This window comes from Aegilops tauschii, chromosome 2 (genome assembly GCF_002575655.3).
Source record: "Aegilops tauschii subsp. strangulata cultivar AL8/78 chromosome 2, Aet v6.0, whole genome shotgun sequence".
In the NCBI taxonomy this organism is placed as follows: domain Eukaryota; kingdom Viridiplantae; phylum Streptophyta; class Magnoliopsida; order Poales; family Poaceae; genus Aegilops; species Aegilops tauschii.
Genome location: NC_053036.3, coordinates 587725303 through 587795910, shown reverse-complemented (window position 1 = coordinate 587795910; position 70608 = coordinate 587725303). Strand labels below are relative to the sequence as shown.

The following is a 70608-nucleotide window of genomic DNA, read 5'->3' as shown; positions in this document are numbered from 1 at the left end:
GGAGCTGTGACACATGGAACACATCGTGAACCTGAGAAAGGTTCGGCGGTAGCTCCAGTTGGTATGCCACTTTTCCACGCCTTTCGAGAATAGTGAATGGGCCAATATAGCGAGGAGCTAGTTTGCCCTTGATCCCGAAGCGGTGAGCACCCTTCATAGGTGTGACTCGAAGATAAGCCTTTTCGCCAGGTTGATAGACCATGTCTTTATGATGACGGTCATACTGACTCTTCTGACGTGACTGAGCAGTCTTGAGATTCTCGCGAATAATGCGGACTTGTTCTTCGGCATCTTGGATAATATCCGGACCGAAGAGTGGACGTTCCCCAGTTTCTGACCAGTTTAGAGGGGTTCGGCACTTTCGTCCATATAACACTTCGAAGGGGGCCATCTTCAGACTAGCTTGATAGCTATTATTATAAGAGAACTCAGCATACGGGAGAGATTCCTCCCATTTCTTGCCGAAGGAAATAACGCAAGCTCGAAGCATGTCTTCGAGAACTTGGTTCGATGACGAGGCCGATAAATTGATATTACGCGATCGTTACTGTCCATCTTTTTCAGCTCTGCTCCCGAAAAGAGAATTTGACGCGTTCAACTTGTCCTTGCGATTGAGGATGAAACGCAGTACTGAATGACAGATGAGTTCCCATAGCTTCTTGGAAACTTGCCCAGAATCTTGAAGTGAATAAGCTGCCACGGTCTGAGCTGATAACCAATGGAATACCATGGAGTGAAACAATCCTGGACATATAGAGCGTTGCCAACTGGCTAGCAGTGATCGTTTCTTTGACTGCCAGGAAATGTGCAACTTTGGAAAGCCGGTCAATGACGACAAGAATAGCATCATTACCTTTCTGTGATTTGGGAAATCCAGTGACGAAGTCCATCTCAACATGGTCCCATTTCCATTCAGGAATAGAGATAGGTTGCAGAGTTCCAGCAGGCCTTTGATGTTCTGCTTTGATACGACGGCAAACGTCACACTCAGCAACATAACGAGCAATGGCTTGCTTCATATTAGACCACCAGAATCTCTGACGGATGTCTTGGTACATCTTTGTACTACCAGGATGGATACACAGAGGTGTATCATGAGCTTCTTTCATAACTTCCTGTGTCATATCCAGGTTTTTCTCTGCACATGGCACCACTAGGCGGCCCTTGAAGTATAGGGTGCCATCTCCAGCAATGGTGAAGAATGAGGGCTTTCCTTCTGCGAGGTAGCGCTTAATCTTGTGGGCTTCAGAGTCATACTTCTGTAGCCTTTTGATGCTATCCACGAGATCTGGTTTAGCAACTAGGGTATTGAGGGAACCCTGGGTAACAACGTGGAGGTTCACCTTGCCAAACTCCTTAGGAGGGGGAGTGAGTGCACCCGGAGGAACAATATGGAGGTTCAGCTTCCTGAATTCTTCAACAAGCGAGGGCTGAACTTTATGAACCTGGAGGTGGTTGCAGTAAGACTTGCGGCTCAAGGCATCAGCCATTACATTAGCCTTGCCTGGCGTATAGGAAATACCCAAGTCAAAGTCTGCAACAAGCTCCATCCATCTCTGCTGACGGAGGTTCAGATCTGGCTGAGTAAACAGATACTTCAGACTTTGGTGGTCAGTGAAGATCTCGCAACGATTACCGAGAAGGTAATGTCGCCACTGCTTCAGCGCATGAATGACAGCAGCAAGTTCGAGGTCGTGAACTGGGTAGTTCTCTTCGTGAGGGCGCAATTGTCGAGAGGCATAAGCAATCACTTTGCGGTCTTGCATTAGGACACAGCCTAATCCTTGACGGGAAGCGTCGCAATAAATGACGAAGTCCTTCTTAGTATCAGGTGGAGCTAGAACTGGAGCAGAAGTCAACTTGTCTTTGAGTGCCTAGAAACTTTCCTGACATTTGTCTGTCCATTGGAACTTGACACCCTTATGCAACAGGTTAGTCAGAGGCCTGGCGATCTTAGAGAAGTTCTCGACGAATCGACAGCAATAGCTGGCGAGACCGAGAAAACTTTTGACTTGCTTAACGTTCTTGGGAGGAGTCCAGTCAAGAATAGCCTGAACTCGCTCGGGGTTGACGGCAATACCATCCTTAGAGATGACATGCCCAAGATAGGTTACTTCCGGTAGCCAGAATTCACATTTGGAGAACTTGGCATATAGTTGATGCTCTCGTAGCTTTTCTAGCACAAGTCAAAGATGTTCAGCATGTTCTTCTTCGTTCTTGGAAAATACCAGGATATCATCCAGATAAACCACGACGAACTTGTCGAGGTAATCCATGAATATATAGTTCATCAGACGAGAGAAGGTGGCTGGAGCATTGGTTAAACCGAAAGACATGACGGTGTACTCGTATGAACCATAGCGAGTCACGAAGGCGGTCTTTGGGATATCCTCTTCGCGAACACGGATCTGATGGTAGCCCAACCTCAAGTCGAGCTTAGAGAACACTGACGAACCCGCCAGTTGATCATACAGATCATTGATCCGAGGAAGAGGGTATTTATTCTGAATGGTAGCTTGGTTTATAGGACGGTAGTCTTGAACTAACCGGTTTGTCCCATCCTTCTTCTTGACAAAGAGGGAAGGTGCTCCCCAAGGAGAGCAACTTGGGCGAATGAGTCCTTTGCGAAGAGATTTGTCGATTTCCTCCTTAAGCTCAAGGAGTTCATGCGGCGGCATTTTGTAGGGTCGCTTGGCTATAGGAGTGGTGCCTGGTTTCAAGTCGATGATGAATTCGACAGCTCTAGCAGGGGGAATCCCTGGAAGTTCTTCAGGGAAGACGTCGAGGAATTCATGCACGACGGGAATGTTTTCAATGCCCTCGAGTGGTGCAGCGTTCAATGCATTCAATGCATAGAGCCTTGCCTCGGCATTTTGCACCAGATGAGCTTGGTAATCAACTATTTCATCTGAAGGGTGTAGCAGATGGACGGTCTTAGTGGCGCAAACTATAGAAGCAGTATGCGCTTTGAACCAATCCATACCCAAAATGAGGTCGATGTTAGACGTCTTCAGGATAATGGGAGAGGCATAGAATTCCAGCCCTTCGATTTCCACGGGGACATCGATGCCAATCAAGGAGGTTTGACACTGTCCCACGGGGGTTTTGACCAATACAGAGGTGTTCATCTCCTCACATTTAACGTCGTGCTTGTATGCAAAATCTTCTGACATGAATGAATGCGATGCACCTGTATCAAATAAAACGGATGCTGGTACTGAATTTACGAGGAGTGTACCCATCACAGTAGCAGGCTGGTCTTGAGCTTCGTTGAGATCAACGTGGTTGGCATGAGCACGACCATAAGACTTAGCATTGTTGTTGCGAGGCTGATTGTTACCACGGCCAGTTGCTGGAAGGGCCAGTTGATTCTGGTTCTGGTTGCATTCTCTAGCACGGTGTCCTGGTTGACCACACCTGAAGCACAAGCCATTACTCGGAGTGGGAACAGGAGCTTGGGATGGTGGAGCTGGAAGTCTTGACTGCCTAGATGGTGGTGGAGGCAGACGAGGTGCAGCATAGGTCTGCCTTGGGGCAGATGCATTTGGACGGTACATGCTGTTCGGGATCCATATCTTACGCTTCTGTGCGGGCGAGCCCAAAGATGAGCCCGTGTCACGGTTGCGCCTGTGAGAGCTCTGGTATTCCTGCAGACCAGTTTCGACATTGATGGCCTTGTTCACCAAGGTGGAGAAATCAGCAAAGTCATGCACTAGAAGTGCGAGCTTGATGTCAGCTTGAAGGCCATCACGGAACTTCTCCTATCTGCGTGCATCAGTTGCAATGTCTTCTTCAGCATAGCGGGACAAGTCCAGAAACTCCCGCTGATAAGCTTCGACAGTTTTGTTGCCTTGGGTGAGGTTGCGGAACTCACGCTTCTTCCGGTCCATGACTCCCTGAGGAATGAAGCGGGCACGGAAAGCAGCTTGGAAGTCTGGCCATGTGATGATTGTTCCAGCTGGCAGAGTACGCCTATGGCTGTCCCACCATTGAGCTGCGGGTCCCTTCAAGAAGAAGGAAGCAAATGTGACATAGCTGGCAGGGGCTACATCAGCAGACTCCATCTCATAGGTGATGTCACGGAGCCAGTCATCAGCATCCAGAGGCTGAGTTGAGCTGCGGTAGATGGTTGGGTTGAGGCGTATGAAATCTTGAAGAGTCACTTGAGCTGGCTGCTGGTTCATATTGGGGTGAGGAAACTGGGCCATCATATTTTCCATGAATTGGCGGTTCAGTTCAAACTGTTGGATCATACCAGCCATGTACTCAGGTGGTGGTGGGGCATCGCCACCACGACCACGACCACCTGGTCTAACCATCCTGCTAATATATAACAGGGGTAGTTCAGCATTGAGAAATTTGCAATGACAAGAATCATTCATGATGAAACATGCATAATGAAAGGAGCACGATAGCTACTACATAGTAGTCGGCATAACTTTACAAAAGGGGTCATGCATAGAGTTCAGTACATAGAGTTCAGTACATAGACTAAAACATCATAGGCGGCACACAGGCTCGCGGCGACTGCAACTAATACTACAAGCAAGCCTACATCAGTCCCAAGAGGTACTGTGGAGGTAATCGTAGCCCGACAGCTGGTAGTGAGGCAACGGATAGCCCTCGACGTCAGCAGACTGGGGGCCGCGGATACTCAGGTGTATAGCCCGACGCTCAGGTGGCAGAAGAGGGCCAAGTGCGGGAGAGTAGCCTCCCACCTCTGGCCAACCGACACCGTGGGGCATCACGGTCCTGGCTGGGTAGATCGCAGTACGCGGTACCTGTCCAGATCGGACAAAGGGGTGCAGCAGCGTCAGAGCACGGTAAAGGTGCTGACGGGTGGTGTACATCTCGTGGCGAAGAGCTCGGTTAGCTCGATCCAGCCCATCAGCATGCAGAACAAGGTGCTGATGGTAGAAGGGCTCTCGGGTGACAGTGGAGTAGGCAGCAGTATAGTATCCCTCCGCACCAACATCAGATGCGATAGCAATGTGCCTGAAAGGGGAGGTGTCCAACTCCCGATACTCTCCACGAAGACGTGTCAGAGCAGCATAGGCAGCATCGTGGACAGCCATATCGATGGTCACACCAACACCATGTGCGGTGTGCAGCACAGTAGTGGAGTCATACTCCCGAGAGTAGAGGTGGACGATGGCACGGTACTACTCCTGGTTAAAGTCCTGGTACTCCTCGTAGACGGTGTACTCAGGGTGCCAGCGATAACCCAGATAGGTCATCATCTCAGCTAGCACCGCAGGTGATCCCGAGGCACCAATGGCCGTCGTGTGACGAACGACCTGCCTCGTGGGTTCCATCTGAAAGCAAAGACGTTTCAAAGGAGTCAAATGACAGTGTGTGAATTGTTCAATATACTATTCTAGGAAACAACTATGGCTTATCCAACTTTGGGGTGAATGCGGTCACGGGATACTAGTGTTAGAGTTAGTAAATTCGTTTAACCCGAGTAGAAGAGAGTTCAGAGTCCCAGAGTAAGGGTCGGGGAGTAAAAGATCCTAGTACCACCCAATGGCGACGTGGGACCGTAAGACACACAGCCATGTTAGTAAAAGTTTTGTAATGTCTAGACTCGACTTCGGCCAAGGAGTGTGGAAAGGGGGATTCCTACAGGCAGTCGGCTCTGATACCAACTTGTTACGCCCCCGATTTGACCGTACACTAATCATGCACGCAAATGTGTACGATCAAGATCAGGTCTCACGGGAAGATATCACAACACAACTCTAAAACATAAATAAGTCATACAAGCATCATAATACAAGCCAGGGGCCTCGAGGGCTCGAATACAAGTGCTCGATCACAGACGAGTCAGCGGAAGCAACAATATCTGAGTATAGACATAAGTTAAACAAGTTTGCCTTAAGAAGGCTAGCACAAACTGGGGTACAGATCGAACGAGGCACAGGCCTCCTGCCTGGGATCCTCCTAACTACTCCTGGTCGTCGTCAGCGGCCTGCACGTAGTAGTAGGCACCTCCAGTGCCGTAGGTGTCGTCGTCGACGGTGGCGTCTGGCTCCTGGACTCCAGCATCTGGTTGTGACAACCAGATAGAAGGGAAAGGGGGGAAAGAGGGAGAGAAGCAACCGTGAGTACTCATCCAAAGTACTCGCAAGCAAGGAGCTATACTACATATGCCTGGGTATATGTGTAAAGGGGCATATCAGTGGACTGAACTGCAGAATGCCAGAATAAAAGGGGGATAGCTAGTCCTGTCGAAGACTACGCTTCTGGCCATCTCCATCTTGCAGCAAGTAGAAGAGAGTAGATTGAAGTCCTCCGAGTAGCATCGCATAGCATAATCCTACCCGGCGATCCCCTCCTCGTCGCCCTGTTAGAGAGCGATCACCGGGTTGTATCTGGCACTTGGAAGGGTGTATTTTATTCAGTATCCAGTTCTAGTTGTCATAAGGTCAAGGTACAACTCCGGGTCGTCCTTTTACCGAGGGACACGGCTATTCGAATAGATAAACTTCCCTGCAGGGGTGCACCACATAACCCAACACGCTCGATCCCATTTGGCCGGACACACTTTTCTGGGTCATGCCCGGCCTCGTAAGATCAACGCGTCGCAGCCCCACCTAAGCACAACAGAGCGGTCAGCACGCCGGTCTAACCCTATGCGCGCAGGGGTCTGGGCCCATCGCCCTATGCACACCTGCACGTTGCGTACGCGGCCGGAAGCAGACCTAGCCTAGTGGCTTTCCAGTCCAATCCGGCGCGCGCCACTCAGTCGCTGACGTCAAGAAGGCTTCGGCTGATACCACGACGCCGGGATACCCATAACTACTCCCGCGTAGATGGTTAGTGCGTATAGACCAAATGGCCACACTCAGATCAAATACCAAGATCTCGTTAAGCGTGTTAAGTAACCGCGAACGCCGACCAGGGCCAGGCCCACCTCTCACCTGGGTGGTCTCAACCTGCCCTGTCGCTCCGCCACAAAGATCCACTTGCGGGTACTCCTACGAGCCGACCCGACTTTAGTCATCACATGTGTCATGTATGTAGTATATAAGTATATACCCGTGATCACCGCCCAGGTGATCACGGCCCGATAGTATAGCACAGCAGACGGACAAGAATGTAGGGCCACTGATGGAAATCTAGCATCCTATACTAAGCATGTAGGATTGCAGGTAAAGGTAACAACAGTAGTAGCAAGGATAGGCTATGCATCAGGATAGGATATCGGAAAACAGTAACATGCTACACTACTCTAATGCAAGCAGTATAGAGAAGAATAGGCGATATCTGGTGATCAAGGGGGGGGGCTTGCCTGGTTGCTCTGGCAAGTAGGAGGGGTCGTCAACTCCGTAGTCGAACTGGGCAGCAGCAGTGTCGGTCTCGTAGTCTACCGGAGAGAAGAAGGGGGAAGAAACAGTAAATACAATGCAAACATAAGCATGACGATGCGTGACATGACAATGAACGGTGCTAGGTGTGTCCTAACGCGACAGTTGGTGGTACCGGCGAAGGGGGGGAACATCCGGGGGGTATTCCCGATGTTTCTCGTTTTCGGACAGACGGACTGGAGGGGGAAAGTTGCTAGTTCGATAGGTTAGGGAGGTGTGGTGGACGAACGGACTGCGTAATCGGATTCGTCTCGTCGTTCTGAGCAACTTTCATATAGAAAACATTTTCATCCGAGTTACGGTTTAAAAGATATGAATTTTCAAAGTTTATTTGAATTTCTGGAATTATTTAAATTAAGCAAAAATGAATTATGACGTCAGCATGAGGCAATGATGACGTCACCAGGTCAACAGGTCGGCTGACCAGTCAAACCAGACAGGTGGGTCCAGTGGGACCCACATGTCAGCCTCTGTTAGTCTAATATTAATTTAAACGAAACTAACAGTCTAATTAGAGGGGGTGGACCCCATATGTCAGTGAGTGATTAGTTAATCTAATTATTTTTATTTATAAAACATTTTTCTTTTTCTTTTCTTTTTTTTTTAATTTTGCGGCGGGGCCCGCATGTCAGTGGCTGGGCCTGCCCAGTCAGCACGTTGACTGGGTGGACCCAGTCAACGGGGCCCACGGGCCCACTGGCAGTGGCACTGGGGGGGCCAGGCCAGCCACGTCGGCGGCCGGCGCCGGAGCAACTCCGGCGACCAAATCAGCGGCGGCCCCTCGCCGGAGTTGGCCGGAATCGCGCTACGGGGCTCGGGGAGGAGCGGGGCTAGGCCCATTCGAAAGGGCTCGCAGCGCCGCATCCAGGGGTGGCCGGGGCTTCGCCGGACTTGGCCGGAATCGGCGCCGGCGAGCGGCGGAGGCGGCGGCGCGCACGGGTGCCCGACGGAAACGTGGCTACGGCGGGCTGTCGAGCAAGCGGAGGGGCTGGGAAGCTTCTACGTGCGGTGGGGAGTGCTGCGGGCTTGAGCCCGTGACCAAAAGGTCACCGGAGACCCGCCGGCGGCGAGCTCCGCGGCGCGGCGTTCGGGCGCGCGCGGGGAAGAAGCTAGGGGGCGCGCGAGAGAGAAAGGACAGGGGAGGGGGGGGAGAGGCTCACCGCGCGACACACGGAGGCCGGTGAGAGTTTAGGAGCAGCAGGTCGGCGCCGGGGAAGAAGGGGGTCGCCGGCGTCCGAAGTTGAAGACGAGCTCGGGGAGGCCGTTGCAGTGGCTCCGAGCTTCAACGGAGAGGCAGAGGTGGTGTAGTCGAGGGCGGCGACGGCGTATGACACGGCGAGGTGGAGATTGGGGCACGGTGGCCGTGTGAACGACGGGAACGGCGGCGAGCGCGTCGGGCGTGGGGAAGAAGAGAGCGGCGCGGATCTGGGGGGGGGGGGGAAGAGGGAGGCGCAGGGGCCGAGAGGTGAGCGGGGGGGGGGGGGCGAGTGGGAGAGAGGCCCGAGGAGGCGGGGGTGCTGGCGCCCTTATCCTCCCCGTCGCCGGCGAGGGGGTGCGGCGGGGACGGCCCCTGTTCCGACCCCGGTCGGGGGAACAGGGAAGGGGGCGAGCGGGAGAGGTGGGCTGGGCCGGGGGTCGGCCCAGTCGGCCAGGGGTCCAGCGGGGGGGAGGGCCTTCTCCTTTTTTTTCTTTTTTTCCTTTGCCTGTTCTGTTTCTTTTGCATTTTCTTTTTATTTGTTTATTTTCTTTTCTGTTTTATTTCACTTAAAAGTATTTAGGTATTTTATAAAAATGTGTTTTCTCCACAATAATTATCAGTGCAATTTCTGGCAGTGCCCGAACATTTTTGTTTAAATTTTTGAAAACTTTTATTTTCCACTTTAAATTTAATTGAAGTTTGAATTAGGAGTTTGAAAAGAAATGTGTTCCAAATGTGATCAAGCCCTATTTAGCAACATGATTAGCTTAATCACAGAGGGTTACTGTAGCATGATCCTCGGGGTGTTACAAGATATGTTTGTTTTTCTTACCCGTTGTCTTGCATGCATTGGATTTGGTTCATGTATGCATAAATATTGATTCCTCCAGGTCTACCATACCTTTCAATGGCCACAAATTCAAGCATACCTCAGCTTGTTTTTTTAACACAATACAGATGAAGACGCTCATACATATGCGCATACACTCATCCCTGTGAATGCATATGCACGCATACTCTACTCATATGAGCACCTCTGAGAGACTGAGCCGGCACATCATTTTGAGATTCACGAAGTCGCCATAGACACTTTCTTAGTCGACGGGAACGTCTCCTCCCACTGAACGCACATTCCCGGAATGTCTGAAATAAATCCAGGAAAATGTGACCACCAATGCCAAGTCTAGGACTTGAACCCTCGTGGGTTGGTTCCATCACAAAATCTAACCATCTAAGTTACGCTCAATTCGGACCTCAGCTTGTTTTTGTCCAACTCATATGGACTTCCTTTTCTATACAACTAAACCCATGCATGTTGATAGTCTTAGGCATGCTAGGTTGACAATACTCACTAGTAGCATGTGTTGCATGATATGGAATGAAAGCAAATTTGTATTACTTCTAAAATAATTTATTCTACACATTCTTCTAGATTTAATTCACATATAAATACTAATTTTGATTTTAAAGAGAAATTCTAAACTGCTATCAAATTTGTGACGTAGTTATTAAGATATCCTCTATCCTTAGTTTTGAGTTATACATAAGAATGAACGTTTGCTCTTTATCTTCCTCATATTACCTTCGTCCTAGATTACTTGTTTTATATTTGTCTAGATACGGATGAAGGGAGTATAAGTTAGTTGCATGTAGTATACTCATCTAATTTCTGAGTGTGGGCTTAGGAACAAATTAGGATGTTGAGGGGGGTTATTGTTCATGTGCTTATTCTGAGCAAATCCATGCTATTGGGGGGGGGGGGGGGGGCAATGGCCCCATGGCTGCGGGACATGGATTTTTAGAACAGCTGCACCCCGGCCCTGGTATCCTGGCTGTCCAATATTGCTTTAAGATCTGTGCAACACAACTAACTTTCCATATAAAAATTTCTCTTTTTTGTTTCTCTCACATAAAAGATGTCTTGAAGTTCAAACCTTTGCAGCGTGGCAAACCTTTCCATCTAGAATCTAGGATAAATCTTTCAGATTTTTTTGTCAAATATAAATATACAAAAAATGATTTTTTAATCTAAAAAATCTTTTTTGTATATTTATGTTTGACAAAAAATTCTGAAAGATTTATCCTAGGTTTTAGATAGAAAACTTTGCTACGCTGCAAAGGTTTGAACTTCAAAATATGTTTTATGTGAGAGAAACAAAAAAGAGAAATGTGTTTGCACGAATCGCGATGCGCAGAATGGATGGCTAGATAGAGAGGGCCGGGTGCAGCTGTTCTATTTTATATTTTCGCATGGCTGCGCCACCATGGTGGCTGTCTACGTTGAAACTGCCTTCAGGTGATCATATTGTTATTACCTGCTCATATCCATCGGTGGAAACCATGGGATACAAATAATGACAGGTGCTTAGGAACCTGCAGGAAAAAGGAGGTTAAGAGGGGAGATTTGGGGAAGGGGAAGAAAGTGAAGGGGACGAGTTAGCACCTTCAGCGGCGACGTGATGGTGGTGGGACGCGATGCTGAAGCTCCCAACACGCCCTAACTATTTGCGCTTGGATGGATTAGTTCATCCAAGTTTAGCGTCGGGCACATTGGCAAGCTCATTCCGTATGAACTGTACAAAAACAATGCATCATTTACTTGCACAGTTAATTAAATTAAATAAATGGGATCACTTGAACAAGGAGTTGAATATACAAAAAGGAATGCATCCATTCAGAAAGATAGTAAGTGAAAAAAATGATATAGCATACATTCCTACTAGATGGCAACCAAGCACTAGGAGACAGTGTGATCTATTAAGATAGACTAGAGCAAATTCGTACTAATGGGTGTATGAATGTGAACCTGAACACAACTCTGGAGAATTGAAAAACTACAGTACTAGGCTGGAACAAAAGTTCCCAGGCTCTCACACTCCACGTCCTTAATTTTCCAATCCACGGGACGTTAACAAGCCACTACTGACATGAATACACTTTATTTATCAAGGATTTTGGTATGTATGAATCAATGCCCAGAGCACAGCGGTTTTCAAATTTGAGAACTGCTAGTACGAAGGCATGAACTACCTGGAATTGTTGTTTCAGTTTGGTGCCAGGACTGTTCAAGGCTTTTTTATAACAAGAAAATGGTATTATTTGCATGTAGAAAAATGGTGTACAAATCAATATTAGGGTACTCAACTGGTTCAAGAGCACAATTGCTTCCATACCTATGAACCAGAAACATGTGATTCAACAGGATCACAAGGACTAATTTCCCCCGCGCGAGAAATCTTCATGTTCACTTGGAAAGGCAAGAAAGATTTCGCGAGAGAAGTAGAAGTGATCGCCAGGCTCCAGCACGGCAGTCTCGTTCGCCTCCTTGCTTACTGTAACGAAGGCAAGGAGAGGATACTCGTCTATGAATACATGCAGGGCAAGAGATTGAACGTCTACTACCAAAACAATAAGGTGCACTTGCTGGGCGACCAATGAGCGATGCCACGTGTCTAGGAACAATATTGAGGAGAAAAAAAGGCAGCGATTAAGGAAGAAAGAAAGGGCGCCTTCACACACGATTAAGGAGGAAATGAGAGCGATGCCTGTTGCCTTTCCCACGAAGGCTTGGAACCCACACACGCAACCCTCTCTCTCGTTTCCTCCCCTGCCGATTTGCCGCCGCCTCCGCCTCCGCCAAATCCACATCGCCGATGTGCCCCGTTGCCGGAACGAGACAGGGGGGATGGGAGCCGGATGAGGGTGGAGTCGCTTTCCGTGGCCGCGGTGGGCGGAGGGCGAGGGCGAGATGGGAGGCGGGACGAGGGCGGCGTGGCATTCCGTGGCCGCGGTGGCCGGTGGGCGAGGGAGAGAGGGGAGGCCGGACGAGGGAGGCGTGGTGTTCCGTGGCCAGAGTTCGCCAGGAGAGGGTCCAGGCTGCTCTACGAGGTTCTTCTCCGGCGACGACGCGACAGAGTTTCGCTGTCAACAAGCTCCTCTCACACCCATCTTCTTCTCCCCTTGGTTCGGTTCGATTCAATTTGGATGCTGCGTTGCTATTACTCGCGCAAGTCTGATTCATTTTCTCACACAGGTCGTCAACGCCTGTAGCTGGCTGCGACCAAGCACGAACCGGCTACCTCTAGATGGGCACTGGCTGCTCCACGCACGGACGGCAAGCACGGCGACCATGACCAAGGTGCTATGGCCCCTCTTCTCTTCCCCATGCCTCTCTCCCTCTCCCCCTGTTCGATTCCGCGGATTTGGTTGACTAACTGTTCATGATACGACTGCAACCTATATGTGCATTTCTGAATTTACACATGTCTGACATTCACATATTTGAAAATCTCCTATAGGAGGAGGGTATGATGTGGGATTTGAGGGAGCGTATGAAGAGCAAAATGATGAAATCCATCAGGCAAGAATTGGTTTGTTGTCATCTTTTTCTTCTAAATTTTTTTCTGATGCTTAAACTTGGACCTTGTTCATGCATTTACTTTTCAATACGAGGGCTTCCAAGGATGAAGAGGTGGATAAATTAGTTGCTTTAGTTACTACATACTGTATTTGATAGCCTGTTCCAGCTTGCTTCACAGCCAATGCCTACACATAGAAAAGCTATCTTCATATGCTTTTCTTCACATGCATGTTTGTAAAGTTTACCAACACTAGGTAGGAGATTGTTTTCTTTTTTCCTATTCAGGGCCCACAATTTTTTTCCAGCAGCTAGCCCTTGAATTCTTAGTTACGACTTATACGACCCTGTCTCTGTAGTAACCACATCCTGGCCGCTGCAGCCGCTGATTTTTTTGGTAATGCAATTTTTGGTCGACTCTTACAGGCCTAGGAAAGGCCGAAACTAGGAGTTCATCATGGTTTAATGCATATATACATATTGAATTCATTTTTGTTTTCATTCCTATGTAGTAGTGGAGTTTTCTTGATTAGTATAAAAAGATATAAACACTGTTTATTGTCCATGTGGGTCATAGCGCTGTAAGATTTTTCCGTTTTTCATCTAATAATAGTTACTAGATTTATATTCTAGATGACGACATGTGCTTAACTGCCTGTGAATGGAAATGGACTGTGGAATTCATTGGTGCATCTCGATTCCTTCTACAGCATACCTAGCTGTTCATTAATGAGATCTTCAAATGTTCACTTGATGCATTCTGAATATGTGATTGAGTAGTTCATTTTTTGTGAGAAGATTGAGTAGTTCACTGGCTGAACCCTTGCACTCATTGATAGAAAAGTTCAGTATGTGAAATGTGTCTGACAAAAAATGCACTCTGACAGGTCTCTGCTATGTAAGCTGGAAGCTGGCATCTTGATGTTTGTTATCCCCATCCTTCTTGGACACCTGGTAAACTAGATACCTGAGATTTAGCACCTTACCTCAAGCATACCAAGACTGGATGGTGGATGCAAAGATTCACCTATATATCTCTTGCATTTGCTTCCTGAACTTATGGAGTATGCTTTAATGGACAATGGTGCAAAATTGGGCTTCTGAAGAGTGTGGATGGCACTCTTCACCATGATCGCCGCAGGGAAATTCCAGCAGTATTATTTGATTGGGCCTCTTAGGAGTGTGGATAGTGCAAAATTCGTTGTTCTCTTCATAATTTAAGCTTACAAAAGTGCATTCTTTGTCATGTTATTCCTTATTATTATATTATTATTATTCAGCTACCAAAAGTTTCAGACTTTGAGTTCTTCTTAGTTTTCAGATTGTTCTCTCTTACATTATCTAATGCATGTCTTTTTTATTACCTTCAATCTCCATAAAGGAAACTCACGGGTGAATTGTCAGCACATCAGGATTTAGATTGCTGGCCCAACCTTCTCCTCTCGGATCCATGCTCTTGGATACATGAGTACTGATGTTTGGACCACCTATTAAAGATTTAGGTGATGTGTTAAGGTATGCTTTGTCCACACACCAGAAAACTGAGGATGTCACCGAAAATCTCAAGGTTAGTAGTATCAGCACCTTGGATTCAGTTGAATGATTCGAGCTTTCGAGCTGGTAGCAGAGATCTAAATTTTCTTAGAAAAGTAGAAAACAACTATATGTTTTCTCATGTTTAGGTATTCTGCTTTGCTAATTTTCGAGTTCCCTGGTTTTTGCTGGTCTAGAATCCTAATTGTTTTAACCCTTTGCTAATTGTAGAATTATATGTTAAGAAGCAAAGTTATGCGAGCACCATTGGTTTGTGCAAGCGTTGCCGCCTCAACCGGCCGGGCCAAGCTCCAACCCACCAGCGAGACGTTATGGTTTCGTTTGGACTCCTCCTGCACCAAGAGGCCGGATGAAACCCACCACCAACACAATGCTGTTTTGCCTGTCGAGCCCATTTTTAATTGCCGCAGATCTGACCAGGTACCATGCTTTCTCTCCTCTATAAGCATCACCTCTTTCAAACTTACCAAATCCGCATATTTAGTTCCACAGATCTAATTCATACTGCACACTTTTGAAGTATCCTATACAGTGTGTATGCAAATGAGGCTAGAGGTATATATCCTACCATGAACTAAGAATCTATGGTAAAAATACATGCTCATGGTACTGCAGGTTCTTGTAGTCCACTTGAAATGTTTGTCATAATCTGATCTCGTTTCGAATGTTTATGTGTTGCTTTTCTCCAATTCCTCAACTGGTATTGTACGATTAGTTCAAGAGTCATCTCATGAACATAATAGCAGCACCAGTAAGATGTGCTTGAGGGGTTGTTACAACCCTTGTACACCAGCTACTTTTTTTATTTTTATTGCGTAATGGACAAAACTTTGGCCAGCTGATGTTCGTAACCAGTTAATTTGTTGGGTACTTTACATGGCATTTTTCTATTAATATATGTTCTAGGTTTTCTGAAACCAAGCTCAAATAATCTTAAATGTGTGCAAGTTGGGAAAATATGAAGGAGAACCTGGGAAACAGCGCACCCTATATGCAAAAAAAATTAGTAATTCAAAAGAGTTTAAAAAATTCTGAATCTCTGGTATCAAGCATGATCAAATATTGTAGTCATACAAAAAGATTGGTTTGGTCAGAGAATGACTTTCGTTGTAGCAAAAAAAGCTATATATAAGTACTATACATGCTATATTATCGTCATAAACTTGTCTTTTTTGCCCTGAAGTCAATATGAATCATTTTTTGTCCAAACTGTTTATATGAGTACAATACCTGATCATGTTTGATTCCAAAAAAGATTTGGAATTTTCTGATTTGTTTTTAATTACTAAAGACTCTACTGAGACAAAAAGATGGGCTGTCAAAAAGATAGAGGAGGTAGGATGGGCAGTTGGTCAGATCTAGTATGGATCGTACATGGACGATAGTTGGAGTCGGCGGCTCTCCTAGGCTTCCCTCATCTGGGATCCCTGGGGAAGAGGATCAAGTTGGCCCTTGCGAATAACTTGATGCACTATCTCCCTTCAACCCTTTGAGCGAAATGTAGCAAAAGGAAGGAAAATCCATGGACCGACCCCATTGTCTCCACCCCATAGGAACTACGAGATCACCCCAAAGACGCCCTCTTTTTAGAACATATAGGGTGCGCGGGTACCCGAGAGCACCAAGTTCCCGTCCGTGCAAGTTGGTACTACTTTGTAGTTAGACTTTCCATTCCAGCCACCTTATAGTCTTATTCTTTATTGTCATTGTCATGCTGCAGTAAGACACATAGAATAAAAGGTTCAGTCATCACGACTGATAGTACATTCAGTTGTTGAGGATCTCGCATGTTGTCCCATTAAACACGATATACCTGTATATGTTGTCTTCCTTTCTTCAAACGTTAATGGTTCTTAAATGAACTACTAGGTTAGCTATGAATGGGCTTTTTAGTTGGTCATGTACATATGGCTAGGCGGATTAGCATGTGATTTCTGCTTTAGATAGGAGCTGTTTTGTTGCCACAGAAGCTACACAGTGAAATATACATTTTACTCACATTGGATGCTATTTGTAGTACTTCAAGCAAGTTGTCACACCAGTAGAAAAAGGGTCATCTGTCCCGGTTGGTAAGGGCCTTTTGTCCCGGTTGTTGAACCGGGACTAAAGGGTCGTTACTAATGTCCTAGCCCTTTAGTCCTGGTTCTTACACGAACCGGGACAGATGGGCCTCCACGTGGCCGCTGCGGCCAGCCCAGGCAGGAGGGCCTTTGGTCCCGGTTGGTGACACCAACCGGGACCAAAAGGCATCCACACGTCAGCATTTCAATGGCTGCGGTTTTTTTTTTGAAAGGGGGAGGGTTTAGGGGGTAATTTAGGGTGTGTAAGCTAGCTAACAGAGAGAACTGTCATCTCTTATTTCCGTGCTTGATTTACGAACGCTACCGCTATGCCTAAACATGGCTTAGATTAAAGTGAAGGCAACATGTGGTGCATGTCGAAAGTAATATTAATTCTAACTTGATCAAGTTTGGATTAGTACTACTTTCGACATGCACCACATGCTTGTTGCCTTCACTTCATTCCAATCCATGTTCATTTCACCCACTGATATATAATAACTCTTCATGCCCGCATCATGCATCATCATAATAACAAGTCCTACTAATCATCATCATACAACTTCTACTCGTTATTAATAACAAGTCATACGATCATCATCCTCATAGTCATCGAACCAACCCTACTTAATTGTTCTTAGCACATGATCATCAGTATTAGGTAGGACCTAAATACCCTCTTTAAGGTAAAATAGCATAAAACAATATAGACCCCGACTCTCCATTATGGAGAATGGAGATCATCCTGTCTTCAATTTTTGCGCTTCGCTTCCTTTTGCTTCCAAGAACCTCCTTGCGACTGTCCATACATTTTTTCCATTCTTTGATTTTCATGTCTCCACTTCTTTTAGAAATCCGGTATGGACAGTTGAGATTCGTAGGATGACCTGGTTGTATGTTCAAAACATCAAGGCTACCATTCTGATACATCAAATGAGGCACACAATCCTCTGGGATTATCTGTTGAAAAACATAGTAATAACTTCATAGTTAGCAATGATGTACTAGTTTTAGAAGTATGCAAAAGATGCACGGATGTCGTAATAGTAAGAAATCTTACCAGGGTATCTCCATAGTAGTTACCGTAGTTCAACACGTGCACTAGTGGCACGTATTGACCATAATGTGGAGGAGTTTTACAATAGATATTGTAATTTTCAAGATCAGTACAAAATTCGACCAGATGAGTTTTCTCCTTATAAGTTAACTCAGAGCCATCGGTGTAGTAGGTTCTGTCTACCATGTTCCGCACATTGTTTGAACAATCAAAATAAGCTGTCAATGAAAATAAGCTATCAACTATTTTGAAATGAACAATATAAATTAGCTAATAACTATGTTTGAGAAACTCACATAGCGGTAGAATTGAAGGCGTATCAACAAGGACCCAAATGTCCATATTGTCTTGCTCGATGTCAGGATCACCAAGATCCATGGTGACAAGCATACCCTCATCAAAACCATACATCTTGCAAAATGCTTCCAATTTTTGCTACCAAAATGGGTTACGCTCTTAGAATTATACAGATTTACTTCAAAATCTATATCATGATGGGTCCTTAGGTCAATTTTCTTTGTTTCCATACTTTCATGGTCTTCAAAACCCATCCTCTCCAAGACGTAGCGGCTTGCATGGCATGGGATAAGCTAATCGAATTGTAAAAGATGAAAAGTACACGTTGAAATAGTTGAAGTCGTGCTTAATTACAAAAAAATAACACTTGTCGTCGTTGTGTACCGTTTTAACATCGAAGGTCTCCTCCAGCTTAATACTGAAGCGTCGATCTTCGTCCAGGTGAGGCCTGTCGCACAGATCTCAGTCGTCGTGGCACCAGTCGCACTCCCCCGGGAGACTTTCGTCGTCCGAGTACGACATTTCCTATGTTCATAATTCAAATATTAAACGTCTACAATTATATATATGTACTAAAAAAATCTAAGTTAGATCATTATTATTCATCACGGGTTGACTATCGGTTTGTCGAGTCTTTTCTTGAAAACTCTTAGCTCACGTGGTGTATACATTCGACCGTTGGTGATGGTCGCTCCTCCTTTCATCCCCGAGTGCATTACACCAAAATGTCTAGCACACGGGAATGAAGGAGAAGCGACCCCCACGACAACAGTCGGGATTCTTCGTCCTCTCATATATATATATGGTGGAACTCTCCCTCACTGATTCCTCTCAGACATTTGCGACCGTCGGTGATGGTAGCTCCTTCCTTTCGTTCTCGAGTGCATTACACCAAATTGTCTAGCATACGGGAACGAAGGAGAAGGTACCCCCACGACAATAGTCGGGATTCTTCGTCCTCTCATATATGGTGGAGACTCAATAGACTTAAAGTCAACCCGAAATATCGTTTAATTATCTTTCTAAAACCGGTTCGTGGCTGGTCTCACCTCGAGGTCGGAGGGGGTCGGTGACGGGGACGACGGCGGGGATGATGGAGGGGGGCTCCTAGATTTCTGCGAAAACAAAAACCCTATAAGCTATCAACTAATCATATGCATACGCCTTGCATAGTGCTCTCCAATTTTAGCATTCAAAGTAGGAGTAGTTTTCCAATTTGAGCATTCAATAAGCAAAATCAAATCACAAAATAAAGTAGTATTCAAATTAGGATGCATTCAATTATAAGCAAAACTACATCATCTCCATGCGTCCGTACATCGTCGAATATTATCACTAATACACCTCGAATACTATCATACATATCGTCAGTACAGCTAGAACCGTAGCGCCCAACGGGTATCGGCGCGGGCGGTGGACACCCAAAGGGAAGGAACCATCACAGGATCATAGCTCCAGTGAGATCCCTGAAGAACCTGCCAGGTATTGTCGAACCTGCCCTCCAACGCAACCATGTAGCGACGGACGTGCTGGTCCTCCTCGCTGACACGGTGACGTACCACCTCCGCGGTGTCCGGAAGCCTCGGCACCGTCACTGGCCCATGCGACCGCCACCAAATAAGGATCGAGTCAACGACAGGCTGGCTCCTCACCAACCTACGCCCCCCGGAAGGTAGCACCTCCCAAAACCAGCCCGGCGGAGCCCAGTCCCGGACATGGCCCCTCTGATCAAGCCGGCCTCCTCCGCCGAGTCGACGACGAGGATGCGGGATTGGCATCGTCGACGTCGATGCGGGAATAATTGCTTTAACTAAAAAAATTAACTAGTTCTATTAATTTTCTTGCTAAAAATAAACTACTTGTATATATAGTAAAATAAAGTAGTTTTATTAAATAAACTAGTTCAACTACTAAGCACTTACTATAAATAAAATAAAGTAGTACTTACTAAAAATAAACTACTTCTATATATAGTAAAATAAAGTAGTTTTATTAAATCAACTAGTTCAACTACTAAGCGCTAACCTAAAATCAAGTAGTACTTACTAATTTTACTTTTTCCTCTATACTAACCTAAAATCGATATCTACTAACAACCTAAATAAAAGATTAATACATATATGAAAAAAACATATATAAACAAAAAAATGCTATGAACATTATATTCATACATACATAGCCACATCCATTCATCATATAGCTACCACATACATATATACTATATATATATGAAAAAAAATGCAATGAACAAAAAAATAATACACATTATATGAAAAAAAGCACTGAACAGAGCCGTGGCAGCGGCGGCTCACATCGGGGGCGACCGGCGAGGGCGACGGCGGGGGCTGCGAGGGCGTCGGCGACGGCCACGGTGGGGGGCGCGGGCCGGGGCAGGGGCGTGGCCGGCGACGACGGCGACGGTGGGGGCGGGTCGTGGCGCAGGGGCGCTGCCGGGCGGCAGAGGGTGACGGCGTGGGTGGCGGACGGCGTCGGCGTGGGCTCGGGGGCGGCGGACGGCTTCGGCGTGGGCTTGGGGGCACGGGCGACCCATTTCGTCTGCGGCCGTCCGTTTGGGTTTTACATAAGAATAGTCTTTTACTCATTATCTACCTCATATTACCTTCGTCTCAGATTATTTGTCTTAAATTTGTCTAGATACAGAGAGAGGGAGTATAAGTTAGTTGTATGTAGTATACTCACCTAATTTCCGGCTTTTAGAACAAGGTTTTTTCATTTCTCCAAAACTTGATTCTTTTTTTATGTGTCCAACACTTGAATTTGTCTGTCCATTGAAAAAAGAGAGAGAGAGCGCGCTTCAATTTGCAAGTTGTTTGCATCATCTTGGTCAGGGGAAAATGAACTTTTTACACGGAAGGGCCATCACTTATAACGTGTTTGGTTCGAGGGAATTCGAGATGGGAATGGGAGTTGAGGGGTGAGGAGATTAAAAGTCCACTATTTGATTAGAGGGAATGGGAGTTTAAGTGGGAAGGGGAATGAGAGTTGAGAAAGCCAATTCCCACCTATTTCTTCCCAGGGGTACCCTGTTAATTCGTGAGTAGAGTTTTATCTCACGCTAATTCCCATCATATACCAAACAAGGGAATGGGAGTAAAAATCTACTTCCCATGACTACTCTCTTCATAAACACTCTTGTGCAAACTCTCGTTCCCCTGCCCAAGTGTTTACCAAACAGGCTTTTACGGGAGTACTTTTTTGGAGTTTCTTTTCTCCGCCAAGGACATTTACCTCCCGCCGCCGGCGAGCACCCGACGGCGTCGCCGCCAAGAGGCTGCCGGGGGCACTCATTCGCCGCCACGGCCGCCCCGTGAGAGCGCCCGTCTCCAAGTGCCTTAGCTCGCTCCGCCGCCTCTCCTCTCTTGCTGATGAGGCCGCCGGTCCACAGCGACCATCCGCCATGGGCACCTCCTCCATCTCCTGCGGCGTCTCGTCATCCGTCCTGAGCTCCCGTCGCGGGCTGGAGCACGGTAGGGGCTCCGCGCAGTCGCCTGCCCTCCTTCCCCTTCCTCGCGCGCCGTTGTCCCTCCCCCGACCTTCGGTCGCCAAATCGCCCGGCGAGGAGGTAGACGCCCACAAGGTGTTCGCCAAATTGCCCAAGAGGTAATTGTTTTTTAATTTCTGGATTCTTGGCGTCTACGATTTGGTTTGCTCAGTGACTTACTATTACCAAGTAAGTATTGGTAATTGCCCATGGGAACTTTAGGCACCAATGATCACAATGTTGCTTGCTAAATAGCTTTATTGACTGGATATTTACCACAATGATGTGACAATATATATTGGCTTGTAGTAATAACCAAGGACCTTGGTGACTAAAGGTCTAAATCTCTAGTGTAGTTATATAATAGTCCATCGTAATACCCAGAGTCTTAGGTTTTCCTCATTCAGTAGTTTCTTGTTGATGAAAAGTCAAATTTTCCTACATCTAGCTGACATGTTGACTTTCTCACTGATTGACCTTACCATAATCATGGACCTGTAGTATTTTATCCGAACAGTCACAGAGGAATGCAGCGTACAGCTAGCTAGATCTGAATGCAGAAAATACTACTCCACTAGAACGTGAATGTTCCTTAGCCTGCAAGGGGTAAGCTGCATGGACACATATATATTGCGTCCGCAGTTGCACACTTGCAACTTCTATATATGTGTAAAAAACTAAAAATACCACATCTAGTCCGTTCCCTCCATTCGAGGATAAGTGGACAAATTCAAACTCTGACCTGGCTAGCTTAGCTGTTAGTCAGAGTCTTAGCGTTATTAGTTAAGAATTTCTGTATCAGATCGCCCCTCGATAAGTACGGTGGCCTAGCTTAGCTGTTGGTGCATTCCCCTGTAGCCAATTTAGCCATAATATTTTGCTTAGGATTAGGAGGAAGGTCCCTAATGATGGCGGTAAACTGCACTCTTCAAATCCTCCTCCTCTTGTTCATACTCCTCTCCCCTGTAGCCATCACCGCCGGTGCTACTGACACATTCAGCAAGGGCCAGAATGTCACTGACGGCGAGACACTCGTCTCGGCCGGTGGCACATTTACACTGGGATTCTTCTCTCCCGGTGCGTCGGCCAAGAGATACCTCGGGATATGGTTCTCGGTGTCCAGCGACGCCGTTTGCTGGGTGGCCAACTGTGAGCACCCTCTTGACGACACCTCCGGTGTGCTGGTGGTGGCCAGTGACACGGGGGACTTTCTCCTGCTCGGTGGCTCCGGTGAGGTGGCGTGGTCATCCAACTCCCCCAACACCTCCTCAGTGGAGGCACAGCTTCAGGAGTCCGGCAACCTGGTCTTACACGACCAGAGAAGCAAAACCATCTTGTGGCAGTCGTTCGACCACCCATCGAACACCTTGCTGCCCGGCATGAAGATGGGAAAGAACCTGTGGACAGGCGACGAGTGGTACCTTACGTCGTGGCGGTCGCCGGATGACCCGTCTCCGGGGGGCTACCGCCGCGTGCTGGAGTACACAACTCGGCTGCCGGAGGTTGTCCTGTGGCAACGGGACGCCAAGGCGTATCGCACGGGGCCATGGAATGGGCGCTGGTTCAATGGCGTCCCAGAGGCCTCGACGTACGCTCACGATTTCCCGCTGCACGTGACGGCCAGCACATCGGAGGTCACGTACGGGTACACAGCCAGGCCTGGCGCGCCCCTGACCCGCGTGGTGGTGTCTGACGCCGGCGTGGTCAGGCGGCTGGTGTGGGACGCCAGCACCAGCACTTGGAAGACCTTCTTCCAAGGGCCAAGGGACGTGTGTGATGCCTACGGCAAGTGCGGGGCGTTCGGTCTGTGTGACGCCAGCGCGGCGTCGTCGGCGTTCTGTGGCTGCCTGCAGGGGTTCAGCCCAGCGTCACCACCAGCGTGGTACATGAGGGAAACCTCAGACGGGTGCCGGCGGAACGTGCCGCTGAACTGCAGCGGCAATGGGACGGCGACGGACGGCTTCGTGCTGGTGCGTGGCGTGAAGCTGCCAGACACGCAGAACGCGTCGGTGGACACGAGCATCTCAACGGAGGAGTGCAGGGCTAGGTGCTCCGCCAACTGCTCGTGCTTGGCCTACGCGTCTGCCGAGATCCGAGAAGGTGGTGGTGGTGGCAGTGGCTGCATCATTTGGACAGGTGACGTGGTTGATCTTCGCTATGTCGACCGAGGGCAGGATCTGTACCTCAGGCTGGCCGAGTCTGAACTAGGTACGAAACAAATGGCAGTCATTACAATTTTTGTACCTCGTTTTTCAGTACATTAGTATACTGGCTCAATTAGATAGTACAGTAGATTTTATTAGGATTGGTCTGACTGCAAAATCATACTGAAAGTATCTGAATTTTGAAATTAACTTGAGCCTCCGTACCTGACATGATTTTCTTATGTAATAGCTATGCCAAAGAGCTCGAAGTTTGCTATCGTGACTGTTCTTGCGCCAGTAGCTTCCGTTATTGGTATAATACTTGTGTTGTTGTTTGTCATCATTTGCTGGAGAAGGAAGCACAAGATCTCGCATAAGCGACTAAACGGTACTTGCCATAGTTTTTAACCTATTTGTTTTTTCCTACTGCGCTTATGTTAATCGAGCTGACTTGGCTCATATGGCAGACTGCATTCCTCAAAGTTCAGCTATGACAGTCCCGTCAGTTGATCTGCACACTCTGAAGCAGGCTACATTGAATTTCTCCGAGACCCATGTGATTGGTCAAGGAGGGTTTGGCATAGTGTATAAGGTGCGCGCGCATCTATTTGATCTCAAATGCTTTGTATCCGATTTGCTTGTTTGATCAACTTCAGGTCTACTCTGCAGCAGTTTAATTATAGGCTCACTAACATAAAGTTTAACAATTGTACAATCACTAGGGTCAATTACCTGACGGGAGAACGATTGCGGTGAAGAGGCTTAAGCAGTCTGCTCTCACGAAAAAAGGTAAATGTGATTTCACAAGAGAAGTGGAGGTGATGGCCAGGCTCCGGCATGGCAACCTTGTTCGCCTGCTTGCTTACTGCGACGAAGGCGAAGAGAGGATACTCGTCTATGCCTACATGCCCAACAAGAGCCTGGATCTCTACATATTTGGTACATATACTTGTGTATTTTATTTAGGTTGATATAATTTTACAACTTGTCTTGCCTATTATCAGAATTTGGATCAAAATAGATCATTAGGTTCTCCTCTGTCTGTCTTTGCATTTGGTTTGCCAACAGCAAAAAAATGCTTGCGCGTTGCAGGTGAACCCAGCCTCCGTGCTACGCTGAGCTGGAGGCAGAGGCTGGATATCATCAACGGCATTGCGCAAGGCGTGGCGTACATGCACGAGGGATCGGGCGAGAGCGTCGTCCACAGAGATTTGAAGCTTCAAAACGTGCTGCTAGACGACAATTGGCGGGCCAAGGTTGCGGACTTCGGCACCGCGAAGCTGTTCGTCGCTGAGCGGGCCGACTCTAGCCTCACCATCGTCAACTCACCGTGAGCCACTCTACTCTACTCTCCGTTCATATTTGCATGATTTTTTTTATTTCGTTTGCAAATGTTCAGTGGTCTCACAGATGATTTTACTGGTGTGTTATGTCTGTGTTGCAAAAAAAGTGGATATGCATCACCAGAGTCATTGCGGGCGGAGATGACGCTCAAATGCGACGTCTATAGCTTCGGAGTCGTGCTGCTGGAAATCCTTAGTGGACAAAGGAACGGCGAGGCGCAGAGGCTCCTTTCACATGTAAGTAGAAACTGCATCGTCTCAATTGTCTACGGTCTTGGCCGTATCTCATGAAAATCATGTTAGCGATTCTCTTTTGTTTTGCAGGCATGGGGATTGTGGGAGCAGGACAGGACAATGGCTGTTCTTGATTCGGCGGTGAATCTCCCTCCCCTCTCTCGGCCTGATTCCCACATCGGCTCTGAACTCGGGAGGTGCATTCAGATTGGGCTTCTCTGCATCCAGGAATCACCGGACGACAGGCCGGCCATGTCTGACGTTGCCGCGATGCTAACCACCAAGACCTCACAGATCGCTCAGCCCAACAGACCCGGAATATATAACCGAACAAGGTTTGTGACTGGTCAGGCGGATCTCACTAGGTCCACAATAATCGATCTCGAGTAGCCGGCTCTGATCAAGATTTGAAATCAGAGTTTACAAGAGCATGGAATGCCCAAGCGAGCTCATTTTTCGTTTATCTTGTTCCGTTGGCCGCCAGTAGCGTATTCGAAGATGAAGATATGTGCTACCAGAAAGTGTAACTTCCTCTGTTTTATCCTTTAATTGATGTGTTCCTTGTCCATGGTTAAAAAAAGTCGCAAATGGTAAGGAAATGCTGGCATTAAAATGTATACTCGCAATCTCTTCTCACAGTTTGAATTACACATGAGAATTTGGGCTGCTACTGGTGGCACATGCGTGAGTGACAAATCGAAGGGAAACATGTATTGGTTTTCGATACTAATGACAGACGGTGTGTGTTCATATAATCTTTGATAGGTAGGATTGTTGTCTCCTGAAATGGGCTATGGTAAGGCAGATCTCTGGATCATCAGTTCATCACCCAAGACCCAGCTGCTGGAGTTCTACTGTTGTACAGTACTGAAAAATGGCTCCCTGCAGCTTATAATCCAGAGCAAATTAGAGTTGGAACAAGGCAGGACCCAATACACTAACAAAATAGCTACTGCCTCTGTTCCAAATTCCAATGAACTGTAAAAAACATCTTACATTTAAAAACAAAGGGTGTAGATTGTATACGTACGTAACAGTTGCGGCAAACTTGACACTGAAAACAACTGTTCAAAATTTAGTGTGATGAAAATAAAATAGACGAAAATTATGTAGACCTAGAAGAAGATATATTTTTTTTTGACCTAACAAAACTCACATCGTCGGTTCAACCCTCCTCTTGCCCCTTCGCAGTCCCTCGCTCGACCTTCCTTCCAACGCGGGGCGGCGGCGGCCGCCGTGCCGTGCCTTAGCGTCACCGTGACTGCCAACGCCTCACTGCCGCCCCCGTCCTCCCGCCTCTCGGGGACGCGCGTCGCCGCCGCCATTGCCGTTCCCCTTCTTCCTCGCCCCCCGGGACATCCTGCCACTGCCCCGTCCCAGTTTGGCCATTGGGTCTCCTTCCTTCCTTGGAGTTCGAGGTATGAGCAGCTAGTCTTTTTAGGAACCAACTACGTACTTTGTTTTCATCCAGCGCAGCATGAACCACCTCAAAATTTACCTCAGATTTGAGTTGTTTATAAATCAATCAATCCCATTAGGGAGGGTAGTCAATTCTGGGATTTGCCGGCACACCATCCAGATCCGCCCCTGCTCCTGGCAAATCCAACTGCCATTCAGATCATACCCCGCTCCCCACCCCCAGTAACAAAGAAAGGAAAGTTGCAGCAACATGAACTGCTTGACCTCTCTGTGCCGCCGCCACACAGCCTCGTGGCGCCCAGGTGTCTTGGGCGCCATGCGAGGACTCTTCTTCTGGCACACTGCACCGGCTGTCTGTCGACCGCCGGCGGCACCACACATTCAGAACATTAATCGTGCCATCGCTCGTCCACACGCACTAAGACAGGTGCAGCCACCGCCCTCTCGGCACTACGGCACCATCCTGCCTAGACCAGTGACCCACTTCACCCACACGCATTTATCAGAATGCATCAAGGGAGGTTAATCCTTCTCTTGATCAAGAAGTTCATTGGACCGAATTACATAGTTGAATCACTGTTCTCACAAAAAGCTAGTAGATATGATGTCCCGTATCAAACTTTTCTTGCATTTATGGCTCAATTTGTTGCGTTATTTTTTGAGTTCTTACAAGGCTATTGGCCTTAAGAGCCAATGAAAAGAGTGATATATTCAATCCATGTTTGCTACAAATGTTACACATGATGACTACAACGATAGGAAAAAATAAAATAAAATGGACAAACAAATTCACCTGAATGTCTAGAATCAAAAGGCAAGACACTCATTTCAGATGTCGTAGAAATATTTTTATGGACTGAACTAGTGGCGGAGCTTGACAAGAATCTAGGGGGGGGGGGGGGGGGGGGGGGGCATAGCGAAAATATGAACAACTAGGAGGGCAAAGAATTGATTTCTTTTCAAATCTAAGCTATGCATATTAATTTTTCTTCATTATTTTGCCTTGGGCTGGGGGCGGGCGGGGATGGGGGGGGGGGGGCATGGCCCCCTCAGACTTGCACTAAGCTCCGCCACTGGACTGAACATTGTTAGCAACTTCAGAGCATTTGAAGAAAAAGAACAATGTTTATGTAGAACAGATACTAACTTGTTCAAATCCATATTAGATAAATAAATTGTCACGTATACATTAATGAGATCTCAAATTGGCATTGCTCGTCTGATGACACGATTATTCTGCATAAGTGTTTCATCCACAACAGGACCAGAAGTGACCCAAATAAAAGTGTTTCGGTGTTACACAGTTCCTGAAACCAAGGTGATAGGCACCAATGTTTTTCTAGGAAGTTTGAATACCATCTTTCATGCTTCCCCATGAAGGAAATGCACGGGGATAACCAGAACTGAGAGCCTATCACAGAATAGCTATCACTTTCATTGAAAAAAAATTGCTGATAGATTTTACGAAAGAAGAAAGCAATTATAAAAAGAACTAGATAATGCTCGGCGCGTTGCTACGATTTTTTCTAGCAATGAACTTATTAAAGGTAAAAATAGAATATATGAAAATAGTACCACAGTGCACTTAATCTAGAGGTAAATGGAGGGTGGATGCATGTTACATTGTCTTGTGACATTCAAGCACAATTATTTATTGTTAAAAAAAATTAATGATGTGGAGGGGTTTCATGTTCTTTGATGATGTGGATGGCTTGCATGTGTTAGAACGTGAAAAATGAGAAATTCAATGGTTGCATGGGCGCTTGATGATGTGGAGGACGTGCATGTGGTGAAAAGTGAAAAGTCGATTAATTGCATGCACTTGATGATGTGGATAGCTTACATGTGCATTAAAATGAGAGATGACATGTGTGAGACATATATGATGAGGTAGATAGCTTACATGTGCATTAAAATGAGAGATGACATGTGTGAGACATATATGATGAGGTAGATAGCTTACATGTGCATTAAAATGAGAGATGACATGTGATGAGGTGGATAAGTTGCACGTTAAGTTAAATAAGATAGTGATGATGAACTTTTTAAGCATATAGGATAAGGAAAATTATAGTCATCAATAGGCCACATCAACCGTGGGCCGTTTATGATCGTTTTGCAAATGACTTCTGTTGCACGCTAGAAACATCACATGATCTTTTGATTGCATTGGCTAGAGCATGCACTTCTACATGGTATCAGAGTTAAGAGGTCTTCACTTCAAGACCCGGCTGACGCAATTAAATTGCAGCCCACTTTTAGTTCATATTTAGGCCTGAGGAAGCCACACGTGAGGGGGAGTGTTGACGTATAAAAGTATTGCTGGTCAGATCGGTTTTTTGGTTGCGTTGACTAGAGCATGCACTTCTACAAATTGGACTGCTTCTCCTAATCCACGCGTAGGTCGGTGGGTAGTGACAACTCCCACCCCCACCCCGGTAATGGGCAGCCCACTCGGGCTGTTGTGCGTCTTCCCTCACTTGCTTTGGAAAGTTTTTGAACCTCCGAGACTTTTATTTTTTTTCCAACGCGTTTTATTTTACTGATGTTCTTATTTTTTTTCTGTTTCCCTCTAAAATTCATGACTTTTTCAAAATTATGAATATTTGAAAATTCAGGAACATTTTTATGTTTGCTCGGCGCACGGAACAGGAGCTCCCTATTTTATTTTTGACGCAGCACAGGAGCTCCCTAATTGGACATCAGCAATGAGTCCACACAGTATTGCACTTTTTTGTTGGAATATGGGCTGGATTCGGTCCACGGAAGCCCATTAGCCGTTCAGCCCGCTTCTTCCCCAGCCGTCGCACGTGCGGCCGGACAACGGCACAAGCCACACAACATCAGTGCCCCCCATTCGCCGTCGGCGGTCAGGAACGACGGCTACCGCCCCACGCCGAACAACTCCATGTGCTACTCCCCTAGTTTCTCGGGCGACTTCGTTCCGCGACGGGAGGAGACAGGAATGGAGGATTTGCTACGGCGGCCAACGGTGGCGGCGACGGGCCATCCGCCACCGGCGCGCGGCCGGCCCCACCAGCGCCATCTTCTTCGACACGTACGGGGATCTGCCCCTCCAGTGACGGCGGTGCGTCGTCGACGGGATCTGGGTGCGGCGGCCGCCACTCGCCGGCCTCCTCCGCTGCCCCCAATTCCCCACGGCAACCAACTGGTCCTTCCCGGGCCTTCACGTCCTCCCAGTGGCCAGTGCCTCCCGCCGTGCCAATGGGGTGTGCCTGGCCTCGGCGGTGGTGGAAGGTAGTCCCAGCACCTGACGGACGTCGACGCTTTCAATCCGAACCTCCGGATGCATCTTCAGCTTCAGACATTCAGGGAATCCACCCAAGTTCCGGATGCAGTGATCCACACCCCACACGGTATGTCATATTTTATCTCCACTATCGTGTGAAAAAAACTAGAGTATGAAGCATTATTGGTTTGAACTGTTTAAAGAACACCATCTATTTGAGGGTGCTGGAGAATCTGTCGATGCCAGCGCTGCTCAGAGGTTTGTTGCCCAGCCAGTTTTATCCACGGAGTTGGCTAAACTAAACCAATGAACTGGTCAACAGGCTAGATCTGGAAGTTCTTACCAATGAACTGGCTAAGAATTCGAAATTGCGACCACAAATTGCATCTAAAGTGCTGTTCTCTGTAAGCGGTATGCACGGCCACTAGAGAAATGCAGCAAACAGCTCAACATGGCCTTCCATCTAGGGAGGAGACCCGATCAGGACATGTTCAAACCTCTGACTTTGCTTGTAGTTGGTGTACCGATATTTTTATCTGAAGGGCCATACAAAATGCAGCAAACGGAATCAGTTGTTGCTGTCGTTTGATGATCTGTTGATCAAACAGAACACCATGTTTCCTGGCATGAAGCGAGCGGTACCTCGCATCGTGCCGTTCACCTTGACACCTCGTCTTGTCTGACATGCTTGGTACGAATGTACTGAAGAATCTGTCAATGCTGGCGCTCAAAAGTTTCTTGCCCGGCAAGTTTCGCGCTGGAGTTGGCTTTTTTTAAATCAAAAAGGGGAGTTGTTATAATTCTTATTTCTTAATCAAATTTTATTTTATATGGTGAACCAATCGGTTGGTGAACAAGTTCCTTGAAGTTTCTTCCAGCCTTGCAAGAACCATTCAATGTAGACGCGGTTGATATCAATCAAGGATTAAAAATTGCCGTGACAAGGCGCCGTCCTTACTTCCTACCCAAGACCAGCCACTGGATAATGTTTATCTTCTACAAGTGCATAATTCTGCCACTGCCCCTTCGGATGATTCAAGCACCAAATTAGGCCAGACACATCCAAACACACGAAAAATGTATAAGGCCGGGTATATGTAGACCGGCGGTTAGCCTAGTTACCTTGTTCGAGTAGTCTTTTGCCCCAGATCGCGGGACAAGAAACACCAGCCATCATGTGGTCAAAGAATCAGCCACACCTCCACAGCCTCCTGCTTATCGTCGTTCCATTCCTCTTTGTTTCCACAGCCTCTGCCGCGAATCCTGAATCTGACATCCTTGACAAGGGCCGCAACATCACCGACGGTGAGACCCTTGTCTCACCTGGTGGGTCATTCACCCTTGGTTTCTTCCCTCCTGGGGTGCTAGGCAAGAGATACCTTGGGATTTGGTTCTCCATGGATGAGGACGCCATCTGTTGGGTAGCTAACAGAGACCATCCTCTCACTGACGCTCGCGGGGTGCTGGTGATCAGTGACACGCGAAGCCTTCTCTTGATTGATAGCTCCGGCCAGGTCGTGTGGTCTTCAAACACGACAGGCACTGCCTCAACGACGGTGCAGCTGCTCGAGTCCGGCAACCTAGTCTCGAGAGATGGGAACGCCAGCGGTGCCATCACGTGGCAGTCGTTTGACCACCCGTCAAACACATTGCTGCCCGGCATGAAGATTGGCAAGAACCTATGGACCGGGGAAGAGTGGTACCTCACGTCATGGCGTTCAGCTGACGACCCTGCCACAGGGAATTTTCGCTACATCACTGACACGGAGGGCGTACCACAAAATGTGATGTTGGATGGTGGCAAAAGGATTTACCGCACGGGACCGTGGAACGGCCTATGGTTCAGTGGTGTCACGGAGATGGGCACGTATTCTGACATGTTCATCTACCGATTGACGAGCAGCCCAAGCGAGATAACCTATGGCTATGTCGCCAAGGCTGGAACGCCCTTCTCACGTCTAGTTCTGACCGACGACGGGTTATTCCGACGCCTGGTATGGGACACGAGCAGTCGGGCGTGGAAGATCTTCTTCCAAGGGCCGAGGGACATCTGCGACCAGTATGGCAGGTGTGGGGCATTTGGACTGTGCAACGCCAGTGCACCGTCGACGTCGTTCTGCAGCTGCGTCAGGGGGTTCAGCCCAGCATCTCCCGTGCAGTGGAAGATGAGGGACACCTCCAACGGTTGCCGCCGAAATGTGACATTGGACTGTGGTAATGGAATATCCACCACGGATGGTTTTGTGGTGATGCAGGGAGTGAAGCTTCCTGACACGCACAACGCATCAGTGGATGCTAGCATCACGTTGGAGGAGTGCAGGACGAGGTGCCTGGCCAACTGTTCTTGTCTGGCGTATGCTCCATTGGATCTCAAAGGAGGAGGCACTGGCACAGGCTGCATCATCTGGAGAGAGGACCTCATGGACCTCCGGCATGTAGATGGGGGGCAAAGCCTGTTTCTGAGATCAGCCAAGTCAGAATTAGGTACTACTACACTTTTTTTTGCAAGGATGTTTTTTTTACCTTTGAAACAATTAGTAATGCAGTTTATTTGGTTTTATTGCTCTTTAAAGAAACCAACCGCTGCAATTCAGCTCAAAAAGGGGGTGATTCTGCAAGGTTGCTCAAAAAAAGTTGTTTCGTTACCTTTCAGTTCAGGGTTTAGAAAACCCACTCTCTTTCAAATAAGATTTCTGGTTCTGCTAACTTAGGGGTGCTCTTGAGAAGTACAACATGGATGCCCTCCTTTCCCACATCTGATCTCCACCCATCTAGCTTTGATACTGGAAATATTAATTTTAACTGAATATCATATAGAACTCCAACTCGTAGCTAGATTGTCAACGTTTAACTAAATATTTAATTTGGCGCATACTGTAGCAACTAAGGCGGTAAATTCTAAAGATGTTCATCATTTATCGGTGGTAATTTTGAACTTGCATGATGGTTTTTTCATGGACAACAGACCTAAAGAACTGGGCGTTGACCAGTTGGCTAGTGGCGTGCGAGTTGTAGTAATCATAGGGGCTAGTCCCAGGCTCGCAGGGCGTGTGACTGGTTATTTATTTCTCAATAAATCTCCATAGGAGGCTAGTCCCTGCTAGTATCTTTTTTATATAAACAATCGTCCCTTGTGACGCTTCATTTCGTAGAGGAAATGAGAAAAACTACAGGTTCAGTGTTAATCATACTAGATAACACCCTGCGCGTTGCTGCGGGAAATTAGTATATCAAGTTCTAAAAACGGTTGAAGTGTATTCCTAAAGGACAAATAAGATATGAGAATGAACTGAATTTTACCGCTGAAGTGGGATGCTTGTGAGCTCAGGCAAACCACATTTGCAAAATGATAGCTCTATATTGTTTCAATCTCGCAAATTACAGAAAGCTTATCAACCAAAGAAAAATTATAGTAAGGCATTCATTCTTCCAAGTATCATCACAAAGTTGCAACAATAATTAGACGTTTGGTTTATGAACAGTAATGAAATTTGTGGACCAAAACTCTTTGCCCACTTACAACAGACATCATGGGCGGGAAGCATAGGGACTAAAACTTGCTGCCATCATTACGTCAAGCATACATCTTCAGAAAGCCGCCATCCCCATACATAATCTACCCCTTGCCATGGCTACAGCTGCTCCTGGACACGGGAAGACGCCTTCTAGTAGATTTTTGTGCCATTACAAATCTTACTTTGTTCAAGTATTCCATATCACCAGGGACCACAACTCTGAAGCTCATAGATCAGTTAAGATAGCACTTGAGGACGATAGTTTAAATGCTCTCAGGATGAGTTGTAGTAATCCTGATCATTATAACAGGCAATGGCCTATTAGTTAGGTTATCACTCACATACATCTATAGGAAATTGTTATCATTGATGTATGACAATGAAATCAGATTAAGCGAACTTTATATATTGTACAAAGATAGATACAGATACAAAACAAAACAGGATGTCAAATTTAAAAAAAAAACTGAATGGGATAGCCAAATTCCATACATACAAATCAATTTAATACGCATAATTTGTTGCCAGGGGAGATTTGGTCCAGATCTTAGGATACAGGTACATATACAACAAACAACCGGAACAATAAAAAAGAATAGGGACTGTCTTATCACCAGTCACCCAATGGCGCAATGACATATGTGTAGCTTGTTATTGAGTTAGGTTCCCTGGTCTCAATCGATTTTGCCTTTTCTGTGTCCTGTTCTGCCCCACCCGTCCACCATCTACTTTGTCCTACCCACCCCCAAGGCTAAAGGGCCGGGTATTTTTTATGGAGAGTAAACTTCCAAGCCGATTAGGTGAAACGGCCACCACTTCAGCATCACCACCACTGACTGAAAAAACTGACTGGAACATAATCTCTGAAAAGCATAGAAGTGTTGGAGTGACATGTTCCAGATCGCAGAAAAAACCGCATGCTTCAATCTTTGTTCGCGGAGCTTCACCTACAATGTTACTGTGAAGGAGATGCGGGGTAGCTGATACAAAAGAGAGACGACTTAGTACATGATGTTACTGTAAATAAGATATAAGCAGGAATAAGACTGGACATAAGACACCTGTGCATCAATATATTTAGCACTGGGGAAACACTTTTGAAATCGCACACTTCTTGGATGTATGCATCAGACTTAGGAAAATAATGGCAGGTGACAATAGTATATAGTTAAGTAAGATCGCTGACCTACTTTACTTTTTATCATACAACTTGTCGATAGATACTCAAAAAGAATCTGCACATAGGGCAGATAGCAATTCAAGTATAAAACACAGCTTTTCTCAACAAAATCAGCTATTATACGAATGGTGAACTGCGACAGAACTGGTAGTTCAATCTATATAATGCCAAAGATTGAAGATAGCAATATATCATACCTATCAAGAAGAGACAGAGGATAATATTCTTATGAAACGTAATTGGGTATTCTTAAGATAAATATGGATCATAAACTTATTGAATAGGTTTTTTTTCCAAAAATGCAAATAATGGCCTGCTATATGGACTAATGAACTTGCTATCAATGACTGCATCAAAGTTTCAAAAGACATATTGGCAGTGGAGAATAAAGATTACCTTGATTTATTTTCAACCACCATTTTCATCAAAGACCTTGCCGACATAGATTAAAACATGGACATCTGCGCAAAGAAACATTAGACGGATTGGGGGTTTCAGTTGTCAAGCCACTACAGCCTGAGATGTTGTGGTAGTTGCCCCGCAAATAAAAGGTAAATCAAACCTTCTTGCAAGAATATGAGTTGAACGTATGTACATCAACCGCAGCAACACATGAGAAATTTATGGGGAATTGAGAGGGAGGGAGAGAACAGAGAAGGGCAAGATCAGGAGGCTGATAGATATATGTCCCATGTAGGAGACGGGAACCTGAGAAGGAGGAGGATCGCTTACCTACAAAAGGGGCAAATGAGGCAAGGTCATTGGCTATTGATTAGTTTTTCCCGCATTTGTTTAGCAGGATTCACTTCATAATAGATGGATAGATCAGAAATCACAGAAACAAAAATACCTAGAACAGAAATCACTCAAACTCCCATTACATGGACTCATCCATATATAGCTTGTCACGACATCTTCCTTCTTTCTACGAGCAGGACTGGTGAACGAAGATGTCCTCTTGGAAAAACATATAACTTTCATTTTAGGGTTGACAATTTGTGTAATAAGTAAAAGGAGTAGTTTTATAGAAGCAGTTAAAAGCAAGTAAGTATGCCATAAATGGTACTCCCTCCGTCCTGGTATACATTTCGAGGTTCAAGTTTCGTATCATGTCCCATACCGCACTAGCTAGGTTGTTGCACAAACTGAAGTGACACATACCTCCACTAATAATGTGCATGATTAAATCTGGTTTACCCTCCTCTCTGGTCTTGCCGTTTGCTGGATTGTTCTTACCTACATGCGCAATATAATGCAACAAATTTTCGCCGGAGCAATAATGCAGAACTGTCACAGGTGAAGCGCAGCCGCCCAAGTCGTTTCCTACTGGGATTGTTATTGGTGTAACAGTGCCCCTGGTCACTATAATTCTGGCTCTCGTTGCTTTCTGGTTTTCCCCCTGGAGGAGACGATGGAACAGAGAAAGAATATTAGGTAAAATTTGATCTATATAGACACATTGGTTGCGTTCATATTCCTTTGTTGTAGCATTGCGAAAAAGGATAGAAACAACCTGACAAGCCAATTTTTTTTGCAGTAGACAATCCTCCAAGGGTTGTACACAATGCTCCAAGGGTTGTAGACAATGTCGCTCCTGATAGTCATCCTCCGAATCTTGCGTTACTCACGACGTCCTTCCCTGCAGTTGGTCTTCCTGCTGTAGTACAGGCTACAGGAAATTTCTCCGAAGCAAATATCATTGGCAAAGGCGGATTTAGTGTCATCTACAAGGTGTTAATTATTTCTTGTACATAGTATGAACTGACAACTTGTCACGCACTGACTACACAGTACACACAAAGAGTTTGAATTCAGAGTTTCAGACATCCCAACTGCACCCTTCAGTATATCCGTGGAATCTACATCATAACACTTCATTGTACAATCACCAGGGGGAGCTAGATGGTTATGGAACGGTTGCTGTAAAGAGGCTCAAACAAGATAGTCTTAGCGAGAAAATCAAGGGGGATTATGCAAGGGAAATAGTACTGATGTCAAGGTTCACACATGCCAATCTTGTTAAGCTTCTCTGTTATTGCCAAGAAAATGCTGAGTGCATACTTGTCTACGAGTTCATGAGGAACAGGAGTTTGAATCTCTACATTTTTGGTAATCACTGCATTGCATAACATCTAATTTATCATGCATTACATGTAGAAACGCGCAAGACACAACTTGCTATTCCTATCTGTTTTTCTGCCTCACACGCCTATTAGCAACTGTCAGGAGAAGATAGCAGCCTCCGCTCCTTGCTGAATTGGGCGCAAAGAGTAAAAATAATTCGTGGGATCGCCGTAGGTCTGGAATGGCTTCATGGCGAGGGAGTCATTCATAGGGATCTAAAACCTGGCAATATACTTCTGAATGACACATTGGAACCTAAGATAGCAGACTTTGGCACTGCTAAGACGTTAATTGAGGACCCGACAAATCAGACGTTGGTGCAGACAGCGTACGTTTGAAATCTCAAATCCTCATCTATTAGTTGTTCCAAATTCAAGTCTAGCTAGTTGGCAACAGCTATGGATATTTCTGTTCTTGTCTCGCAGCATCCAGGAGAGACCTCAATTAACTCCTTTTTTTTCTTTTTGCTAAATGAAGGGGATATGTGGCTCCAGAATATGCAGGGGAAGGGACCCTGACAGACAAGTGTGATGTATACAGCTTCGGAGTTGTCTTGCTGGAGATAGTCAGAGGCAAAAGAAAAAAAGATGAGCCGGCGTTCCTTCCTCAAGTAAGTACTAAGTACACGTCTTGTAATATCTTCCCACTGAAACGAGCACCGGTGAGTATGAACTCAGCGGATACCCCAAACACACGTTCCACACATTCCGAAGATGGCCGTATCGAAAAATGAGCGCGACGCTGTATGATGGTGCATTTCTTTCTTTTGCAGGTCTGGGAATCGTGGAAGCAATGCGAGATCGGGGAGCTTCTTGATCCGCAAGTGGGTGAACCTGAAGAGGCCTTTTCAGTGCTAGCCAGGTGCATCCATATTGGCCTTCACTGCGTGCAGCATTTGCCAGAGCAGAGGCCTGCCATGCCTGACGTTGTGGCGATGCTAACCAACACCGGCACACACCTCCCCATGCCAAGCAACCCCACGGCCAACATCGGAGCCGGCCCTCGCGCACAACCAATATCGGATGGCACGCCCGGACCGAGCCGGACCTTGTGACCATCCATCACTTGAACAGTTTGTGATATCTTGGGACGAGAATGAAATCCTTTCAAGTTTGAGTGCCTCCTCCCTCCATGCATGGCTTCATTGCGTTTCAGCTTACCAGGGTGACACGGTGAGAGTGTGTGGAAGAGGAATATGTTTCAGACAGTTGCAGCATTCTAACCTTTTCTCTTAACACTGGATGCCGCCTTCGTTTTCATTTTCCTTTCTGGGTATTTGTTCAAATTACGACATGATGGATGGAACTTTCGATCATTAACACACTTTGTATGAGCATTTGGCGCAACAAAATTGCAGCTTAATTTGTGAGGCAAATGCTATATATATGGTCCATGCCACAGGCTAAGCTTTTGGGGCCGTCAGAGATGAGTACAGTAGCAAGTGGAACATGGATCAGAGATCAAAACATGATGCACTGCAGCTTCATTTCTTTTCTACCCAAGGAAAAAAAATCCCATGACTGGAAGAAGAACATGGTTAAATTTATGGTGTATGTAAAAAAAATTGCAAGCACACCATGTCGGTGTGTTTGGCTGTGAGCAAGCATGCCAAGCCAGCCTGCGTGCGATCGTTCAAACGATTATTCGTCTCTTTCCTGTCATTTTTCTTCTTCTTCTTCTTCTTCTTCCACAAATATTCATCAATATGAAGTGCTGACCACACCTGCCGTGTGGTGCTAAAAGTGCCCGGGGAGCGACTTATAAACTAGCCCTACTTGACCCGGCTAAGCGGTATGGTACTAATAACAAAAGCTAAACACAACGCTGCATCTGCGTGCGGCTCCACGGTTGGGCCGTAGGCCCATAGCTCCGTATACTCTGCATCGTGTTCACAGGCGACGGCCCCGAAGGATGTTTCCCGGGCTCGGAATCTGCTTCGTTCATGCCGTCTGTGCCTGTCGGCATACCGCAATACTAGATGCTACACGCAGGAGAACTCAAAAAAAAGAAAAAAAGATGCTACAGGCAGGAAATTTCTCTCAAGTAAAAAAATGCCATTTATAAGAGCAACTCCAATGGGGTGACCCATTTCGTACGCCCGCATCTGTTTGGGTCGGCGCGGACAAAAGTGGCGGCCCAACGCGCCGACCCAAACGGACGCGCGTCCGTTTTTCGTCCGCGGGCGACCCATTCCAGGCCCAATTTTGAGCCGGATTTGCGTCGGTGCGGACACGAGACGGACGCGCGCGCGCGCCTACTCCTCTCCCCGGGCCCGCCGGTCGATGGCAGCCACCACATTCCCCCCATTTTCCCCAAAAACGCTCCCGCCCGCGCGCGCCCCCGCCCCCCAACCAGCCATGGAGGACGCCATCGACCTCGACCTCGACGCCGCTACCGGCCTCGCCTCCCTCGCCTCGTCCGGCGCCGTCGCCCCCTCCGGGAAAGGCAAGCCTCGTGCCCCGCGCAAGACCGCCGCCGCGACCAAGCCGAAGAAGGCGCTGACGCCCGAACAACGGGCAAGGGAGTCGGCCAAGAGGAAGGACCGGAGGCACGCCGCGGACGCGAGGGATGAGGCCGCCGCGCAGGCCGCCGCCGTCGCCGCCGCGCAGCAGGAGTTCACCAACGCCCGCGTCGCCGCGGGAACGAGGGAGGCGCTCTACATGCTAGGGATAAACCCTAGTCAGCACAGCGTCCTCCAAGCCGCCGTCGTCGCGGCCAGCACCGGCTCGTCGTCGTTTCCTCGGATGGTGCTGCCCGACTCACCCCGCGCGTCGACTTGCAACCCGGTCCCCGGCTTCCACGTCTACCCGCAGGCCTCCCGCCTCTCCGGGGAGTGCTCACCCGACGTGAGCGTGGTCGCGCCTTCCACGCCCGCGCCCGCGCCCATCGACCTCAACGCCACCCCGGTGGTCGGTGGCTCGTCGTCCGGCGGCACGAGGAAACGCGCGCGACAGACGCTGGCTGGCGGGCTCCCGGACGCCCGTAACCTGTTCGAGGAAATGCCGTCCGCCATCGACGAGGACTACATGCAAAACCTCATCTTCGAGGGTGGTGCGCCGGGCGCTGGCTACGATCCCGACGAGACACAAAGCCAGGACGGCCACGGGGCGTTCACGCCGGCCGCTGGCTATGATCCCGATCAGGCGGCCTTCATGCGTGATCAGGTCGGCATCAACCTAGACGACTTCCTCCTCGACCACGAGTTCCCGGAGGACTATGGGCTAGAGGAAGAGAACGAGTGCGACATCGAAGTGGAGTCTTTGTTCGAGGACGAGCTCGCCAACCAAACCGCCGGTCCTAAGCCAAAGCGCAAGAGCAAGCGCACGAAGGCGTACACAGCTGCCGAGGACAAAGCTTCTTTGCGAGTGTTGGCGAGACATTGGACAAGACCCAAAGACGGACGCCGAGCAAAAGCATTCGACCTTTTGGACTCGTGTGCACCGCGAGTTTCATGAGCGCAAGAAGTTTCCACCTTACCAATTTGTGAGCACGCGCGGGTGGGTCTCCATTTCCAAGCGGTGGAGGGTGATCCAACAAGAGTGCAACAAGTTTTGCGCAATCCTTGAGAGCGTCAAGGCCCGCCCCGTGAGCGGCATCGGCGTGCAAGACATGGTATGATAGCAAGCAAGCCGCCCTCTTTTCCATCAAGATCATCCTTTTACGTCTTCATTTGCTATCACTTGCCCATATGCTTGCATGGAAACATTTTGTAGGCATTTCAAGCTTGGGAGGCATTCAAGGTTCAACACAATGGCAAGTGCTTCAACCTCTCCCATTGCTATCGGGTCATCAAGGACGAAGAGAAGTTCAAGGCTCAATATGCCGCACTCAAGGCACGTGGGGAGAAGGGCGCCGTGGAGGATGTTGGGGAGGGCAAGGCGGCACGGCCGCGGGGGAATACCAACTCCAAGGAGGACAAGCGAGATGCGGCCACCAACTCCTTGATCACAAGCGTGGACGGCATGATGAATAAGAAGGACTCAAGGGAGGAGGAGCGCCGGCGTTTCAAGGCGGAGCAAATGGATGCTTTCATGGAGATCCAAAGGAGGAGGCTTGATCTTGACGCCGAGAAGCAAGCCAAGATGTTCGAGCTCGAGGCGGAGAAGCAAGCCAAGATGCTAGAGATCGAGGCCGCCAACGCCAAGACAAAGGCGAAAGAAGTGGCTCTTGCAAGCATGATGACCGGGGTGGAGATCATGAAGGTGGATCTCAACGCCTTGTCGCCAAGGAAGAGGCCGTGGTTCGAGAAGATGCAGGCCGACATGCTCAAGTTCGACGACGAGTGATCTATGGCGTCGAGGGCCATCTTTTTTGTATGCCGGCATGTGTGCCGGCATGACCACGGGAGCCGCGATGGCGTGGTCGAACTCAAGTCCCACCTTTTTTTGTGTGCTGGCATGTGTGTGGGCCGGCTAGTGAGTGCGCCAGCATGAACTATGGTATTTTCTGAGGCCGGCATTGTATGCCGGCGCTGGCATGGTGTCGGCATGAGACATGGCCACTGACATGATCGGCCGCGAGCCTTTTTTATTTAAAAGTTGAATGCGGACATGAAATGGGTCGGCGCGTTGGGCGCATTACCGACCCAAATGCAAAACTGGGCGGATGCCGGGCGGGCGACCGACCCAAACGGACAAAAAGCGGACAAATGCGCCGTCCGTTTGGGTCGCCCCATTGGAGTTGCTCTAAAGCGGGATTTAACGTCGCGTCCAAAGCGCTAATTATTTCTTGTACGAGTACATATGAAGTGAAATTTGCCACACATTGATTGCACAATACACAGAGAGTATGCAACATACAGTAGTACGTATTTGGTTGGAGGGGAACTTTTGGTCTATGTTGACATATGCATTCTATATGGAAAAAAAATAGTAATTCAACAAAAAGTCAAAAATTCCTGAAAATATTTTTGAAATAAACTTGACCTTCTATTGTACTCGTGAGAAATAAAATCCACAAAAAAAATCCTTTTGACTTCTTTTCAAAAAAGACAAATTTTTGGCTAAAATAGTGTGAATAGTAACCTATAATAGCAAATAAATTTTGTCTTTTTTGCTGTGAGGTTAACTTTTGTTTTTTTTCGTCGACATTTATATATCAGTGCAAAAGTAAGTCAAGTGTTTTGTCAAAATAGTTCTTACCTATTTTGACTTTTTATTAAAATATTAAAAAATCCCCATATAGGATGCATATACAACCAGGAACCAAAGTGTATTTCCCGTATTTGGTTGCATATCAATCTTGCTAAGCTCCTGTATGAGTACCATTGATATGGCCAGGACAAGGAGGGAGATCGGTGAGTGGGTATTAGTCTACGAGCAGATGGAGAACAGGATGTTCGGATATCTATACATACATGTTTCCTACTCACTGCAATGCATGTGTGCCGTATCAAATCAATCTAGTATCATTTATATATGTACAATTGCAATCCACAACTATCCCTATCTGTTTTTCTGTTCCTTTTCTTTTTTGCAGGAATAATACTTGTCTTGCTCAATTATCAGGTCCTTACAATCCTCTTGGGCAAACTTCAAAACATCCTCCGGGCTCGAACCGACCCACTTAATTGTTCGACTCTAGCAAAACTAGCTAGCCTATCACTCTCTTTATTTTGACAACGAGGAACAAGACTACAAGAGTAATACAAGATTGCCTAAGACTCAATAGTAACTTTAGTAACTTAATTTCGCCAACCAGTGAAGCATAAACCGACCGGTCCACCTTGCCACAATAAATCATAGCCACTGATGTACTTGAGTCCATCTTGACTTCGATTGGACGATCAGAACGTTAATTTGCAAAAGACAGTCCTTCCATACATGCGCACAACTTTCCTTCTAGGGCATCTCTGCACGAGAACAAGGCTCTGCTGCAAGATGAGAAGATGACAGTACCAGCAACAATGCAACATCACATAAGATCATCCCGGCACCCGCAACACCATCAAATGAGTAAGAACCGTCCGTATTTAGCTTAACCCAACCTTGATGGGGCGGACTCCACGCAGTTCCTATTTGGGAATGCAGGAGAACAAAACTGAACGAGCTCCACTCCACAACACGCTAAAATGTACTCCCAGCTTTTCTTTCTATGACAGAAGAAAAGGGAGCAATTCATCTTATCTCAGAAATAATAAAGCAGAAAACACATGACATGACATCCAGGTCAACTTTCATCTCCGTTTTACCATGGCTGTCGATTCATGTTCAATCAACCAGATCAACTATTCAATAACCAGCCCCGCAAAAAAAAAACTATTCAATAACCAGATCACCTTCCAATTCTTATCCAAAACACTAAGTAAACATCCGGAATTCAAAAATACCATTAAAAAAAGAAGCAGCTTCATATAGCAGCATATGTGGTCTTTGTTCCACTTTTGTCGCTTTGGAATCCGAACTACTCCCTCTGTTCACTTTTGTAAGTCGTTTAGGACAGCTGAAATTAAACTGTTTTAGGTGCTATTTTAAATGTCTAAAAGGTCTTATAAAAGTGAACGGAGGGAGTAGTACATTTGGATGAACTTTGGACAGACCGAGTGGCCCAGATAAGTCAAATTATGCATCCCTAGTTTTGGTCATAATTACTTGCAACAGACGTGCTTTGCCTACTCAACAGAAAATAAAAAGGATTTGATAGCGGTAGCTCTGCAAGAAGCCACTAGCAGTACATTTATGATAATGGCTTCATCCATTTCGCAAGGTCTTGCACTCTTGCTCTTGAACGGCGCATATCAGACATCAGTGATCTCCGCCAGGGATGGAAATCTACCACGATCTGAGAAGTTATTATGCACAAAAATCAAAACCAACATTCCAAGTCAGCATTTGCAGTTTGATTTGCTATATACAAGTACAACATAATACGAAAGGTCTTTACAAAATAATACTAGTAAATGAGCTTCAGATATACAAGAAAAACAATAGAATAATTCAGAGAAGAATATCAGACATGGGTGAGCTTCGCCAGCGATGGAAATCTACCACGATCTGAAAAGTTATTATGCACAAAAATCAAAACCAACATTCCAACTCAGCATTTACAGCTTGGTTTGCTATATACAAGTACAGCATAATACGAGATCAAAAAATGCTTCACAAAATAATAGAAAATGATCTCCAGATGTGAGCTTCAGATATACCAGAATAACAATAGAATAGTTCTGAAAAGATTATCTGAAACAAAGTAAGAACATCAAATGAGATTTAAAAGTTTGCATGCATATTTGTATTTTTAACCAATGCGGTCCATAATAACAATTGAAATCACAGAATTCAAATTAAGGTCAGTTTCCGATGGACATGTATTCAGTTTTCACTAACAAACACACATGGTCTATGGCAATCTCTACATGTGAAGATAACAACTACTCCCTGCGCCCAAAAACAAGTTCAACGAATTTAACCAAAGCCATGACACTTATTTTGGGACAGAGGGAGTAATAATTACAGTTTGACTTTGTTGAAGCTGTTCACAAACCAGAACCAACAAACTAAGCAGACACAGATACAGTAAAGAAAATGCAACGCAACAGATATGTACGAGGTTGTTGTAGTAGTATTTAGCAAACAGCTAGCGCCCACTTCACTCTTCATCGATTACATCAAACTTCACATTTTTGTAGTCAGTAGTATTTTTGTTTTATCTCGGTGTTCCCTGTTATGACAGGCTTGGAGTAGTGTTTTTCTGTTCTCTATTTCCTTCCCCTTCCCATCGTATGGACATTCTTATTCCGTCTGTAGTACAATGATGTGCAGTTCTTCTAAGCATTCAAGAAAAGAAAAGTATTTGACCAATCAATGGCTCTAGCGAAAAGTAGAAATTTAAGGGCTAGTGATGCAATTGGGCTTCCCATGGGCTGATCTATATAATAGCAGAAGAACAACCAGACTTAACTCCAAAATAAAAAAATTAACACAAAATTAGGACTTGGCTACTAGTATCTCCAATTGTATGTCCAAAAGGTTTGGTGCTGATACTTGATAGCACTTTTGGAGGCAACAATAATACTGTATCCTACATTGAAGAACTAAGTGCTTGTACTCATTACAAGTGTTACAAGACTAAGTTGAGGTGTGAACTTCTGCTATGCCAGAAAATAACAAACTGTTATTTTTTTCAAGAAAATCTGAAGCAAGGTAACAGGGTAATACTACATCAACAGATTTGACAGCATATTTAGCAATTCCACTAGTGCTTGGTTGTGCTCCTTAACAAGTTAAATCTCATAACAAAAATCATGTTCTGTTTTCCAATGTCATATACTAGCACATACATAAATCAAACTAACACACATTACTTAAAATATGAGTAATTGTTCACAGACCATAATAAACCAACCAATTAAGGAAATATATAGATGCTATAAAGAAATCGCAGGATAACAGACCAGAAGGAAGGGCTAGGACCATACCTGGAGTATAGAAGCTCATGTAGGGTAGGACGCTGAAGTAGACCCCAGACTCGGCAACCTTCTTAACCAGCCCAGAATCTAGCTTGATTGTGAATAAGCCAGCACCGGTGCTGACGAATATGACACCCACACCCTCTGCAGATCCAACCACAAATGGTTTGTCATCAGAATTGGCAACAGGTATAATACTCTCCAGCTGGATGGCCCTGCACCATGCCCACTCTGCATCTCCTTCTGCATTCACCTTTCTTGACCACAGATGAAGGCTGGAACCCTCAACGCAGGCAAACCCCAGTGAACTGTCCTCCATCACCATGAGGGCGACCTTGTCCACAGACTTTTTTTTGACACCAACGTTGTACACACACTTTGTTGGCGGATCAATCAGGGATATGTGATTCTTGCTCCAGTTATACTTGACGACTGGGTTACCCCAGCGAAGTGTGAAGTAGGCTTCATCTCCAATGACAGCGCCCCGCCTAGGCTGGACATAGGGCTTGTAGTAGAATCCAGCCGCAAAGGCATCTCGCCTATGCTGGACATCACAGCCGGCGTCCATTGTCACCGGCGTGCTCCACGCGCCTGTCTCTGATGAGTACACGGCGGCCTTGACTAGATCTGTGTAGTCCTCGGTGACCAGAAAGACAACCCGAAAGGGGCCGCCGTGGCAGTCGAGGTGGTCGCAGCCCGGCACGGCGCAGAACACGGCGGCAGTGTAGATGAGCCACGGGATGCCGGGCTCCGGGAGGCGGTGCTGCTCGCCCGTGACGGGGTCCCAGACGACGAAATGCCAAGCCCCGACCCCCACGTGGAGGAGGACGCGGCCGTGGCGGCAGTCGAGGGGGCGCGTGCGGCTGAGGTCGGGGTAGGGGGAGAGGGGCGCCGCGGTGGCGAGGGCGAGGCGGGCGGCGGGATCTCCTTCGAAGACATGGAGCCTGTGGAGGAGGCCAAGAAAAGAGGCTTTGGTTCAGGCCGGGTCAGCCCATTAGTCCCGGTTCAGTTTAGAACCGGGACTCATGGGCACTGGTCCCGGTTCGTGAGGCCAGGGGCCTGCCGGGCCTCATGGGGGCATTGGTCCCGGTTCGTCTGACCCCTTTGGTCCCGGTTGGTGGGACGAACCGGGACCAATAGGCCTCGCTCCTGGCCCATCATTATTGGTCCCGGTTGGCGGCTTGAACCGGGACCACAGGTTGCCCTTTAGTCCCGGTTCATGCCACGAATCGGGACCAATGAGGTGCCTATATATACCCCTCGCCCGCGAGCAGAGCACTCCAGTGCTCTGTTTTTCTCTGGCCGGCGAGGGGAGGGCTTTGTGGTGCTCTAACTCACCTCCTATGCACATGAGGTGTTCGATGAAATGCCCGAGCCACGCTAGTTAAGCTTTCTCCTCTCGAAGCTCGACCTCAAAGCTCCATTTTCCTCAAGATTTGTGTAGGTTTAGCGGCCCGTCACGTCCAATTCCCGTCTTCACCGCCGTCGATCGCCCGCGCCGATCTCGTCGCCGGCACCATCGTGGTGAGCCTCTTGTTCTTATCTTCTTTCTGAAAGAAAAAAAATCTTACTTTAGATGTATGGTTTAATTAATTAGATGCTCTGGAGAACTATATGTTGTTAGATGAGAACTATGTATGTACTTTGGTTTTAATGTGATGATGAACTTCTATTAATTTGGTCACTTAATTATCTATTCATGATGTTCTCTAATGGTTTTTGACACACTTAATTATATATAATGCACGCAGATGAACCGGCAATGGATGTACGGTGACAGACACACCTCCGAGTACATTAAGGGCGTGCATGATTTTCTCGAAGTGGCTGAGGCAAACAAGCAGAATGGTTTTATGTGTTGTCCATGCCCTAAATATGGGAATACGAAGTCTTACTCTGACCGGAAAATCCTTCACACCCACCTACTTTATAAGGGTTTCATGCCACACTATAATGTTTGGACGAGGCACGGAGAAATAGGGGTTATGATGGAAGACGGCGAAGAAGAAGAGGACGATGACAACTATGTGCCCCCTGAATACGGTGATGCTGCAACGGGGGAAGCTGCTGAAGATCAAGAGGAACCAGACGATGTGCCCAATGATGCTGCAACGGGGGAAGCTGCTGAAGATCAAGAGGAACCAGACGATGTGCCCGATGATGATGATCTCCGCCGGGTCATTGTCGATGCAAGGACGCAATACGAAAGTCAAAAGGAGAAGCTGAAGTTCGATCGCATGTTAGAGGACCACAAAAAAGGGTTGTACCCCGATTGCGAAGATGGCAACACAAAGCTCGGTACCGTACTGGAATTGCTGCAGTGGAAGGCAGAGAATGATGTGCCTGACAAAGGATTTGAGAAGCTACTGAAAATATTAAAGAAGAAGCTTCCAAAGGATAACGAATTGCCCGACGGTACATACGCAGCAAAGAAGGTCGTATGCCCTCTAGGATTGGAGGTGCAGAAGATACATGCATGCCCTAATGACTGCATCCTCTACCGCGGTGCGTACAAGGATCTGAATGCATGCCCGGTATGCGGTGCATTGCGGTATAAGATCAGACGAGATGACCCTGGTGATGTTGACGGCGAGCCCCCCAGGAAGAGGGTTCCTGCGAAGGTGATGTGGTATGCTCCTATAATACCACGGTTGAAACGTCTGTTCAGAAACGAAGAGCATGCCAAGTTGATGCGATGGCACAGTGAGGACCGTAAGAAAGACGGGAAGTTGAGAGCACCCGCTGACGGGTCGCAGTGGAGAAAAATCGAGAGAAAGTACTGGGATGAGTTTGCAGGTGACCCATTGAACGTATGGTTTGGTTTAAGCGCGGATGGCATTAATCCTTTCGGGGAGCAGAGCAGCAATCACAGCACATGGCCCGTGACTCTATGTATGTATAACCTTCCTCCTTGGATGTGCATGAAGCGGAAGTTCATAATGATGCCAGTTCTCATCCAAGGCCCTAAGCAACCAGGTAACGACATTGATGTGTACCTAAGGCCATTAGTTGAAGAACTTTTACAGATGTGGAATGAAAACGGTGTACGTACGTGGGATGAGCACAAACAGGAGGAATTTAACCTGCACGCGATGCTGTTTGTAACCATCAATGATTGGCCCGCTCTCAGTAACCTTTCAGGACAGACAAACAAGGGATACCACGCATGCACGCACTGTTTAGCCGACACCGAAAGTATATACCTGGACAAATGCAGGAAGAATGTGTACCTGGGCCATCGTCGATTTCTTCCGACCAACCATCAATGTCGAAATAAAGGCAAGCATTTCAAAGGCGAGGCAGACCACCGGAAGAAGCCCGCCATGCGTACCGGTGATCACGTACTTGCTATGGTCAATGATTTACACGTAATTTTTGGAAAGGGTCCCGGCGGACTAGCTGTTCCGAATGACGTTGAGGGACACGCACCCATGTGGAAGAAGAAATCTATATTTTGGGACCTACCCTACTGGAAAGACCTAGAGGTCTGCTCTTCAATCGACGTGATGCACGTGACGAAGAACCTTTGCGTAAACCTGCTAGGCTTCTTGGGCGTGTATGGGAAGACAAAAGATACACCTGAGGCACGGGAGAACCTGCAACGTTTGCACGAAAAAGACGGCATGCCTCCGAAGCAGTATGAAGGTCCTGCCAGCTACGCTCTTACGAAAGAAGAGAAAGAAATCTTCTTTGAATGCCTGCTCAGTATGAAGGCCCCGACTGGCTTCTCGTCGAATATAAAGGGAATAATAAATATGCCAGAGAAAAAGTTCCAGAACCTAAAGTCTCATGACTGCCACGTGATTATGACGCAACTGCTTCCGGTTGCATTGAGGGGGCTTCTACCGGAAAACGTCCGATTAGCCATTGTGAAGCTATGTGCATTCCTCAATGCAATCTCTCAGAAGGTGATCGACCAGAAATCATACCAAGGCTAAGGAGTGATGTGGCGTAATGTCTTGTCAGTTTCGAGCACGTCCTAGTTCATCTAGTCGACGAGATTGTCATTTTGGGCCCCGTATTTCTACTCAATATGTTCCCCTTTGAGAGGTTCATGGGAGTCTTAAAGAAATATGTCCGTAACCGCGCTAGGCCAGAAGGAAGCATCTCCATGGGCCATCAAACATAGGATGTCATTGGGTTTGTGTTGACTTCATTCCTGGCCTTAAGAAGATAGGTCTCCCTAAATCGCGGTATGAGGGGAGACTGACTGGAAAAGGCATGCTTGGAGGGGACTCAATAGTATGCAGGGACGGATATTCTTGGTCTCAAGCATACTACACAGTTCTACAGAACTCTACCTTGGTGACCCCGTATGTCGATGAACACAAGAACAGTCTGCGCTCCAAACACCCGGAGCAGTGCGACGACTGGATTACATGTGAATACATCAGGACTTTCAGCAGTTGGTTGCAAACACGTCTCAGAGGTGACATCACTATTTGTGATGAGCTGTACTCGTTGTCCAGGGGACCATCTTCGACTGTATTGACTTACAAAGGATACGAGATAAATGGGAATACATTTTACATGATCGCCCAAAATCAAAAGAGCACCAACAAAAACAGCGGTGTCCGCTTTGATGCAGCAACCGAAAGGGAAAAGGACACATATTATGGTTACATAGTGGACATATGGGAACTTGACTACGGACATGATTTTAAGGTCCTTTTGTTTAAGTGCAAATGGGTCAATCTGTCCGGAGGCGGGGTACAGGTAGACCCACAGTACGGAATGACAACAGTGGATCTGAAAAATCTTGGTACACTGACGATCCGTTCGTCCTAGCCAATGATGTGGCACAGGTTATCTATGTGAAGGATATGTCTACCAAACCGAGAAAAAGAAAAGATAAGGAAGCGAATACATCATATGATGAGCCAAAGCGCCACATAGTTCTTTCAGGAAAAAAAGGACATCGTGGGAGTGGAGGGCAAGACAGACATGTGTAAAGATTATGAAAAGTTTCATGAAATTCCTCCCTTCAAAGTCAAGGCTGACCCAAGCATCCTGATAAACGATGAAGATTATCCATGGTTACGACGCAATAAGCAAATGACACAAGCGAAGAAAAAGTGAAGACTTTCTCCCGCAACTATTATGATGATACCATGCCAACTTTGTAACAGACGAGTATGATACCATTGTCCGTTTTGTACCCGAAGTGCATCCAGTTTTTGCCGTAACCCTCTCAACTTTCTTGCACATGCTATGTGGATGAAATGATGATACCATGCCAACTTTCAACCTTTTCAGAGTTCATTTGAAATGCTTTTCAATTTCAGGGTCTTATAGCTCAAAATAATCAATAAATGCATGAAAAATAACAAATGAAGTCAGAAAGGGCAGAAAGAACCGGTACTAGAGGAATCAACTAAAAAGCTTTTATAAACCTCTAGTATTATTGAAACTAAAATTATATAGAATTTATGCAACTAAAATTATCAAAGTATTTTCTGTTCAAAACATTAAAAGCAAAAAGAATTTTCATAAAATAAATACAAAAAGCAAAAAAGAAAAGAAAATAAATAAGTATAAACAAAATAAACTTTTATAAATAAGTAGAAACAAAATAAAATAAATAAGTACAAACAAAATAAAATAAATAAAATAAACTTTTATAAAATAAATAAGTAGAAACAAAATAAAATAAACTATAATAAAACAAAATAAATAAACCTTAATAAAATAAATAAAATAGCAACAGTAAGTATTTTGTTGTAACTAGAAACAAAATAGAGAAATAAAGCAACAAAGAAAACAAAAAAACTAGAAAAATAAAATAAAAAAGCCACCTCCTGGGCCACCACGGCCTGAATACGACTACAAACCGAGCTAGTTGGGCTAGGATTTAGGCCCGCAGAAGGCCCAGCAGGCCCACAGGCAAAGCAGTGTCAAATTAGGCCCATAGGCCTGCAGTTCAGAGGAGTTCGAGAGAGAGGAGGCAGCAGTGCTTATAAACAGGTAGTCGACGCTCTCAACTAGCGAGGTGGGACTAAACTCCCACCACCACGCCGCTGTGCAAGGCCATTGGTCCTGGTTGGTGGCATGAACCGGGACCAATGCCACCCTTTGGTCCCGGTTTGTGGCAACAACCGGGACCAATGCCCCCCCTTTAGTCCCGGTTGGTGCCAACAACCGGGACCAAAGGCCGCCGCTTCCCGCCCCTTGGGCTGCTGAAAAGAGGCATTTGGTCCCGGTTGGTGACACCAACCAGGACTAAAGGGTGGCATTGGTACCGGTTTGTGCCACCAACTGGTACCAATGGGTTTGCTATATAAGCCAGCACTTGTGAAAATTTCGTCAGTTCTTCGATCCCTCCGACGACGCCACCAGGCTGCCCGAGCTCGCCGTGCCTCTGCCGCGCCCCCAACCACGCCGCCGTTGCCCCGCCCCGACCACGCCGCCGTCGCCCCTGTCCCCCGACCATGCCACGCGCCCTCGCCGTGCCTCTGCCGCGCTCCCGACCCGCCCCGTCGACGCCGTCGCCGTCCTTTGCCCCGTCGACGCCATCGCCCCTGCCCCGACCACGCCGCCGTCGCCCCTGCCCCCCGACCACGCCGCGCGCCCTCGCCGTGCCTCTGCCGCGCCCCCGACCCGCCCCATCGATGCCGTCACCGCCCTCTGCCCCATCGACGCCATCGCCCCTGCCCCGACCACGCCGCCGTCGCCCCTGCCCCGACCACGCCGCCGTCGCCGCCCTCTACACCGACATCGGCACCGTGCCTCTGCCCCTGCCCCGACCACGCCGCACCTCTCCTTGGTCAGACCGGCGCCGCCCCCCTGTCCTCTCCTCTGTTTTTTCACATATTTATTATGTTTTTTTTTTCAGATTATATGTATATGTGTGAGTAATGTATGTGTGTATATCTGATTATGTGTCTTTTTTTAGATTTTTTGTTCATATATATGATGATTTGTTTTTTGCATTTTTATAAAAATGTATATATGTATGTATGTTCTCTGTGCATATAAAAGTTCGATTTTTAGTGCATTTGGGTACATTTTAGGTTAGTTTTATCTATATATGATCTCTGATTTAGTACATTTTAGGTTAGTTTCATTTTTAGAAAAGTTATATATATTTAGGAAAAGAAGGAAGAGAAGGAAGAAGGAAGAAGAAGAAAAAGTTTTATATATGCAAAAGTTACATTTTTAGAAAAGTATTATATATCTAGCTAGGAAGATAATGAAGAAGAAGAAAAAGAAGGAGAGTAAAAAGGAAAATAAGAAGAAGAAAAAAGAAGAAAAAGAAGAGGAGAAGAAGAGAAAATAGAATATTCTATTTTCTCTTCTTCTCCTCTATTCCTTTCTTCTTCTCCTCTTTTTTTTCTTCTTTTTTTCTTCAATCTTCTCCTCTATTAATATCTTCTTCTCCTCTTTTTATTTCTTATTTGTCTTCTTATTTTTTATCGGATATGTCGTTGTCGATATACCCCGTGTCCCGATAACTTCAACACAAGGGGGGGGGGGTCGACCTACTGTTGGGAACGTAGTAATTTCAAAAAATTTCCTACGCACACGCAAGATCATGGTGATGCATAGCAACGAGAGGGGAGAGTGTTGTCCACGTACCCTCGTAGACCGAAAGCGGAAGCATTATCACAACGAAGTTGATGTAGTCGTACGTCTTCACGATCCGACCGATCAAGTACCGAACGCACGGCACCTCCGAGTTCAGCACACGTTCAGCTCGATGACGTCCCTCGAACTCCGATCCAGCCGAGTGTTGAGGGAGAGTTTCGTCAGCACGGCGGGGTGGTGACGATGATGATGTTCTACCGACGCAGGGCTTCGCCTAAGCTCCGCAATGATATTATCGAGGTGTAATATGGTGGAGGGGGGCACCGCACACGGCTAAAATACCGTATATCAATTGTGTGAACAGGTGCCCCCTGCCCCCGTATATAAAGGAGCAAGGGGGAGGCCGGCTGCCTTTGGGCGCGCCAAGGAGAGGGGGGGAGTCCTCCTCCTAGTAGGAGTAGGACTCCCCTTTCCTAGTCCAACTAGGAAGAGAGGGGGGGGGGGGAAGGAAAGAGAGGGAGAGGGAGAGGGAAAGAGGGGCTGCGCCCCCCTCCCCTAGTCCAATTCGGACTCCTCATGGGAGGGGGCGCGCCACCTTCTGGCTGCTGCCCTCTCTCTCCCCTCAAGGCCCACTAAGGCCCAATACTTCCCCGGGGGGTTCCGGTAACCCCTCCGGCACTCCGGTTTTATCCGAAACTTCTCCGGAACACTTCCGGTGTCTGAATATAGTCGTCCAATATATCAATCTTTATGTCTTGACCATTTCGAGACTCCTCGTCATGTCCGTGATCACATCCGGGACTCCGAACAACCTTCGGTACATCAAAACATGTAAACTCATAATATAACTGTCATCGTAACTTTAAGCGTGCGGACCCTACGGGTTCGAGAACTATGTAGACATGACCGAGACACCTCTCCGGTCAATAACCAATAGCGGAACCTAGATGCTCATATTGGTTCCCACATATTCTACGAAGATCTTTATTGGTCACACCGCATAACAACATACGTTGTTCCCTTTGTCATCGGTATGTTACTTGCCCGAGATTCGATCGTCGGTATCTCGATACCTAGTTCAATCTCGTTACCGGCAAGTCTCTTTACTCGTTCTGTTTTACATCATCCCGCAACTAACTCATTAGTCAGAATGCTTGCAAGGCTTATAGTGATGTGCATTACTGAGTGGGCCCAGAGATACCTCTCCGACAATCAGAGTGACAAATCCTAATCTCGAAATACGCCAACCCAACAAGTACCTTTGGAGACACCTGTAGAGCACCTTTATAATCACCCATTTACGTTGTGACGTTTGGTAGCACACAAAGTGTTCCTCCGGTAAACGGGAGTTGCATAATCTCATAGTCATAGGAACATGTATAAGTCATGAAGAAAGCAATAGCAACATACTAAACGATCGGGTGTTAAGCTAACGGAATGGGTCAAGTCAATCACGTCATTCTCCTAATGAGGTGATCCCGTTAATCAAATGACAACTCATGTCTATGGCTAGGAAACATAACCATCTTTGATTAACGAGCTAGTCAAGTAGAGGCATACTAGTGACACACTGTTTGTCTATGTATTCACACATGTATTATGTTTCCGGTTAATACAATTCTAGCATGAATAATAAACATTTATCATGATATAAGGAAATAAATAATACTTTATTATTGCCTCTAGGGCATATTTCCTTGAGTCTCCCACTTGCACTAGAGTCAATAATCTAGATTACACTGTAATGATTCTTACACCCATGGAGTCTTGGTGCTGATCATGTTTTGCTCGTGGAAGAGGCTTAGTCAACGGGTCTGCAACATTCAGATCCGTATGTATCTTGCAAATTTCTTGTCTCCCACCTGGACTAAATCCCGGATGGAATTGAAGCGTCTTTTGATGTGCTTGGTTCTCTTGTGAAATCTGGATTCCTTTGCTAAGGCAATTGCACCAGTATTGTCACAAAAGATTTTCATTGGTCCCGATGCACTAGGTATGACACCTAGATCGGATATGAACTCCTTCATCCAGACTCCTTCATTTGCTACTTCCGAAGCAGCTATGTACTCCGCTTCACACGTAGATCCCGCCACGACACTTTGCTTAGAACTGCACCAACTGACAGCTCCACCGTTCAATGTAAATACGTATCCGGTTTGCGATTTAGAATCGTCCGGATCAGTGTCAAAGCTTGCATCAACGTAACCACTTACAATGAGCTCTTTGTCACCTCCATAAACGAGAAACATATCCTTAGTCCTTTTCAAGTATTTCAGGATGTTCTTGACCGCTGTCCAGTGATCCACTCCTGGATTACTTTGGTACCTCCCTGCTAAACTTATAGCAAGGCACACATCAGGTCTGGTACACAACATTGCATACATGATAGAGCCTATGGATGAAGCATAGGGAACATCTTTCATCTTCTCTCTATCTTCTGCAGTGGTCGGGCATTGAGTCTTACTCAATCTCACACCTTGTAGTATAGGAAAGAACCCTTTCTTTGCTTGATCCATTTTGAACTTCTTCAAAACTTTGTCAAGGTATGTGCTTTGTGAAAGTCCAATTAAGCGTCTTGATCTATCTCTATAGATCTTAATGCCTAATATATATGCAGCTTCACCGAGGTCTTTCATTGAAAAACTCTTATTCAAGTATCCCTTTATGCTATCCAGAAATTCTATATCATTTCCAATCAGCAATATGTCATCCACATATAATATCAGAAATGCTACTGAGCTCCCACTCACTTTCTTGTAAATACAGGCTTCTCCAAAAGTCTGTATAAAACCAAATGCTTTGATCACACTATCAAAGCGTTTATTCCAACTCCGAGAGGCTTGCACCAGTCCATAAATGGATCGCTGGAGCTTGCACACTTTGTTAGCTCCCTTTGGATCGACAAAACCTTCCGGTTGCATCATATACAACTCTTCTTCCAGAAATCCATTCAGGAATGCAGTTTTGACATCCATTTGCCAAATTTCATAATCATAAAATGCGGCAATTGCTAACATGATTCGGACAGACTTAAGCATCGCTACGGGTGAGAAGGTCTCATCGTAGTCAATCCCTTGAACTTGTCGAAAACCTTTCATAACAAGTCGAGCTTTATAGACAGTAACATTACCATCAGCGTCAGTCTTCTTCTTGAAGATCCATTTATTTTCAATGGCTTGCCGACCATCGGGCAAGTCAACCAAAGTTCATACTTTGTTCTCATACATGGATCCCATCTCGGATTTCATGGCTTCAAGCCATTTTGCGGAATCTGGGCTCACCATCGCTTCTTCATAGTTCGTAGGTTCGTCATGGTCTAGTAACATAACCTCCAGAACAGGATTACCGTACCACTCTGGTGCGGATCTTGATCTAGTTGACCTACGAGGTTCAGTAATAACTTGATCTGAAGTTTCATGATCATTATCATTAACTTCCTCACTAATTGGTGTAGGTGTCGCAGAAACTGATTTCTGTGATGATCTACTTTCCAATAAGGGAGCAGGTACAGTTACCTCATCAAGTTCTACTTTCCTCCCACTCACTTCTTTCGAGAGAAACTCCTTCTCTAGAAAGGATCCATTCTTAGCAACGAATATCTTGCCTTCGGATCTGTGATAGAAGGTGTACCCAACAGTCTCCTTTGGGTATCCTATGAAGACACATTTCTCCGATTTAGGTTCGAGCTTATCAGGTTGAAGTTTCTTCACATAAGCATCGCAACCCCAAACTTTAAGATACGACAACTTTGGTTTCTTGCCAAACCATAGTTCATAAGGCGTCGTCTCAACGGATTTCGATGGTGTCCTATTTAGAGTGAATGCAGCCATCTCTAAAGCATAACCCCAAAACGATAGCGGTAAATCAGTAAGAGACATCATAGATCGCACCATATCTAATAAAGTACGATTACGACATTCGGACACACCATTACGCTGTGGTGTTCCGGGTGGCGTGAGTTGCGAAACTATTCCGCATTGTTTCAAATGTAGGCCAAACTCGTAACTCAAATATTCTCCTCCACGATCTGATCATAGAAACTTTATTTTCTTGTTACGATGATTTTCAACTTCACTCTGAAATTCTTTGAACTTTTCAAATGTTTCAGACTTATGTTTCATTTAGTAGATATACCCATATCTGCTCAAATCATCTGTGAAGGTGAGAAAATAACGATATCCGCCACGAGCCTCAATATTCATCGGACCACATACATCTGTATGTATGATTTCCAATAAATATGTTGCTCTCTCCATAGTTCCGGAGAACGGTGTTTTAGGCATCTTGCCCATGAGGCACAGTTCGCAAGTACCAAGTGATTCATAATCAAGTGATTCCAAAAGTCCATCAGTATGGAGTTTCTTCATGCGCTTTACACCGATATGACCTAAACGGCAGTGCCACAAATAAGTTGCACTGTCATTATCAACTCTGCATCTTTTGGCTTCAACATTATGAATATGTGTGTCACTACTATCGAGATTCATTAAAAATAGACCACTCTTCAAGGGTGCATGACCATAAAAGATATTATTCATATAAATAGAACAACCATTATTCTCTGATTTAAATGAATAACCGTCTCGCATCAAACAAGATCCAGATATAATGTTCATGCTCAACGCTGTCACCAAATAACAATTATTTAGGTCTAATACTAATCCCGAAGGTAGATGTAGAGGTAGCGTGCCGACGGCGATCACATCGACTTTGGAACCATTTCCCACGCGCATCGTCACCTCGTCCTTAGCCAATCTTCGCTCAATCCGTAGCCCCTGTTTCGAGTTGCAAATATTAGCAACAGAACCAGTATCAAATACCCAGGTGCTACTGCGAGCATTAGTAAGGTACACATCAATAACATGTATATCACATATACCTTTGTTAACCTTGCCATCCTTCTTATCCGCCAAATACTTGGGGCAGTTTCGCTTCCAGTGACCAGTCTGCTTACAGTAGAAGCACTCAGTTTCAGGCTTAGGTCCAGACTTGGATTTCTTCTCCTGAACAACAACTTGCTTGCTATTCTTCTTGAAGTTCCCCTTCTTCTTCCCTTTGCCCTTTTTCTTGAAACTAGTGGTTTTACTAACCATCAACACTTGATGCTCCTTTTTGATTTCTACCTCCGTTGCCTTTAGCATTGCGAAGAGCTCGGGAATTGTCTTATTCATCCCTTGCATGTTATAGTTCATCACGAAGCTCTTGTAGCTTGGTGGCAGTGATTGAAGAATTCTGTCAATGACGCTATCATCCGGAAGATTAACTCCCAGTTGAATCAAGTGATTATTATACCCAGACATTTTGAGTATATGCTCACTGACAGAACTATTCTCTTCCATCTTGCAGCTATAGAACTTATTGGAGACTTCATATCTCTCAATCCGGGCATTTGCTTGAAATATTAACTTCAACTCCTGGAACATCTCATATGCTGCATGACGTTCAAAACGTCGTTGAAGACCCGGTTCTAAGCTGTAAAGCATGGCACACTGAACTATTGAGTAGTCATCAGCTTTGCTCTGCCAGACGTTCATAACTTCTGGTGTTGCTCTTGCAGGAGGCCTGGCACCTAGCGGTGCTTCCAGGACGTAATTCTTCTGTGCAACAATGAGGATAATCCTCAAGTTACGGACCCAGTCCGTGTAATTGCTACCATCATCTTTCAACTTTGCTTTCTCAAGGAACGCATTAAAATTCAACGGAACAACAACACGGGCCATTTATCTAGAATTAACATAGACAAGCAAGATACTATCAGGTACTAAGTTCATGATAAATTCAAGTTCAATTAATCATATTACTTAAGAACTCCCACTTAGATAGACATCCCTCTCATCATCTAAGTGATTACGTGATCCAAATCAACTAAACCATGTCCGATCATCACGTGAGATGGAGTAGTTTCAATGGTTAACATCACTATGTTGATCATATCTACTATATGATTCACGCTCGACCTTTCGGTCTCCGTGTCCCGAGGCCATATCTGCATATGCTAGGCTCGTCAAGTTTAACCAGAGTATTCTGCGTGTGCAACTGTTTTGCACCCGTTGTATTTGAACGTAGAGCCTATCACACCCGATCATCACGTGGTGTCTCAGCACGAAGAACTTTTGCAACGGTGCATACTCAGGGAGAACACTTTTATCTTGAAATTTTAGTGAGAGATCATCTTATAATGCTACCGTCAATCAAAGCAAGATAAGATGCATAAAAGATTAACATCACATGCAATCAATATAAGTGATATGATATGGCCATCATCATCTTGTGCTTGTGATCTCCATCTCCGAAGCACCGTCATGATCACCATCGTCACCGGCGCGACACCTTGATCTCCATCGTAGTATCGTTGTCGTCTCGCCAACTTGTTGCTTTTACGACTATCGCTACCGCTTAGTGATAAAGTAAAACAATTACATGGCGATCGCATTGCATACAATAAAGCGACAACCATATGGCTCCTGCCAGTTGCCGATAACTCGGTTACAAAACATGATCATCTCATACAATAAAATATAGCATCATGTCTTGACCATATCACATCACAACATGCCCTGCAAAAACAAGTTAGACGTCCTCTACTTTGTTGTTGCAAGTTTTACGTGGCTGCTACGGGCTTAGCAAGAACCGTTCTTACCTACGCATCAAAACCACAACGATAGTTTGTCAAGTTGGTGCTGTTTTAACCTTCGCAAGGACCGGGCGTAGCTACACTCGGTTCAACTAAAGTGAGAGAGACGGACACCCGCCAGTCACCTTTAAGCAACGAGTGCTCCCAACGGTGAAACCAGTCTCGCGTAAGCGTACGCGTAATGTCGGTCCGGGCCGCTTCATCTCACAATACCGCCGAACCAAAGTATGACATGCTGGTAAGCAGTATGACTTATATCGCCCACAACTCACTTGTGTTCTACTCGTGCATAGCATCAACGCATAAAACCTGGCTCTGATACCACTGTTGGGAACGTAGTAATTTCAAAAAATTTCCTACGCACACGCAAGATCATGGTGATGCATAGCAACAAGAGGGGAGAGTGTTGTCCGCGTACCCTCGTAGACCGAAAGCGGAAGCGTTATCACAACGCAGTTGATGTAGTCGTACGTCTTCACGATCCGACCGATCAAGTACCGAACGCACGGCACCTCCGAGTTCAGCACACGTTCAGCTCGATGACGTCCCTCGAACTCCGATCCAGCCGAGTGTTGAGGGAGAGTTTCGTCAGCACGATGGCGTGGTGACGACGATGATGTTCTACCGATGCAGGGCTTCGCCTAAGCTCCGCAACAATATTATCGAGGTGTAATATGGTGCAGGGGGGCACCGCACACGGCTAAAATATCGTATATCAATTGTGTGAAGAGGTGCCCCCTGCCCCCGTATATAAAGGAGCAAGGGGGAGGCCGGCTGCCTTTGGGCGCGCCAAGGAGAGGGGGGAGTCCTCCTCCTAGTAGGAGTAGGACTCCCCTTTCCTAGTCCAACTAGGAAGAGAGGGGGGGAGGAAAGAGAGGGAGAGGGAGAGGGAAAGAGGGGCTGCGCCCCCCTCCCCTAGTCCAATTCGGACTCCTCATGGGAGGGGGCGCGCCACCTTCTGGCTGCTGCCCTCTCTCTCCCCTCAAGGCCCACTAAGGCCCAATACTTCCCCGGGGGGTTCCGGTAACCCCTCCTGCACTCCGGTTTTATCCGAAACTTCTCCGGAACACTTCCGGTGTCCGAATATAGTCGTCCAATATATCAATATTTATGTCTCGACCATTTCGAGACTCCTCGTCATGTCCGTGATCGCATCCGGGACTCCGAACAACCTTCGGTACATCAAAACATATAAACTCATAATATAACTGTCATCGTAACTTTAAGCGTGCGGACCCTACGGGTTCGAGAACTATGTAGACATGACCGAGACACCTCTCCGGTCAATAACCAATAGCGGAACCTGGATGCTCATATTGGTTCCCACATATTCTACGAAGATCTTTATCGGTCAGACCGCATAACAACATACGTTGTTCCCTTTGTCATCAGTATGTTACTTGCCCGAGATTCGATCGTCGGTATCTCGATACCTAGTTCAATCTCGTTACCGGCAAGTCTCTTTACTCGTTCCGTAATACATCATCCCGCAACTAACTCATTAGTCACAATGCTTGCAAGGCTTATAGTGATGTGCATTACTGAGTGGGCCCAGAGATACCTCTCCGACAATCGGAGTGACAAATCCTAATCTCGAAATACGCCAACCCAACAAGTACCTTTGGAGACACCTGTAGAGCACCTTTATAATCACCCATTTACGTTGTGACGTTTGGTGGCACACAAAGTGTTCCTCCGGTAAACGGGAGTTGCATAATCTCATAGTCATAGGAACATGTATAAGTCATGAAGAAAGCAATAGCAACATACTAAACGATCGGGTGCTAAGCTAACGGAATGGGTCAAGTCAATCACGTCATTCTCCTAATGAGGTGATCTCGTTAATCAAATGACAACTCATGTCTATGGCTAGGAAACATAACCATCTTTGATTAACGAGCTAGTCAAGTAGAGGCATACTAGTGACACACTGTTTGTCTATGTATTCACACATGTATTATGTTTCCGGTTAATACAATTCTAGCATGAATAATAAACATTTATCATGATATAAGGAAATAAATAATACTTTATTATTGCCTCTAGGGCATATTTCCTTCACCTACCCCCTCCCCGATAACATTATTTTCCCATGTATGTATGTCGTCGTTGTCGATATAACCCCCTCCCGGATAACTTCGACCGTGATAACTTATACCACGGGAGCACCCCCCGGCCCTCTCACTCGACCAAAACTCTCGAGGACACCCAAACCCTAGAAAAAAACGATGTCGGTCTCCTACCCCTCCCGCCGCGCCCCTACCCTTGAAGCGTTGCCGAGGCCACCCCAAACCCGGAATAAGCTAGGTCTACGTTTGCACTAATATATCCACCCGCTGTCATGTTTGTGTAATAATTGTCATGTTGTAATATTTGCAGAAACAATGGAGCACGGACGAGACGAGGAAGCAGAAGAGGTGTTGGGGGACATAATCTTAGCCGGAGGTGATGTCTTGTCGTATCTTAATGACAATGATGGTCTGGAAGAACAGGGTGAAGAAGCAGGCTACGGTGATCGAAGAGTGGAGGAGGAAAGACATGATTATGATGGCTCCGGTGACCCAATGCTGGTGCAAGAAGGAGCACGTGGTGACGGCTCCGCTGACCGAACAGAGTCCGGCCAGGTAAATATATTAGTTAAGCCTGTGCTGACTAGCTAATTGATGCATTCATTGTTTTGGTATGTACACATATTAATTAACTCTCGTCTTTCTTCTTTTTTCTAGCCCTCCGGATCGAGCACAACTTCGGTAAAGAGATGAGGCCCAAAGAAAAAGTTGCGCTCGGATGAAAGGTTTGAGATCACAGCAATCGCGCGCGACGTCCAACCGATTGAACCCATCCAGACAAAGGAAGCATTTGCTGCTCAGTGCGGGGTTCTTGTTAGGGACAAGATCCCGATCAGCATCCACCAATGGTATAAGCCTAAGAAGGAAGACCCTGAGGTGTCTTATGTCAATGATATGCAGAAATATGATCTTTGGACTGAGCTGAAGGCGAATTTCACCCTACCGCCAGAGGAGGATCCGGAGAAGCCAGCTAAAGAACAATTAATCAAGTCTCATGCTCTTAAGAAGATGGCAGACCTATTCAGGAGGTGGAAGAATGAGCTGAAAACGTTTGTCGACAAAGAAGAGACACCAGAATTCATCGGCAAATATGAGAAGATCAGAGATCACTGGCCCGCATTTGTGGCCCACAAGACATCGGAAAAGAGTAAGAAGATGTCAGCGACAAACAAGAAAAATGTTGCGAAGAAGAAGCTTCACCATCGCACGGGGTCAGGTGGCTACCTCAAAGCCCGGCCTAAGTGGGCCAAGGCTGAGAATGATCTGCTTGATAAAGGGATCGAACCAGAGACAATGAACTGGCCAGACCGTTGCCGGACTTGGTTCTTCGGGGCTGGCGGAACCTTGAACCCTGTATCAGGGAAGTGCGTTTGGAAGGATGAGCAAATGAGAATACCAGTCAAGAGGCTTCAGCACTATATCGATGCAGCGCAGCAAGGGACGTTCGTTCCAGACAGAGAGAACGACGAGCTCACAATGGCCCTCGGGAATCCTGAGCACCCTGGACGGACACGAGGCACGCCAGGCTCCGTTCCATGGAAGGCTGGTTTTCCGGACGCAGGCGGTTACAAATGCCAGGAGAGGAGGAAAAATGTGGAGCACACCCAAATTCAGAAGCTGCACGAAAGGGTTCAAGCGCTAGAGGAACGAGACGTAGCTCGCAGCAAGCGACCTACCGAAACTACCCCCAAAGCTACCCCGCCATCTCAGCGGAGAAGGAGCTTCGCTTCCACCGAGCTGCTTCAGCCGGAGCATGTCTTGACGGCTCCTGCTAGCTACCCCGTGGATGCTATCACGGAGTCTCAACATTGCCACCTTATGACGCAATGGCAGAACTTCAAAGTCAAGGCGGATGTCGGCTCTGTTCGACCTCCTGAACCCGGCGCAACTTTTCACTGTCGTCTGATTCTAGAAGGATATTCTAGGGTGACGGTGGACGAAATAACGGAGGGATTTGAGGACCTCCAGCTTGACCACCCTACCGGTGAAGGGGAGACTCGGCTGGGTTCTACTCTGAAGACTCCATGCCTATGGCGGAAGGAGCTCATCAACCTTCCGAACTGGACGCCTCCGCCTCCTCCTCCTTCGGCGAGTAAGGGCACTCCGCCTCCTCCTCCGGCGAGTGATCAGGGCACTCAGCCTCCTTCTCCGGCGCGTGGCGGCACTCCGCCTCCTTCTCCGCCTGCGCCGGCGCGCCCGAGCAGCCAACCTCCTCCTTCTCCACCTCGTCAGCAAGGGCGGAAGAGACCCGCCGCCGCTCCGGCTGCTCCAGCGCGTCATAGTGCTTCTCCTCTGCCTCGTAAGCAAGGAAAGAAGACAGCCGCAGCCGCTCCGTCTGCTCTGTCGGCGTCTAGCAGTACAGCCAGAGGCGGGAGGCAATACAGATTCGGTACTTCTCTGAAGACTCCAGAGAAGTTACCATACGAGAGGACCGAGGAGGAAACCATGAAGATCGTGCGAGCCGAAGTGACGAACTTCTTTGAAGGGGTGAAAGCAAAGAAACATCCACCTCCAGAGGAGAAGGTAGATCCGGTGAAAGCGAAGCGCACTCTGGCTGCCCTGACAAAACCACCAAAGTCTCCGCCGAAAGGCAACTATGAGCACATTATTGCAAAGACATTTGTCGAAGCGGAGCGGTCGGGAAGTACTGTCAGTGATCAAAGGTTAAAAGAACGACGAGCTGGGAAAAAAATTGCCCAGCTCGGCGAACAAGCGAACCAATCGTGCCCCCCGCTCAAGGTGTCTAACGACATCGTCGCTAATGATCCGAGGATGGTGCCCGGTTATAGCAATCTTGGAGATTACCTGCCCGACGATGTACATTATGATTTCTTGGAGGTGGACGAACACAGATACGAGTACGGGAAGCCTCTCGTCAAAGATGAAAGATCTCTAACAACGATGATGTGAAGATTACATGATTGGTACATGAAAACCTGTAGAGAGTCTGGGGGGAGGAATACTTTGACGCTGAGAGTTAAAGAGGAGCATGACCTCGTTGGAATTGAAATGTTGAATGTTCCATTTGAGGAGTTCTTCCAGTTTTTCAATCAAAAGGCCCTCGATAAATCAACGATCACTTGCTACTGTCTGTAAGTAGTACTACTTCTGTCATTAAGTCTCTCTATATAGGTCAGCTCTTTCATTGCATGTATTTATAATTATCCTCACTATATTATGCAGATTGAAGATCGCCGAATTGAAGAAAAGACAAATCGGTGGTATTGGATTCATTAACACAAATCTCATAGATGCAACTGAGGTTAAATATCATGCCAAAAATACCGAGGCCAACTTGCTACGATCGTTGGTAATAAATCAAAACAAAGATATAATACTCTTTCCTTACAACTTCAAGTGAGTGTTACTGTCTTGTGCATATTCGGTTTCCCTTATTAGTCCAGGTTATAGTAATGTAATTGATGACTTATGCATGCGTGCGCAGCTTCCACTATATTCTCCTAGAGATTAAGCTTGAGCAGGGACTAGTAACCGTCTTAGACTCGAGACGAAAAGATCCCCAGGACTATGTGGACATGACTCAAATGCTCGAGAAGTAAGTTAAATCGATCATTATCCACCATGCATATCAGCAACTTTGTTCATTTCCTGATATTAAGTAATTGTTTTCTTTGTCTGGCAGGGTTTGGAGAAAATTCACCAAAAAAGCTCCGGCACTGCCGAAGAAGCTGCAATTTAGGCACCCGAAAGTAAGTACTATAGTAGCATGTTCCGCGCATCTCCTAGTGATTCAAGCGCTAGTTTCATCAATACCATTTAGCATGCTTGCTTATCAGTTTGATTGACCTCTATTTCTTGTAAAGTGGTTGTGGCAGGAACAAGGGAAATGATTCCTGTGGATACTACGTTTGCGAGTCCATCCACTACACGACCTGTGAGCGGGGCTACTCTAAGGAACAATATGAAGTGCGTAAGCAATAATATTCACAATTTTATTTTATTACCATCATTTGTGTTGAGTTTCATTTATTCATATATATATATATATATGTATGTATTGACCCCTTCTTCAAATTAGATCTTTCGGATGCGGGATGAACTCCTACCACCAGATCGTATGCGAGCAATTCAAGAGGAATTGGCGGCATTCTTCCTTGACCACGTGATCACTAAAAACGGAGAATACTATGTGGACCCTGTGTTCATATATAATTAGGAGATTATATTGTAAGAGATAATTATTGTATATATGTAGCCGGTAGTGTCGGATAGATATACGAGAACTTGTTGTTCGACCAATCTCTCGGAGAAGGAGAGGTGGTCGATATCATTTCTCTGTGTATGCATATATATGTTCATGACGATCTTCTGTTTCCTTCATTTGCTTACTAGCTAGCGTGTCTAGTCCTCTCTATACGTATATAGTACGTAGAGTCGACCAAGCACGGAGATAAGAGAGGACACTTCTCTCTATTAATTAGCTAGCTAACACAATATATGAAACACCTAAATTAACCCCCCAAAACCCCCAACCCCCCCTTTAAAAAAATAAAAACCCCAGCCCCTGAAATGCTGACGCGTGGATGCCTATTGGTCCCGGTTAGTGCCACCAACCGGGACCAAAGGCCCTCCTGCCTGGGCTCGCTGCACCGGCCACGTGGAGGCCCATCTGTCCCAGTTCGTGTAAGAACCGGGACTAAAGGGCTAGGGCATTAGTAACGACCCTTTAGTCCCGGTTCAACAACCGGGACAAAAGGCCCTTACCAACCGGGACAGATGACCCTTTTTCTACTAGTGGCAGGGGAGGCGCACGGTGGAAGACGCTGTAGCGGCGGCGGAAGGAGGGGTCGCGGAGGACGCGGAGCCAGGGCTTGCAGACGAGGGCGGCGCGGAAGAGGTGCTCAGGCTCGTCCGACGGGAGGCGGAGGAAGATCTCGGCGGTGACGTCGTCCATCAGCGACGCCATGGGCAGCGGAAGCGAGGGTTTTGTGTGGGGATTGGGCGATTGGGGAGCGGAGCGAGGCAGGCAGACTCCTTTCACCTACTCGGCTGGGTTCCAACAAAACAGCTTCACCACCGTTTTCACTGTCATGTCATGTGTAATCGTTTTTTTCAATAGCAGCCCTATTAATTTTAGGGTCTAACTGTTTTCTAGGCTTTGATTGAAGATTAAATAAATTGAAACGTTTTACGTTGGTGCGTTGGCTGAACGCTGGGCCGGTCGCACCGCTCAATCGCTCGCGCAGCCCGCTGCTACTAAGCCACCTGCGCCCCACGTGACCGCTCAACCAGTCAAACCTTACTATCGACCGCTCAACCTCTCTTGTTCCACAAGACGCTTCTCTTTCTCCTCCTCTTCCATCTCCCCATCCCGGCCAATGCGACTCCTCCGCTGATCCTTCCCCCTCCTCTCCTCAGGCGAGCCCAAGGCAGCAGATCCACCCCATGGTATCCGGCAAATCAAGATGCTGCCCCGGCGAGCTGCAACGGCATCCTGGACCGCGTGCCGCGGGATGCTGCAATGGCGCCGCGGTGAGCTGGAATCGGTGACTCCCTACACCGCGCCCCCGTATGGCGTGCTGCAACCGGCCGCAGAGGAGCTGCAACCACCGGTACGGCGTGCTGCCACCGGCCACAGAGGAGCTGCAACCACCGGTACGGCGTGCTACCACCCGAGACGAGGAGTGCTACCATGGTCATGCGGCAAGCGGGCACAATCCCATGATGCTGGAACCAGTGATCCATTTTGCTGGAAGCAGCAATTTTTTTTGCTGGAACCGGCCTTCTTCCCCAGCTTGTAATGGGGCTTGGCGAGCTAGGTGCTACAACCGGTAATCTTGTTTGCTGGAACCCAATGATTTTTTTTGCTGGAACCAAATTCTCTTCCTGAGGTGCGGCGGTAAGGCGAATTTTTGCTGCATTTGTTGTTTCTAGGATTTTTGCTGGAACCAGATTAATTTGTTGCTGAAAATGGCTGTGTTTTTTGCTACAATCGATTTTGACAGAGATTTGTTGTTTTGTGAGATTTTTTGCTGGAACCAGTGTTACCACCGGCTGTGAGATATGCTGGAACCGTAGCAATTTTTTGCTGGAACCAGGTCGCCAGTGGTCGCTTCCCACAAAATTGCTGGAACCGGCGGTGAATTTTGTTGGGACTGCATAATTATTTTGCTGGAACCATGATCGCCATAGAAGATGCGGGGGGTGGATGTTTTTGACCTCCGGCGGGCAGCGGCGAGCCGGCGGCAGGGGAGGAGGTGGGTGCGGGGCCGTGCTGGAGTAAGATAGTGATTCAGTCGGGGGGAGGAGGTGCGTGGGATTTGCAGGGCGAGCGGGGGATTTGCAGGGCGACGAAGACGACGACCGAATCTACAGTGATAGGAGCATAATCAAACTGTTCTGCGGGGCTCCGTATTAGGCAAATCGAACGGCCCACGCGGGACCGGCCAAAATTTTTGGCCGACGCGCCGGCGCCTATCAGTACACTCTTCAACAACCCAAAAGGGGCCTTGTTGCAAAATTTTGCCAAAAACCTTTTTGAACAGCTAAAAAATTGACTGGGCGGGCTGCGTATTTGTTGCACGCGGACTGTTGCCGCAAACCAAAAATAGTCGCGCGTGAACGCCCAACCGTCACCTGGATATTTCCCCCTAGCAGCACCACCTCTGCCCCTAACCGTTGTTGCTGTAATTTTGCCTGTCGTCGAAACCGTCGCCGGCCCGCATTCATCTTCCGGCTTCGTCGCTTCAGACGCGTGTCGAAGCCCAGCCGCACCGTCGAATCGGGATCCGGCGACGCACCCCTCCGCCACCCGATTCCGATTGGTTGTCGGTCCTCCGCCACCCGTCATGGTCCTCGCCGCTCCTCTGCGGGTCATAGCCTCGACTAGCGGTCACCGAAGCTCCGGTGTTGGCCACGCGACAGCCGCGACCGAGCACAACCTTCGTTGCTTTGGATGGCGGCCACGGTACGCCGTCGTCGTTTTTTTGCTGCGAAGTCAACCTCCCAGCGTCAACGAGGCCCTCCCCGGCCATTTTGATCAAGCACGGCGAGCACCTCAGCTTCGTCGAGCAATCGAATGGTTGTCTTCTTCTCGCATTGTAGGTGTTCCACCAATTGCCTGCAATGTTTTTTTTGCTTTCTCGTTTTTTGTTGTGCACAAATGTAAGTAGTTTGCGATGGAGATTTTCTTATCGTAGATGAATTCAATTGATTCATCTTATCTGTGGGGTGATCCCTCATCGGACAAGGAATTTTATATGACCGAAGAGGAAGACATAGTGTTGATCTTGACTATGCACACGAACAAGAGGCTGAAGCATGATGGTTATGTTTTCAGCCGTGAGCACTACTTTCTCTCGATTAGGAAGTTGTTGGGCCCACAAGTGCAAGTGTTTGTAGTAACCAATGTTTTTTCTTAAGTGACCTCAAAGTTTATTGAACCAACAGGAGCTACGCGGCACAACCAATGACCAATACCTACATACATAAACACAAAACTTTCTTGTGCCCTCAACTGAACTAGCGAGGTTGTCAGTCTCACTAGCTTTGCTAGTTACAAAGGATTAAAACAACAATGGAAACGAAAAAAGGCTTTGACCTTGGCAAGTTGACGAGAATGTCAAAGCAAGAAATTAAAAGAATGTTAATTGAGATAGAAAGCTTTATGGAAGAAAATGAACCGATGTCCATAAGTACTTATTGCAATACTCTGTTTTTAACTTAATACTTTAAGATGCGACTTCGCACCACATCTCCACCATTGTGTGCATAAGCGCACTCAAATCTAGCAGTGTATGATTGCCTGGGGGGCGGTGGGTTGCCGGAAGATGTCAACCAGATCTCGATCGAAGCACTGAGTGAGTTCTTCATACTTGGAGATAAGCTTGTGGATGTTCGGTTGGATGAGGAGGTGGAGGACTACCTGATTTTGGTGCGGGATAAGGACGAGAGATTCTTTGTTAGGTCGGCCTATCGTGCATTCTTTCTTTGCGGGGACATACGATGTGGCCCGGTGCTTGCATGATAAGGAGGTCTAGGGCGCCAGAAGGTGTTCGGGTGGCTGGCAGCTCGAGATAGATGTTGGACGGCCGATAGTTTGGAGCAACGTGGAATGCCGCATCCGGCGGCTTGCACCTTCTACGACCAACAACCAGAGACTCTATAACACATTCTTCTTGGGTGTGTCCTTGCGAGAGAGGTGTGAACGGTCATCCCCATGCATGGGAAAAGCATGAGTGGATCCCTACAATGGACAGTAACCTGGTGGATCGGTGGGTGTGTAAAGAAACTGCAGGCAGCTCACCAGTGACATTTGGACGGTGATCTTGTTTCTTCTCTGGACCTTTAGACACAGGAACGACATGGTGTACAATGGCGTAACCCCTAGGAATGTACTCCACATGGTCCAATAAGAAGGGACTAACTAGAGGACGACATGACTTTCGTGCGGCGGGCCTCGTAGATGGGCTGAGATGTAGCGAGTAGTCGGTTTTTCGGCTTTCAGTTTTTGTCTTCTCCCTCTTGGAAAGGGCTTTGTAGCCGATCATCATGTTGTATCAGGCGTCTTGTCTCGAAAAATGACATCTGAGCATGGGCACTATGTGCCCGTTATTTTGAAGTTCAAAATAACAAATCCGTACGGCTTGAAAAATTCCAAATTTTTGTGTACGTGCACGTATAGCAGTGCAATATAACATGCCAAAATTCACCAATATACGTGCTTGCATGTGAGAGACATAAAAGACAAAATACATGCAAATTTGGGGCCAATTTTTTTTACTTTTTAGGTCGAAATTTTGTCTTTTTTGTGCAGCAGACAATACAAAGTATTTTCGAACGAATTTTCGCACGCACTTAGACCACATGCATGCGTATTCATGTAAAAGGATCATTTTTTTCAAATCTTTCAAGCACTTGTTTTGGGGGGTTCAAAATAAAGTGCTCCGTTGCCCCATGTTCTGAAATTCCGTTTTAGTCTTGTCTTCCCTTCTACACTACTAGAGTACTAGTACGTGCAGCTTAAACTATGTATATATCTATGTCACTTTCGTATCTCCTGTCAAATCTCAGCCTTCATGTTTTGGAAATAAAAGAAGAGTCAACGCACCAAAACTAAACTGTCACGCAGACATAGTATTTAGAGCTGAGTCCAGTTCTCGGCAACGGCATAAGAGCATCTCTTGCAGACCCGTATAATGCCGTGACCCGCAAAATAATCGTCAAAATACGGGCCGCGCGGGAAATAATGCCCGATCAGACCCTACAAACGCGTCCGACCTGTAAATTCTTTTGCGAGGCGCGGCAAAAGTTCGCCCTTAACCTTTAGATTCACAGGGTGGGAGGCCGACCCGAGCTCGCCCCCTATCCGCAGCGAGATTTGGCGCGAAATTTCCGCGCGGCCGCTCCC

At 46.9% G+C, this 70608-nt stretch overlaps 4 protein-coding genes across 8 annotated transcripts; 3 read left to right on the top strand and 1 right to left on the bottom strand.

Annotated features, from left to right (window-relative positions):
* Positions 1–12133: 12133 nt before the first annotated feature.
* LOC120973774 (uncharacterized) lies at positions 12134–20000 on the top strand. 2 transcript variants are annotated; one of them, XR_012203380.1, is made up of 6 exons: positions 12134–12531; positions 12602–12706; positions 12867–12928; positions 13813–13879; positions 14307–14492; positions 14690–20000. XR_012203380.1 is itself a non-coding variant. In XM_040399882.3 (5 exons), exons 1-5 carry the CDS (start codon positions 12265–12267, stop codon positions 14319–14321), a joined length of 441 nt encoding a protein of 146 aa, XP_040255816.1. In that variant the 5' UTR covers positions 12169–12264; the 3' UTR covers positions 14322–14444. The 2 variants fall into 2 exon arrangements, 1 of the variants encoding a protein (XP_040255816.1); XM_040399882.3 differs by lacking the exon at positions 14690–20000 and having other exon boundaries at positions 12169–12456; positions 14307–14444.
* A 342-nt stretch (positions 20001–20342) lies between these two features.
* On the top strand, positions 20343–25803 carry LOC109744816 (receptor-like serine/threonine-protein kinase SD1-8). 3 transcript variants are annotated; one of them, XM_073509076.1, is made up of 8 exons: positions 21104–21514; positions 22365–23603; positions 23790–23927; positions 24007–24131; positions 24262–24478; positions 24608–24869; positions 24990–25119; positions 25207–25803. In XM_073509076.1, exons 2-8 carry the CDS (start codon positions 22775–22777, stop codon positions 25504–25506), a joined length of 2001 nt encoding a protein of 666 aa, XP_073365177.1. In that variant the 5' UTR covers positions 21104–21514; positions 22365–22774; the 3' UTR covers positions 25507–25803. The 3 variants fall into 3 exon arrangements, with proteins under 3 accessions (XP_020159555.1, XP_073365177.1, XP_020159545.1); XM_020303966.4 differs by having other exon boundaries at positions 20343–23603; positions 24632–24869; XM_020303956.4 differs by lacking the exon at positions 21104–21514 and having other exon boundaries at positions 22050–23603.
* A 3554-nt stretch (positions 25804–29357) lies between these two features.
* On the top strand, positions 29358–37995 carry LOC109744806 (receptor-like serine/threonine-protein kinase SD1-8). Of its 2 annotated transcripts, none has more exons than XM_040399879.3 (7): positions 29358–32269; positions 35777–35914; positions 36021–36211; positions 36373–36589; positions 36707–36932; positions 37082–37214; positions 37377–37995. In XM_040399879.3, the coding sequence occupies exons 1-7, from the start codon at positions 30961–30963 to the stop codon at positions 37656–37658; spliced, it is 2496 nt and encodes an 831-aa protein (XP_040255813.1). In that variant the 5' UTR covers positions 29358–30960; the 3' UTR covers positions 37659–37995. The 2 variants fall into 2 exon arrangements, with proteins under 2 accessions (XP_040255813.1, XP_020159537.1); XM_020303948.4 differs by having other exon boundaries at positions 29930–32269; positions 36018–36211.
* A 4072-nt stretch (positions 37996–42067) lies between these two features.
* On the bottom strand, positions 42068–66165 carry LOC109745044 (uncharacterized). Its single transcript, XM_040399877.2, has 3 exons — positions 66012–66165; positions 45021–45938; positions 42068–43384 (listed from the first exon to the last, which is right to left on the bottom strand). Exons 1-3 carry the CDS (start codon positions 66163–66165, stop codon positions 43341–43343), a joined length of 1116 nt encoding a protein of 371 aa, XP_040255811.2. The 3' UTR covers positions 42068–43340.
* Between the last annotated feature and the right edge of the window lie 4443 nt (positions 66166–70608).

What these genes read in the sequence shown, in the direction of transcription:
- LOC109744816 (XM_020303956.4), top strand. Translation starts at nt 22,301, where the DNA reads ATGATGGCGGTAAACTGCACTCTTCAAATCCTCCTCCTCTTGTTCATA. An exon ending in GCTGGCCGAGTCTGAACTAG is followed by an intron (nt 23,604 to 23,789) that starts GTACGAAACAAA and finishes CTTATGTAATAG; the next exon opens with CTATGCCAAAGAGCTCGAAG. An exon ending in CGCAGAGGCTCCTTTCACAT is followed by an intron (nt 25,120 to 25,206) that starts GTAAGTAGAAAC and finishes TTTGTTTTGCAG; the next exon opens with GCATGGGGATTGTGGGAGCA.
- LOC109745044 (XM_040399877.2), bottom strand. Translation starts at nt 66,165, where the DNA reads ATGGCGTCGCTGATGGACGACGTCACCGCCGAGATCTTCCTCCGCCTC. An exon ending in CCGCTACAGCGTCTTCCACC is followed by an intron (nt 45,939 to 66,011) that starts GTGCGCCTCCCC and finishes ATGTCTTCGAAG; the next exon opens with GAGATCCCGCCGCCCGCCTC. An exon ending in CATGAGCTTCTATACTCCAG is followed by an intron (nt 43,385 to 45,020) that starts GTATGGTCCTAG and finishes ATAACTTCTCAG; the next exon opens with ATCGTGGTAGATTTCCATCC.
- LOC109744806 (XM_020303948.4), top strand. Translation starts at nt 30,961, where the DNA reads ATGTGGTCAAAGAATCAGCCACACCTCCACAGCCTCCTGCTTATCGTC. An exon ending in ATCAGCCAAGTCAGAATTAG is followed by an intron (nt 32,270 to 35,776) that starts GTACTACTACAC and finishes GAACTGTCACAG; the next exon opens with GTGAAGCGCAGCCGCCCAAG. An exon ending in AGCCGGCGTTCCTTCCTCAA is followed by an intron (nt 37,215 to 37,376) that starts GTAAGTACTAAG and finishes TTTCTTTTGCAG; the next exon opens with GTCTGGGAATCGTGGAAGCA.
- LOC120973774 (XM_040399882.3), top strand. Translation starts at nt 12,265, where the DNA reads ATGAGGGTGGAGTCGCTTTCCGTGGCCGCGGTGGGCGGAGGGCGAGGG. An exon ending in GCACGGCGACCATGACCAAG is followed by an intron (nt 12,707 to 12,866) that starts GTGCTATGGCCC and finishes AATCTCCTATAG; the next exon opens with GAGGAGGGTATGATGTGGGA. An exon ending in AAAATGATGAAATCCATCAG is followed by an intron (nt 12,929 to 13,812) that starts GCAAGAATTGGT and finishes GCACTCTGACAG; the next exon opens with GTCTCTGCTATGTAAGCTGG.